Here is a 72,089-nt window from a genome sequence, read left to right on the forward strand (position 1 = left end):
ATATTTTGGATAATATGTAAATAGAAGTTTTGTATATGCTAGATTTCCTTCAACTATACCAAGATTTCCTTCTCTTGCATTTATGAATCTTTCATGTGATAAATTTATCACTATTGGACAATTTATTCCTTCTTTAAAAGTTTATTTAACTAATATTTGAATTCCACCTAGATGAACATAATTCATTTTCTTTCTTTTCCTTTCGGAAACTTTTCTTAGAATTTGATCTATCATTTATTTTGTTAACAAGTTTAGTTTATGCTTTCCTGTTGTTTGGGTAATTTCTATTACTTTTTCTATTTCTTGATATTCATGATAAGAAATTTTATCTCTTGCAAACATTCTTTGCATTCTGCTTAGTAGATTATCCTCTACTTTAAGATTAAATTTTAATCCTTGGATTTTCTTAAAAGTTTCTCCATCAAAGGTTGCTTTTAAGGCATAACCCTGATGATCTTCTTCTGTTTCTAAAATTTGTACAGAATTTTCCCTTTCTTGTATTTCTTTATTCATCTAATCAGATTCTTCTGAAATGGTTGAACATTCTTCATAAATTTCTTCAAAGAAATCTTCACTTTCTATAGATTTTATCATTTCTAGATTTGAATCAATTTCTATTCTATCTATTTTTAAGATTTTTACTCTTTTCTTGTTACATTCGTAACTTTTATGGCCTTCTTCTCCACAATTATAACATTTGCATTTATCATTTGTTTTTGAAAATCCTCTTTTCTTTTTATAGTATTTTTTCTTTGGTATATATTTATGTTTAGAGAAATTTTTTCTTTTTATTAACCCATTTTTGAGTTGTTTTTTCCTTTTGTGTGGTCTATCATCACATCCCCATTGGTAGATGCATTGGTATCATTGCAATATATTTGTGTATTTATTCTTTTAGCTTTTCTGCATGTTATGGGACATACAAAGTTGACCTAATCTATTTCTTAGGAAATTTATTCTCTGTCCAAGAGTATCTCCTTTTTTATTTTCCTTTTCGTATTCTTCTCTAAAATATCTAGCCCAGAAGCCTGGTAATTTTTGATAGTATTTCTCTAAATAAGGCATCATTTCCTTACTGCTATCGAATATTTTATAATAATATTCTTCGAATTCACAAGTATATTCTTGAATATAACTCATTTTACAAATTTGTAATTTTTCTATTTTTTCTTTAGCAATATTTTTTTATCATTTCTTTATTTTCTTTTATATTTCCTTGTCCTCCAAAGAATTCATTTGCAATATATTACTTAAGATTAGTTATACCTTTTTGTAAAGAATTATTTAATCCTTCTAAGGTATCATTTTTTATTATATTTTCTGCATCTTCAGTTAATCCTGAAAACCAATCATTTACTTTTCCCATAAAAGTGTTTATCATAATGATATATTTTTCTTCATCTGTGTAATTTCTTTTTCCTAATAGGAAGTATAAGAGAATGTTTTGAGACCAAAGGTCTAGGCTATTTTCTGGATCTCTTTTACATTCAAAATCTAGAAATTGAACACATATATCTCCTGTTGGGAGTCTATTAGGCATAAATCTTTATTTATCATTATTATGATAGTTTTTTGTAAAATCATTATTCTTTTTCGCTTTATTTGTAAAAATTTTATCTTCTGGCTCTTGCCATTCTTCTTTCATAGAAGTTGATGCTTCGAATCTTTCTTGGGGTCCTCCTGTCTCTCCTTTATTCATGAAGACATTTATTTTTTCTGAAATGCTTAGATCTTCTAAAGAATAAACTAGCTCATCTAATTCATTCTTTTTTATTTTCTTCAATTGATTTTGAATTAATTTCTACTACAGAATTATCTTTATGATTTGTTTCTAAATCATTTTCATTTTCTAAATATAGATCTTTTTTTTTTGTTTTTCAAGGAATCTTTGGATTACAATTTCATCCATGCTTCCTTTCTGATAAGTGTTTCCACTTGCTGATTTTTTATTTAATAATTCTTTAATATATTTTTGACTTACTTTTTTGTCAATTTTTTTCTGTTTTTTCTATTAGATTTGTTATTCTCCCTGGAGTATTTTCTCTAATATATTTTATCTCTATTTCTATTATTTTTAACCGTAATGATAATTGTTTATTACTTTCTATGAGATCTTTTAGCAATTCAGAAATTTCTTTTAAACTAATTATTCTGAAAAATAATAATAAGAGGTATCAAAGAAATTATAATTTATAATATTATATCTTTCTTCTTCTTTTTTATTTTGTAAGGTAACTATCCTAACGATTTTTCTATTTAGATCTTCATCTAAATCTTTTATTGCTTGTAAAATTGATACAAGGGTATCGATTTCTATATACCAATAAGGTTTTATATTGTTAGAATCATAGTCTATAGATTAGTTACTAGGCTCTGATACCATTAATTTGAAGTTGTTTCTTTTAACAGGGTAAAATAAGTGCATATAGTATATCTGTAAAATTATATAGTATGTAATAAAAAGTTTGCGTGTATACCTTTCTTCTCTTTTGTCGATAAATAGCCTCTATCAATACCGCAATATTTCTTCTTTCAGGACATGAACAATGTTTCGCCCTGGCGACCGCAGTCTTTGGCTACTTTGTTACTATTCCTTCTTAAAGCTGAAGATCGCAACCTTCACTTTCGACTATCTATGGAGTTTTAAGAAGAATGATATAAAAACTCACTTTTTATTTCATATTAATAATTTTACATATAAACTATAAAATACTTATCTAATACAACATTGATGAAATTACTTTTCCCTAATGGGAGAAGTTACTACTCACTCTCAAACTTATTCATCTTCTAGCGTTGCTCTCTGATTTTTTTTCTCTGAAAAAAATCTTCTCCCTTAAGTATGAAATTCTTTCCCTTTTATAGATATAAGGAGGGACTTATTACAAAAGAAATTTATTTCAAAGTCTTCCTTGAAATATCACATAATTATCTTTTAGTCCTTTTGGATAAAAGATTCTTTCTTGATAATGGACTCTCCAATGTTTTTTCATTATTGGCCGACCTGATTTGACCTTTCTTTTAGAAAAGAGAAATTCTCTTTTTTTTATGCTTTCTGACATATGTGATTATGTCATCTTCTTCTTTTTGACGTAAGTGCTGACGTCTTCATTATGGTCTAACATTTTGCACGCTAGTTTCCATGTTCGAACAATCTTGACGGTAAATGGGATATTTTTTTTAAATCTGGTTTTGTGTATACCCGATCTAAATATCTAAATTCAAATAATTGAGTCGTAAAACTCAGTATTCCATTAGGAAATATCGATATTCTAGGAAACAAACTTGTTGTTCCTAAAAACACCATAAGTTTCTCCACTTTCTTCAGAGAGATTATAGACATATCTAGTAAAGGCCAGATACTCTTCTTCCTTCGGATATTGCTTTCCTACCTGAAAAGAAGAAAACACTTTTGTTCCAGATAAAACTGGGTTAGTTTTACTCTCTGGTTTCCCAGATATAATTTTTTCAGCCTTGGCTGAGGATGAGCATGTTGTTTCATTTGCTCGGCTTTCTTTCTCATCTTTTGATGATGAAATCAGTATATCCGTGCTTACCATCGAGATGTTTTTGGCACTAGGTGCTAGTGGGACATCTCCTGCCACTTTGTTGGGATTAATATTCCCTTTCAGTATTGAATTCTTTAAAGGACGTGAGTCCAAATGTTCACATAAAATAAAAAATTCTCTCATATTTTCAGCCTGAGTAATATTGAGTTGATTTAATTCGGATTGTAACATCCTAGATTGTTTAGATAACTTTGAAAGTTCATCTCTTATTTTGAATAGCTTTTGTCCTTTTTCATCAATGGATTCATCCACTGTCTTCATTTTTTCGTATATCCTGTTTACCAGGATTATCGCCTGATTGTCCATATTGGACGTTTCTTGATATAAAATCTGTAAGAAAATTATTTCCTTTTATATATTCTATTGAAAATGTATAAAATGATAATAGTACTTGCCATCTATGCAGTATTCTGTATTGAGGTTCTGAAGGTAGCTTATTATGTATTAGACCTGCAACTTGAGTGTTATCTGTTCTAATGACAAATTGTTTTGGTAAAAGAAATGCAGAAAATTTTCTAATTACTCTAACAATTGCCACTAATTCTTTTTCATTTGTAGAATATCTTGTTTCTGCATCGTTAGACGTATCACTTGTGTATTTGCAAATTTCATTTAAATCTGTTTGCGAAATTGCTCCCCAATGATAATCACATGCATTAGTTTGTAAAATTAGATTATCATTTCTTCTAGTAATCTAAGTTTTGGTAACTTTGGGCATTCTTCTTTTAGACTTTTAATACACTTTGAGTGTTCTTCAGTCCATCCAAGTCTATTGGTTTTTCTTATTAATTTTTGAAGTATATTTCTCTTTTTTGCTAAATCTTGAATAAATTCTCTTGCATAATTTAAGCATCCTAGAAATATTTGAATTTCTTGCTTTGTTGTTAGCTTATCAGGGAATTCTATAATTTTTTTAGCAATATGCGATTAGAGTTCAATTCCATTTTTTGATATAACCATTCCTAAGAATTCTATTTCATTTTTATTTATATCAGCTTTTTTCTGACACAAAATAATTCCATTTTTTAAACAAATTTCTGAAAATTCTTTCAAATGTTTTAAATGGTCTTCATATGTTTCTGAACATATTAATATGTCATCTATATAGACTATTAAATAATTCTTTTCCGAAAATACTTTGTCCATTTTTCTTTGAAAAATTTGTGGTGCATTTTTTAACCCAAAAGGCATTACTAACCATTCATAATGTCCATTTGGAGTACTAAAAGCAGTTAACTGAACTGATTTTTCTTCTAATTTAATTTGCCAAAATCCACTTTTACAGTCAAATTTTGAAAAATATGTTTTTCCTTTTGCAAGATTAATTAGATTGTTTTTATTTGGTATAAAATATCCGTCAAATAAATAATTTTTATTTAGCTTTTTATAGTTTATTACCATGCGAGCTTTTCCACTTTTGATTTCAGCATTATTTCTTACCATAAATGTTGGGCTACTATGTGGACTTTTACTCATTCTTATGAGTTTTAGATTGAGTAATTTTTTAATTTGGATTTTAAATTCCAATTTATCTTCTTCATTGTATAACATGGGTCTTACTCTAATGATTATACTGGGATCTTTTAGAGTTAAAATTGCTCTTTCATAATTTTGTTCCCATTTTTCTAATGGATTTCCACCGTATGATTTTTGTAAATTTTCTTTAATTCTTTCTAGATTAAGACATTTACAAGTTATTTTTCTTAGATTTTCTAAGTATTTTCTTTTAAAATTTCCATTATCTTTTTCAAGATTATATGGATTTTGTATTCTTGAAATCAGAGCTCGAAGCTAGCGAGATTGTTATTTGGTGCTCTGTTCATCGAAGTTGGAGCTTATAGGTTGGGGGATTTCTTTGTAGTTGGTCGGAGCTGCTAGTGCAAGCTCGAGCTTGCTGGTTGGTTCATTGGACCTCTTTACTCATTGTGATTTGATCGAAAAAGGGACAAGGAGGTTGTTTTGGTTGCTTTTTTTTTAGGTTCGGAGAAAAGGTGGGATTTTAGAGGTTGTTTTTGGGTTGATTCTGGTGGGATTTCTATTTGGTTTTCGCCAGAGAAGGAGATGGGTGTTGGTTGTGGATCTATTTTGCTTGAGATGGGTGGTTTATTTTGAGATCTAGTTGCGATCATCGAGCTCGATGGATCACGAGGGGATTTTGTTGGAGCAATGGTTAATCATTTGGTGGTTTTGGGTCGTTCTGGTGACTATTTCAACGGAAAAAGGGGAGGAAATGAGGAGGGTTGTGTTTTGGTGGTGGTAAGCTGATGGTTTTTCGGTGGTTTTGGGGACTGTTTGAGTAGGGAAAAACGTAGAAAGGTGGTGGATGACTTGAAACGGAGGAGACGAAAGAAAAAAATGGGGGTCTTTGGGTGGCGACCCGAAAAATAACACTACAAGAAAAATGTACTTTAACAGAGGGAAATCTGGTTGCGAAAACTCTAATTCTGGTGCTTAAAATTCATTAGTGACTAGACACATCTTGTTGTCACCCGTCCTTATTGGTTTTTTGCTAAAAGTCAATAGTGACGGGATTTTTGTACTGGTCCCTAAATCTATTTACCGACCGACATTAATCTGGTCCATATAATTCTTTTGGAGACCGTCTTTTTGGTCACGAATTAACGAATACTAGCATGCTTTTTTGGTCCCTATAGACATTTAGGGGCCAGTTCTTCTGGTTCTAAAAATGTATTTTGTGTTGTGCAGACTATAAGTTATGGTCCCTAACTAATTCATAATTTCCTTTGTCTAATATCTTAAACTTATGACAAAATTTACTTTATTGAGAATAGAATGAATAAGTTAATATGAATGTAACTTGTGTATTCTACAAACAAATATATTTACATCCCAGTTGTCGTACATTCATACTATAAAAGTCATAGCATCATTAGCACAATCTCACACCTAAAATTCATATATAATGTATTGTAATTCATTCTCTAAAAGTCCTATCAAACATTATAATCAACTTTGTATAGTATATACAAGATCTTTAATACTTAAATCATCAAACGTCAAAACCTGTAAAAAGATACATACATTACCCATACATAAATATATAAATCGGCGAAAGTTTGAATAAATATTTTTTTAAGTCTACTTAAATGATAACTATAGATATACAAACGACACTAACCTTTCTACTTTGAGCATCTACAAAAAGATATTATGGAATATAACCAAGGACTACAAGTAATTTACCATCGGGATAACAAAGGTGTTCTGCAATGAAACAAAATTTTTTTTTATGGAATTTCAAAGTAAAAATTAAAGTCAGCTACTCACAAACTAAGGGAATGACAACGATTCGTCCAAGCAAAGCTTTCCGCATCAAAAATCCTGACATCCTGATCAATAATAGTAGTGATTACCCTCAACGAGCTACTAAAAGGAACTATGTAAGCACTACTAAATATCCATATTGAATTCAAGAAAAGCTACAACGAAAAATTTCTTGGGCTTGCATCAGTAAATAACAAATATCCACAACATAAATTAACACATTCTCTTCAATACTTATACTTTTACAGAATGCAACTCTAAGTTGGTTTAAGTATTGCAGTAGTTAAAATTAAATTACTCAAGGAAAATTTCACATCTTCTCGAATAAATATAATCATCCTACCTTACAGATAAGCTCCTCTTGAAAACCAACAACAACAATCAAACTATCTCTAATAGCCATAGTGTTGATATGCACTAAGGAAAGTGTTTAAGACACTGATCTCGCGTAGTTTTTGCACAAAACAAAGAGTTATAACCTTTGTGTCAAACGTTAGGATAGAGTGTCATCTTAGGATGGTTTTCAACATGCACATAAGAAAGACCACACATGCTATCCTTGATGGAATTTTTAGGGGCATTATCGGTGCAATAAAGACATCAAGTATAGGGGCAGACTTGATTGCAACTCCTAGGAGTATAATTTTTGAATTCATTCAAGTGGATAAAACAAGTAAATCGAAACGTTAGTGAGATTTATCAGAAGAAATGAATGAACACTCAATCTGAATACATATGAAACAAATAAGCTGATCCTACATATCACACAAATTTTGATATGCTAGATTTATTACCGTAAAATGATTGCTATAGTTGAAAATGCAAATTACTATTACCATTATAGATTTTAAGGAAAAAGTGAAAAAAAAATTATAAACAAAATCAAGTAACAGGACAAAGTCATTTGCCCAGATAATGGTGTCACAATGCATAAGCATCTAGAATCAAAACTCACATCTTTAGATACTATCAACATACACCTTACTTTCAACTTATTATACTTGTATATATGCACATATATAACAGATCAAGGCCACATTATTTCAATATATTTAGTAACATCATATGATCATCATTTTAATATATACTGGAGCCAATATGTTTCTTACTTTAGTTTACTTTATTTGATTGAATTTGTTCACCAAAGTCATCATTATTTTTGCTCACTAATAGCCTTTAGCATTCATTCAAACTTTATTTTTTCAATCTGTGCTACAGAAAATTTTGCTTCGTGCAATCTAGATAAAATCATTATGAAAGCATACCACTCGTTACTTACTAATCCCATATTTTTTGATTCGTAATGTTGAAAAAAGTTATATTAGTACAATTCACATGTGCTGCAAATCCATGATAAAAAATTTTATATTTAGTGGTACACAAGAACACAATATTTTTCAGTTCAAACAATATTTCCTACACTCCAAAAATATGAATAAGACTTCCACAATTAAATATGCTTAATCCAGTAAAATGTCTCCAAACTAAAATATATAAAACAATCAATTGATATAGGGAAAAGAACAAACTGTCATTGCACCACACATATACAAAAATTTTAATGGCTTCTTAAATCTCTAAAGAAATCATAGAGTTATCTTTACGAGTAATTCACCCCTCATGCTAAATGACAATATGATCATGGTCATACAAACAAGTATTTTGTGTTGCATGATATATTAAGTCATTGTTTGTTTAGACCCTAGCTATTAGCACGCCCCTTAAGAAAGTAGCAACTGGAAAAAGATTCACAAATTTTAAAAATCTCAGGAGTAATTCACAAATAGTTAAACAGTGGGCAGGTGTAACAGATTATATTCAGTACTTTAAGTCTACAGTTACCCTAAGATTTATGTATTAGGATTTAGACTACAACAAAACCCATGCAGTGATTTTCTAAAATAAAAATTTATCCGTCTTATGCCCTTGTTTAAGTAAGGAATCTTAAGATTTTAACAGAATCATCAATCAGTAATCAATCGCAATGTGAGAGAAAATCTATATATCAAATGAATGGACGAAACACAAATTAAAACACGCAAAATTAAACAAAAATTAATTCGTTGCTCACATTATTTGCTTATGTTGGTGATTCATATTTAATTAAAAAACAAAGTTTGAATCACCCACTAACCCAACAATGATAAAATTCACACCACATAGGCTAAAAAACATACAAGATTATTGCTAAATTAATTACTCAAAATAGGCAAAATTGAATGATTCTGAAAAATAAAGAAAAACCCCAAATCGATACCAACAAAGTTCATCCTTCAAAATGGAATCATGAACATATGAGAATGTTGGATTGACTTGACTGCCACATTTCCGCTTACAAAAGCCCAGCATGTCGTCGCCTGGACCAAAATGGTAGCAGTTGTTGCTTGTCGATATAATGAGCACTACTGAAATAGGAGACCGGTGAACTCACCAATGATAAAATTTGAGTCGGCATACATTGAGAGTGAAATTTGGAAGAGTTGATTTTGTAGGTATTTTAGAGGGGAAGGGTATTAGTTCTTGTGGGTAGAGGTACTATTTATTTATTTTTGTGGTTTTCAGTGGCTTTTATTCCCACTAAACTACATTGTTTGGGACGGGATTATTATGTTTTTAGCAATCAAATATAAGTCCTTCGCTAACACAATAAATAAAAGCTGAACTAGGGACCAAAAGAATATTTCGTCTTTATATATATACAATTTGGGATCAGACTATTACCTCATCACTATATGTTGGTCTTTCATAAATTGTTTTCTCGTAGTGTAATGAACAATAAAAAATCTCTTAATCCCTTAAACTCTGAAAATACCCCCTAAATTTATCCACCACTCCTAAACCTAGTGAACCAATTATTATATATATAGAAAATTGTTAAAAATGGTCTTAAGTTATGGGCTTCTGATTGTGGCCCAAAAATTGTTTGTTAGTAAAATATTTGTGTTTAGAAATTGTATTCGTCATTGAATGAATTTTAAACTGTATAATAAATCAAAATGAATTATTAACCGATGTAACAAATAAAATAATTATAACAAATACATAATGAACGTAACAAATGACATGTAAAAATTAAATTTTAAAATTAATTAATAAAAAATTCCATATTGATAAATAAGGATAGTTATCGATAAACTTATTAAAAATTATTAAGAATTACTTTGAAATGTTAAATAAATAAAGTCACGAAGATTGAAAATGTTAGGCCGAAATTGGGTGGCAACAGATGGCTTGGAGATGTAACTCTTCAACATGTTCCAAGAAAGGAGAATAAGAAAGTTGATGCCTTAGTTGCTTTGGCTTCAACATTGACTCTCCTTGACCAAGCCCAAATCACTATCTTCCAAAAATGGTTAGTACCACCAGATGCGGATGAAGAAAGCAAGCTTGAACATCTTCTAGTTGTCTCACAAGCTGAGATAGTCTCCTGGAGACATGCCTTGATTGATTACTTGTGCTAAATATAGTTCCAGAAGATCCAAAGAGAAAGGTTGAAATCCGTCGGTGTGCTCCTCATTTTCTTTACTATAAAGATACTCTATATCAAAGATCATTTGAGGGTATTCTCTTGTGTTGTTTGGGAGATGAAGAATCAAATCAAACTATGCAAAAAGTACATTTTAGAGTTTGTGGATCGCATCAATCTGGGTCGAAGTTGCATTTTCATATAAAAATGAATGGGGTATTATTGTCCATCAATGGTAAAAGATTTCTTGGATTATGCGCGAAAATGTCAAGCATGCCAATTTCATGCAAACTTTGTGCACCAACCTCCTGATGTATTACAACCGACTGTTGCATCTTGGTCATTTGATGCTTGCGGACTAGATGTAGTTGGACCACTACCGAAATCTTTTAGTGGCCACTTGTACATATTTGCTACGACAGATTACTTCTCAAAATGGGCTGAGACTGTATCCCTTACAAAAGTAAAGAAGGAAAACGGTGCAAACTTTATTAAGGTGAAAATAATTTATCGTTTTGGCATTCCTAGTTATATACTAACAGATAATGGAAATTCATTAACCAATAAAATGATGGATAAGATATGCGACCTTTTTGGCTTCAAACAACGTAATTCTTCAATGTATTATGCTGCTACAAATGGACTAGCTGAAGCATTTAACAATATCTTGTGCAACTTGTTAAAGAAGGTCGTCTCCAAATCTAAAAGAGATTGACATAATATAATGGAAGAAACTCTTTGGGCATACTAGAACGACTCATCGCACGCCGACTCAAGCAGCTCTTTGTTCTTATGTTTTTGGAACTGAAGCAGTCCTTCCACTTGAACGACAAATACCATCATTAAGGTTTGCCATCCAAGAGGGACTCACTGAAGAAGAAAATGCTTATCTGCGCTCTGAAAAGTTAGAAGCTCTTGATGAGAATAGGTTGGAAGCTCAACAAAGTACGGAATGTTATCAAGCACATTTGGCTCATTCTTTCAATAAAGAGGTTCACCTAAGGTCCTTCCAAATTAGTGATCAAGTCCTTGCAGTTAGAAGATCAATTATAATATCTCATAAATAAAAAAAGCAAGTTCACCTTAAAATGGGATGGACCATACATCATCCAAGAAGTCTATTCAAGTGAAACTTACAAACTTGTGGATGTAGACGGCTTGCGGATTGGTCCCATCAATGGAAAATTCTTGAAGAAGTACTATCCTTAAAGCGCCGTCATATTCCTGGCTCGCAAGAGTATAAACTGTGTGTGACTTCCAAAATAGAGCGTCCGCTAGGTTGAAAATCTCAAAAGAGGCGGCCTAGGCAAAAGTTAGGACACAAAAATAATAACAATAATAATTAAAATCTCGCTTTCTTGAACTACAATATGACTTGATCCTCTTCACCAAGGTACGTAGGCACTTGAAGTAATCACTCTAAGTTCAGTCAAATGAGGAAAAAGAAATCGATGGCATTGTGTGATCATCACACTAGATCTTTAAATCATGTAGCTAGCACATGGTTCAAATGCGTCACAAATGAGAAGATTCTTGAAGCAATCTCCGCGACAAAAAAAAAGCTCGTAAATAAAAACTCCTACGTCAGGTTATTTATTTTCTCCAAAAGTTGCTCAAACCTAAAGAGTTTAGCAAACCAAAATTTGAAAAAATATCAATGCTAATATGGAGATCTTTTGGTTGTGATATTTACATATGTTGTAGATCTATTAGTTATGCTTCCAATGTAAAGATAATCACATCATATCGAGACTCGTACACTGAATTATTGATTTTCTCCTGAAATTGATCAAAGCTTAAGAGTTTAGCTAAGCGGAACATGAGATGACTTTGAAAAGATATCTGCGCTAATCAGGAAATTGTATGGCTGTGATTTTCACATGTTGTACATATATGAGTTATTCTTCCAATGGAACGAGAATCACATCATTTCAAGGCTCATATGCCGAGTTATTGATTTTCTCCCGAAGTTGTCCAAAGCAGAAGACTTGAGTGAGACGTCAATTTGATTCCTACAAATTATGGAAAATTATAATGATGAAAAGTTTAGTTCATACAAATTATTGAAATTATGCTAAGTTTCCATAAGAATTAAATTATGATAATTTTCAATGGGAATCAAATTATGGAAATTTATTAGAAACAAAACTATGACAAGTTTTCATAAGAATCAAATTATGAAAATTTTCCAAAGAAGTGGGTTATGAAAATCTCATGCAAGCCAAATTATGGTAAGGTTTTCTAGAAAACTACATGAAAAATACGTCAGAATGAGAATAGACTCGTGTCATAAAAATTTGAATTCCATTCGTTCTATTCAAGTGATTGAGCAACATTAAAAAAAACCACCGGCAGGGCATTCAACCCCAAAGAAAGCCTAAAATTTGCGTCGAAATAACAATGTCTCCATCACCAAGTCCAGCTTCAAAACACATTCCTTGCTCATTGATGACGGTCATTTCATAGTTGATGATCCAAATGAAATTACTACACTATGAAGAAATGTCATGCGATAAGTCTTCATAAGCTTGAAACACTTCAAGTAGAAATGATTTGATAAACAACCGAAAGTCAAATGATCTCATACAAATTAGTGAATAATTTTATGAAGACTGTGGTAAATGTTGACCTCAACATATCGGCATAGTCATTTCTCATGAAACTTTAAATGTTTCGTGAAAGATCAACTATGAAGAAAAAAAATATTTGCTTCACAAATACTTCAAGGTTTGTCTTTACAGTTCGACAAATCGAGCACCCCAACAAGCCTCGAAGCAAGGGGCATTTGTAGACAGTGAAGTTTTATTGATAAATCTATGTTAAATTTTGATTAAATCTTAAATTCACCATACGTTGACCATGTCAAATTACTGGTTGATAAAGTCAGACTTATATCTAAGTCAATATTGTATGACTTAAATAAAGACCAAATTACACTTAAGCCAGTCCATTAAGTTGATAACATGAGCCCAACTCATGATTCTTCAGGTCAAGGGATCAAAATTGCTTGGACCAATATACCCTAAAACCCTTGCTCAAGACTAAGGTCTTCATAAGACAAAAATACAGAAAAAAATACATACACACATATACATACAATCAGGAATACATAATTGCTCTTCATTGGTGATCTACAAGTCTTCCGCATGCAAAGAAGTCTTCGCTCCAAGTGTTGAGCCGTAAGTATTCCGCCAAATCAAGAACATTTATGGAGAGAAGAATGAGGGAATTACATATATTTTTGAGATATTTGATAAAGATTGTAACATTCACATTAATTCAAATACAAATATTATTATTTGCTTGCTATTTTTCCTTTCCTGTTTATTGTATTTCAGGATTGAAATATTAGACGTTTACGGTTATCATTTTCATTTTATAGTTAAAGTAGTGAATTGTTTATACAAAGATTTTTCTATTTGATTTATGTTTTTGTTTGAATCGATGAAGAAACTCTTAAATTTTGATTAGTTATGGGTAAGGCTGTAAGTAGGTTCGCGATCGAGATGACGAGTCAGGATTGCTTTGTTGGGTTTGTCCAGGATAATATGGCACTCCTGTTCGATCCCTCTAATTTACATGACGGGATTGGGAACGAAAACTATTGTGCATTTAATTTTTTTAAATTATGATTTTTGATAATCTTTTTAGCTAAGAAAGAAAAAAAATACTTTAAAATTTTGAAAGTTACAATTTTCAAATCTCAAAATTAGAAATTTGAAAGTTGAAAGTTCATATTTAAAGTTTCTATTTTTTTAATTTTAAAGTAAGTTTGATAACTAAAATATTAAATTGGTGAAGTTCCGTAATTCTTAAGTTTGTTTAATTACTTAAAATTAAATTATATTAATGTATAAGAACTATTTGTATTGAATTTAAGACAATAGTTGTATAAGAAAAACAAAATCTTTAAAATTTTCAATTAACATAACTGTATGAATTTCTGTTACAATTAACATATTTAATAAAGTTAACTAATCTACGCAATCACCTTCTAGAAAGGGTCCTATTTGAACTAGTTATCATCTATAAAACTAAGATTTGTATCATCCAATAAAAAAAGTTCCAAGCTATCATATCATTTGAGCAAAAACATCATTCAGAACTAGCAAAGATGCTTGATATGTTGGAGAAATCCAAAAACACATATGGTCTAATAATGAAAAATAATGATACCAAGAGTTTACGTGGAAACCATTCTAAATAAGGAAAAATCACATGCCAAGAGGAGCAACTAATTTCACTATAGCAAGGAACTTTACACTAGTTAGTCACAAATATAATATTCAAAATGACTACCACACACTCAAGCGGAATAACACTCTTTTGATTTTTCACCTTACTAAAAATATCGCTCACACTCTATTTTACTTCACATAATATTTTCTTGTATAGTCTATGAAAACCTCACAACTCTCTGTATTTTTATTTCTCTTTGAATTGGTGTATATTTGAAATGAGCAAGGGCTCTCTATTTATAGGAAAAATCTACTCCTAATGATGTCACCAATGACATCATGAAAGTACTAAAGTTTCAAATTTTGCAACTATGTAGTTATCTTGGTAAGATTTAGTTGGTATGTAGTTGTACCAAAGTGAGACTTAAATAAAATGGGCTGGAACCCCACAAATCGTCTCCTCCAGTCCCACTTACTGAAAGAAGGTGTATTCATCTTCTTTAGAGAGAGCCCATATCAACAAGTTATTTGCATAACTCGAATTTGTCTTTCAGTATCGTCTTCAACATGATTTTCACTTATGTAGATTTTTTTACATAGAATGATTCACTCTCCACTTGTTCACGAGTACAATGATATTTGATGTCGATGTGTTTTGTCCTTGTATGGTATATGCAGTTCTTGCTCAAGTCTATTGAACTCTGACTGTCACAATAGACAACATACCCAATCAGTTACAATTCAAGTTCCCGAGGAAATCACTTTAGCCATATATTCTCTTAGCTGACTTTAGTAGCCGCAATATACTCAACTTCAATTGTAGATAGTGCAACACACTTTTGCAACTTTGATAGTCATGATATACCTCCCCTTTAAAAAGTAAATAGATATTCAATAGTTCGATTTTGTATTGTCAAGGTCACCAACTATATCAACATCTATATAGCCCTTCAAGATTGGATCTGATACTCCAAAACAAAAGTATTCGTCTAAGCTTACTCTAAGATACCTGAGTATGCACTTCACAACTTCCCAAGGTTTTTTCCTAGATTGTTGAGAAATCTGCAGACAACATCAACTGCATGAGCAATACCAGGTGTAGTGTATACCATTGCATACATTAGACTTTCGAAGACAGAGGAATATGAAACTTTAACTTTGACCATGCTCGTTTTTTCCTCAATAGTTGTAGGACACATCTTCTTGCTCAGCTTCATATGACCAACAAGAGGTGTAGCTTAGCATTCTTTATATTGAAATGCTCTAGTACACGTTCAATGTACTTCTTCTGTGACTAATAAATCTCTATTTTTGAGACGAGTTATTCTCATGACCAAAATTTCTTGGCATGACCTAAGTCTTTCATTCCAAAAGTCTTACACAACTCTTGCTTCAACTCGTCAATCATGGAAGATATCTTCCCATAATTAACATATTATCCACATACAACAAGAGGATGATAATATCATCGTCACAAAATTTTGTACAAATATACAATTATCTAAAAAAGTCTTCTTATAGCCGTGCTCCCCTATAACATATTCAAACTTCTTATCTCACTGTCTAAAAGCTTGCTTTGGCCATAGAGACTCTTTCTAAGCTTGCACACAATTTTTTTTACCATTTACATTGAAGCCCTTAGGTTGTTCCATATAAATCTCTTTTTCTTGGTCATTGTAAAGGAAAATCATCTTCACATCCATCTGCTCAATCTCTAAATTAAGACTAGCAGCCAAACCTAGAACCATACGAATCGAGGACATTTTCACTACAGAAGAAAATATTTATCAAATTCAATTGACCAAGTTGACTCAAAAAACAACGAAGTTTGAATGGTCTGGAGCTTGTTAGAAAAACTTTCAGGAATAGAAAAAAATGTTGACTACTATCCCAGTTTTGACCTTACTAGAAGGTACTCAAGATTTTGTGGTTTATTATGATACACATAGAGTTGGTTTGGGTTGTGTGTTGATGCAAAATGGCAAGGTTATAAGTTATACCTCCAGACAACTGAAAGATCATGAGAAGAATCATCCAACTCATGTTTAGAGTTTGTTGTTGATGTATTTGCTTTGAATATATGCCATCATTATTTGTATGGTATTCATGTGGATGTATTCTCCGATCACAAGAGTCTTCAGTAATGTTTACACAGAAAGAGCTTAATCTCAGAAAAATGAGGTGATTAGAATTACACAAGGATTATGACATGATTATTCTTTACCATCCAGGTAAGCTAATGTTATTGCAGATGACTTGAGCAGGTTGTTTATGGGTAGTACTACCCATTTTGGAAAGAGAAGAAAGAACTAGCAAGAGATGTACATAGACTTGCATGAGGGGTCCGACTAAAGGGATTCCAAAAAAGGATGAGTAGTGGTGATGAATGAGGTTGAATCATCATTAATGTCAGAAGTAAAAGAGAAGCAAGACCAAGACCCAATTTTTCTTGAATTGAAGGCAAATGTTCATAAGCAAAAAGAATTGGCTTTCGAATAAGGGGGAGATGATGTTTTGAGATATCAAGGTTCATTGTGTGTACAAATGGTGGATGGAATCTAAGAGAGGATCATGGAGAAAGCTCATGGCTCCAGATATTCCATTCATCCGAGTTCCACAAAGATGAATCGTTATTTGAGAGAAGTCTATTGGTGGAGTAGTATGAAAAAGGGTACTTCTGAATTTATTTCTAAGTGTCCAAATTGCCAATAAATTAAAGTAGGGAACCAAAGGACCGATGGTATGATTCAGAATATAGAAATTCCGGAAAGGAAGTGGGAGATGATTAGTATGAATTTTATCATAGGCTTACCAAGGTTTGTAGGGAGCATGATTCTATTTGGGGGATTGTCGATAGAATGATGAAAACATCCTACTTTTTATCGGTAAAGACTACCCCTTAAGCAGAAGATTATGCAATTTTGTATCTTCAAGAGGTGGTAAGACTTCATGGGGTTTTGATATCCATTATTTAAGACAGAGGTGCGCGGTTTACTAAATAGTTTTGTAAGTCCTTCCAAAGGGGCTTGTGTTCAAAAGTTAACTTAAGTAATGCCTTTCATCCTCAGATAAGGCAAGCAGGGTGCACTACTCACACATTAGAGGATATGTTGAGGGATTCTGTGATTGATTTCAAAAGTAACTGGGATGATAAACTGTCTCGCTTACAACAAGTATTACCAATCTTGTATCCAAATAGCTCCTTATGAAGCTCTTTATGGGAGAAGATGTAGATCTACTATTAGATGGTTTGAAGTTGGTGAAGCAGGATTGATAGGACCAAATTTAGTTCATTAAGCTATGGAAAAGGTGAAAGTGATTGAATATAAATACATCAGAGGCAACAGAAATCGTACACTAATGTTAGGCATAGGGAGTTAGAATTTGAAGTAGATGATTGGGTGTATTTGAAAGTTTCACCCACGAAGGGTGTTGTGATATTTGGTAAGAAGGGGAAACTCAGTCCCTGTTATATTGTCCCTTATAGAATATCTAAGAGGGTTGGTAAACTAGCTTATGAGTTAGAGCTAGCATAAGAGTTTGTAGCGGTCCATCCGGTGTTTCACATCTCCATGTTAAGGAAATGCATGAGTGATACTTCATTGATCATACCAACTAAAGATATTGGGATCAAGGATAGCTTATCTTATGAAGAGATTCCAGTCCAAATTTTAGATCTTCAAGTTTGCAAGTTGAGGACAAAAGAGGTAGCATCAGTCAAAGTCCTTCAGAGAAACCAATTTGATGAGAAAGCTACTTAGGAAGCAGAGGAATATATAAAGATGATATATCCACATCTATTCGATTCCAGAGAAGTTCGTAATTAAGATACTAATCCTTTTCTTGGTATTTATTTATAAGTTGGCATGTTGTTCTTGGATTTGCTTGTTGGGTGTTTGAAATGAATGGTTTCATGTTACACCCTTAGCCTAAAAAGAGTAATCTCATTCTAGTACAAATCTATTCAAGGGGGAGTGATACGCTCAAACTTACTTCTCAAATAAGAAGTACAGCGGTTGTGTCAAGTAAATAACCCAACTAGTGAGGTTGGGATCGTTCCCACGAGGAAAATAGTTTAGACTTAACTTCAATCTATTACTACTATTGTTCAGTCAATTACTTCCTTGGAAAGAAAAAAATGATAAAAAGGGGGGTTTCTATTCCTAAGTAAATGAAAATAACTAGCGAAATAAAGGAGACAACTAACAGCTTCAAACGTTGGAGTTTAATCAATTAATCAAAGTAACTAGGATTTACGTGTTCCCCACAGGTTCATAACTTGATAAGTCTAACTATAACAAGTATTTCCTAGTATCTTGCATGCAAAGTGATAAGTCATGTATTTCTAAATCCTTGGTCCGGCATCTAGAAAATTTCACTTCGCACCTTGGTCCGGCTACGTGTGTTGCTACCCTAACCCTATCTTTACCTCATATTAAGCATCGTATTCGATATTTGACTAAGTTATTACCTCGTACCAATCAATACTAGCCTATTAGATAGTATACACTAAATCTATGTTGATAATTCTTTTCCTATTATCTACCTCCTTGGTCAGGCAAGTAGCATTAAGGCGAGTTCTAACGTTGGCCATCCGTTAAAAAGACTTCTAAGCGAAAGAATTATCAATACATGAAAGACACTATTCTAGAATTGTTATTTTAGTTAGGTTTTACCTCATTATTTGCCTATGGTTCCCACAACCCTAGTTATGGAGTTTAGTTACCCATAGTCATAATCACAATATTCAAATATATGGTATAAGAATTCATGTACTTACTTCAATGATAAAGAGTAAAATACGAAAGTTCGCTTGATTAATCAACAAAATCACCAACAATAAATGATAAAAGTCTCAAGATAATAAAGATTCTAATAATAATCAAGGGCCTAACCAAATAATCCAGAGTCTAACCTCAAAAACGAGATTTTTTGAACTATTTATTGAAAAAAAAAACCTAATTAAACAAGGACTCTATTTGCTGGAAATCTGTCAAAAACGCGGCTGGATCGACGGACATCGCGATGGATCGTCGTGGTCACGACGTACCGTCATGGACTCTGTCGTCCCATACTTGATGAAATTTCTTCTGCTGCTCTCTTCATTACCCTCGACAGCAGGTATGACGGATCGTTACGAGCACAACGGTCCGTCGAGTGTCTCCATTCCAAAACACTTGAACTCTTGGAATATGGGTACTGGGGCTACTTCTCTGATCTTCATGACGAACCTGCAGGACAGACCGTCATGGCTACGATGGTCCGTCACGCTTTTCGTAACCCCACACTTGGTCAAACTTTCTCATCTTCCTTCAGCAGCTGCACTACACCCTGCCACCTACGGACCGTCACAAGCTTCGTAGGTGGTCTCTTCTGCATTTCTTCGCTCAAAAACCTCCGCATTCATCTTTGGATAGATTTCCTGCAAATAAGGAGAAACTTCTATAAAAATTGGCACAAAAAGGCTTTTGGACACACTAAACTTAAGGAAAAAGTATTAATAATGCCGTGAAACCATGGTATATCAACACCCTCAGCTTATATTTGTTGTTTCTCCTCAAGCGACGCACTATGACTCAATACAAAATCTTTGTACAATAGTATCCATGTTTTATCCTTTGCAATCATTTGGCTATCAATCCCAATTAATCTCATCATATTTATGCATGCTATCACTATTAGGCTTGAATTATGTGGAATCAGACCATGACACAGACTAACCATGCACTAACACCTATCCTCTTCAATTTCTCACCGAGGTGCTAATATTTACGAAAATGCAACTAGTGTCCTCACTTCAAAACAAAATCCTCGTTTTTCACACAATGATTTCAGTTTGAGTATAAGGATCACTTTTCAACACTCACTCTCAGAACAAATTCACACTCATTCATACCTATTGCCATAAGCTTGCCCTTATTTTCACTGCTTTAAGTTCGCTATACAACCCTTAGGATCACGATAGGACTTTTTTAGCTTCTAACATAGGCTCAAGGTCAGGTAGTGTATATTTAGGTATACTTTAGTGACTTTTTTCCCTTCTTGACATATAGGCTAAACATACCATTTTCTATCATTTTATTTTGCCCAGTTTCCCACATTCTTTCACCTTGCTATTTTCCCTTTTTCCTTCATTTGTGTAAGTGACTCTCTTCTTTTCTTGCTTGTATATTTTTTTTTCATTTTTACTTTTCATTCAACTAATTTTTGAGTCACTTTACTTTTGTTCTTTCTCTCTCTTTATTCTTTCAACCCCACTTTCCAGAGCATTCCTCATAATAGTCACCCTCAACTCATGGCTTTGCCAGGAGTCAAAGTACACAATACCCAAAGTTGGGTCAGGGCCATAAAAAGGTTGTTTACTGCATTAGCAACCCTCAACTTATGCTTTTGGCATAAGCTGAGGTGCACAGGTCCAAGGAGGGACCAGGGCCAACACACTATTCCAAGAAAAGATCAGTTGGGGTGAGAAAGAAAGGTCTAATTTAAGCTCAAATCATTTGGTTCAAAGAAGGATAAATTTCATTTGGTTTTCTTTTATTTAGGCTAAAAATGGGCTATATTGAATAATGACCTATGATCCTTTCCTAATTGTTTATTACAGCTTACTTTTAGCAGGACTAACCAGGCAAGTTCTAGCTCGGTACAAATAGTGGACTATTCAAATCTTCCTCACACTCACTTGACATATCATCACTCTACCAGATTATCAGACACCTAGTTCGAATTTTAGACTTAGGGTCATGCATTGGGGTACCTTTATGTCATGCTTAGAGCCACACATTTATCAATTACTATGCCTAGTCATGCATCATTTTCCATTTTATCAGGATATCATTTTAGCATCATGCTCTAGAATTAAACTATGTACACAAGATATAGACATGTCGGTTCAACGAAAAAAGTAATCAGTCTTTCGGGGAAAAAGAACACAGGCAAGAAAACCCCAAAAGAGGATAGTGAATTGGGCTATTCAGACTTCACCCTAGCACTCACATTCCATTTACCCCACCCCCAACAAAAATACATGTAATTAACCCCAATGCATAAAAAAATTTAAATACTAGAGTGGTAGGTGAAGCAAACCTGGGGCACAAAGCACCGACGATCAACAAGCTGGTGGTTCCGGTTCCCCGGAACCCACTACCTCTGTAATGTGGACATCCTCAGTGGTGTCCTCAGCATCAACAACACTGTCAGCAATGCTTCCCACTATCTCCACAGTTCTGGAGCTAGACGCCCCAGCAGCTAACTCTTCTGCTCTCATCTGACGCGCCTCCTCCTCAGCAAGCGAGGCTCTCCTCGCAGCCTCCATCTCACGGTGCTCCTTTTTCCGTGCTCGCACCTCATCCTCTTCTCGACCCCTACGCCTCTTGGCATGCTCTCGAGGGGAAGGTGGTGGAATCTCTGAACTGACGAATAGGGCCGCCATCACTGTGTCTTCAGCAGGCTCTACAGAAGGGGCCTTAGACTCAGGCACCCTAGCCTCTAAGATCATATCAATATCTGCGCGAAGACTGTCGACCGCAGCCTGAAGGGTCGACACATCCACCGGAGGGGCTGGACGGGCTAGCATTCGCAACTCAAAGGCGTCCAAGCGCTGATGAACCTCAGCGATCTTCCGCTCTGTGTGCTGGACCATTCTCTACTCCAAGAGCTCTTCTGCCTCGGTAATAGACCTCTGCATCCAAGGCTGGATATGATGTAGAAGTGTAGCCATTTGCGCCTCTAATTTCTGGACCCTAGCAAGCGGGACCACAGCGGGTAAAGGGGCTGAGCGAGAGAAGCTGGGGGCGGTGCTACTACCCGGGATAGACTCGATCGAGGTAGTTTCAGTAGAAGCCGCCTGCGTAGCCGTGCGGTCCTGTGCTACCATCTCAGCCAGATTGTCACCAAGTGGAGGCAGCTCTGGACGGGGCCCTCTGCGTGGAGCCAACTCATTGGCCTCATCTCTGATGAGACCGATATCAACAGTTCCCAGAGGCATCTTGAGCTGATCAACGTGCCATATAGGCACACCTGCGGATCTGCATAGAGAAAATATCATGCACGGGAAAGGGTAAGTAGTTGTGACCTTAAAAGCCCTCTCGTGCATGACCGCCTGTAGAAGCCATGCAAAATCCACCTCGAACCCGGCTATCATTGCCGCCATCAGTACTGCTCGATCTCATGTGATAATATTATCAGCAGCTGTAGGGCAAAGGAAGTGGCGGACAATCAACCACAAAGAATTCACTGTGAAAGTCAGGTTGGCCTTCTTGATGGCCCCCTTCGGCTCAGTCACCCAGTCGGCACCCTCTCCATCAACGGACAAGTGCAGGGCCATCCACTTATTGGTGGTCTCTCTCAGCAATGGCTCACGCATAAATTGGCCATCTTTGACAATCTGCCATCGGTAGTCAAACTCGGCAGTGAGAGGGGTCCGATTAACATCAACATTCTTGCCGTATAGAAACCAGCAGATAGTAGGCAGAGAGATATCAACCGGAACGCCACGTACTCGGACCTGCTCCTGTGGGGCCTGTTTGGCGGGGGCAGCCCGCCTATCAATCTATTGTCCACTCCAGTCGATGTCTGGTGAAGAGATTGTGGATCTCAGGCATCATCGAGAGACTTCCCGTGAGGACCCGCCGCTCCAATGTAAGTGTCCGAGTCATAACTCCTTTGTCATTCAGGAACTTTGCATCGGAATAGACTTGAAACTGCCCATCGACACACCATCGGTTGGGTTGGTCAGTAACCGGGGTGAGAGCACGAGCTAATGAACCGGGTGTGGATTCCGAACCGAGTGTGGATTCCAAATTGTCAGCCTCATTAGACGAGGCCGACGCTGCAGCAGTGGCAGGTGCGGGAACCTCAACAGATCCGGAGGCTTCCTCCGACCACGAAACTCCTAAGGAGCAAGACGCTCCTTCTTCATTAGTGGCTCACCCAGAAGGTGTGCCAGCCAGTGTGCACTTCTCATCAACTGGGAGGCAATGACTATGCCAGACGCCACCTTTTTGGGTGTGGCCCTAACAGCACGTGCAGCACGGGATGGGGTGGAAGTGCTTGGGGGCACGTACTCGGGGTCACGCTCATCATCAGAGCCAATGACCAGGCGAGCAGACAGGGTGACAGACTTCGATCGCCTGCGTGCAGACTCAATCTTGTTTTGGTGCCATAGTAGATAGTACATTTAAAGGATCAATATTAGTACTAGAAGGAGCAAACAAGACAAGAAAAACCACACAAAATAAATAAAAAAATAAAATAAAATGACATTGCTATAGAAACAGTGAAACACAATAGACAAGGTGACGGTTCGTCGTGAGTACGACGGACCGTCATGGGGTCCGTCGTATCTTACTTAGACTATGTTTATATGGAGAACCCTGAAGGAGAGTCTCTGACAAGTATGACGGTATGTGTAGGACGGACCTTCACAGGTACGACGGTCCATCGTAGGTGTCCATCAGAGGAAACTTGGAAAAAAATATGGAGACCTTAGGAGAGGGGTCTCTGACCATCGAAATGGTCATGCAGGACGGACCGTCACAGGTACGACGGTCCGTCGTAAGTGTCCGTCAGAGGACACTTGAAAGAAATATGGAGACCCTAGGAGAGGGGTCTCTGACCGTCATGACGGTAATGCATGACGGATCATCGAGGGTATGACGATCCGTCATAGTTGTTCGTTTGAGGACACTTAGAAAAATAGAGAGAGACCCTTAGGAAAAGGGTCTCTGACAACCAGAACGGTTATGCAGGATGGACCGTCGTAGGTATGACGGTCCGTCACATGTTTCCGTTGAAGGACACTTAGAAAAAGTGAGAGACCCTTAAGAATAGGGTCTCTGACAACCAGAACGGTTGTGCAGGACGGACCGTCGCGGGAACAACGGTCCGTCGCATGTGGTCGTTGGTGGACACTTGGAGAAAAATTGGACAGTGGAGTATTAGGGCGGTTGGAACGGACCCAATGACGGTCCATCGTGAATACGACGGTCCGTCATCGGGGTCTCATTTTGTAACTCAGTGACAGAACTGGAGATGCCCCATTCATCCCCTATGACCCAAATCGAATTGGTAGTGTTTTGACCTACATTTGTCTAACCCAAATACCTAGTAAATTAGCAATGCTAAGGCACTTATTTCTAGGGTTTTAACACGGCAATTTCTGGAATTTTTTTAACCTAGGTCAGATAGAATTTGATAAAGAATGAACGTATCAAGAAGAACTAGACTACTACTAATTGATAAACAAAAATGCAATATAAATGAGTAGAAATTAGAGACACATACCTGAGAATTTGAGAAAAACAAGAGGAAAAAGTACTTGATGATCAAGTAGACACCCACAGCAGCAGCTCTCCGACTAGTAGATGATGACTTTTAGGATTTTGGAAAATTTGGGGAAAATGATCGGTTGAAGAGAGAGATGATTTTTGAAGTTGAAAAGGGAGGGAAATAGGAGGAAGAGTGAAGGAATGGGGTGAAATGAAGGGTTGGGGGTTTTAAATGTTGAATTTTTATAAAACCCCCAGCCGGGTCTGGTCGGGTATGCCTCATTAAGGACGCGGAGATTCCACGACGACGGTCCGTCTCATGTGTGACGATCCGTCGTTGGTTCTGTCGCGTGTGCCCTAGTTTGAAAATAACAGAAATACGTACCTGGCACGATGGATTCATGCGACGGTTCGTCACAGTTGAAACGGTTCGTCGCTGTATCCGTTAGTGACTGGTGCAAAGTAATTTTCTGCAGAATATCCTGGTAATGTGCCTGCAAATTAAAAACCCATTAGTAGAAAATTCTACCATTACTAGAAAGAAAAACTATAAGTATTGGGTTGCCTCCAAACAAGCGCCTGATTTAACGTCATGGAACGACTGAGGACACTTGATTACTCAGCCTTCATCAAGATGGTATGCCTCTATCACTTCATTCACCGATGCAGTATGCCCAAAATAGAGTTTTATTCATTCTCTATTCACCTTAAACCGCACTCCCTCCTTGGTTTTTAACTCAACTGCTCCATGAGGGAATACTTGGGTGATCAAGTAAGGGCAGTCTGTTTGGACTTGAGCTTGCACGGAAGACAAGGCAACCCAGATCTGTCTAAAATCACCAAATCCCCAACCATAAACTCTTGTTTTGCACTTTTTTGTTCATTCTCCATCTTCATCTTTTCTTTGTGGGATATGGTGGATACTGGTTGTAGCTCATCACTCTGCCTCATGGTCCTACAAATGTTGAAGGTCGCTTCTTCATTGTTCAACCGAAATTTCATCTGCCCCTTTTCCATATCAACTAAGGCTCTACCTGTAGCAAGGAATGGCCTCCCAAAAATAATAGGCACTTCAAAATCGACTTCACAATTAAGAATAACAAAATATGCCAAAAATATGAATGACTCCACTTTTACTAGCACATCATGGAGTATCCCTATAGGCCTTTTCACTGTTCGATCAGCCATCAGTAGCCGCATCGCAGTGGATTTTGGGTCACCCAAACCCAACTTCTTGTAAATCAAGAGGGGCATGAGATTTATGCTTGCCCCCAGATCACATAATGCTTTCGCAAAATGTAATGACCTGACTGTACAAGGAATAGTGGACGCACGCGGATCTTCTTTCTTTTGTACGAGAGATCTTGTAGCAATAGCACTACAATGCTGCATTTTATCATCATCCTCGAAAGTGACCGGTCTTTTCTTTGGAACTAGATCTTTCATAAACTTGGCATAACCGGGCACTTGTTCTAGAGCTTCTACCAAAGGGATATTGATAGAAAGCTGCTCCAACATTGTTATAAAACGCCGATATTTACCATCCTCGGTCTTTTTCACTAATCTCTGAGGGAAGGGTGGTGGTGGTCTAGGCATGGGAATTACCTTCATAGGGACTTCTGCATCTTTTCCAGTGCTCTCTTCTGCTTAACCACTACCCTTTACCACCTTATCATAATCCTTTCTCACCATTTCTTCATTAGACGACATAGGTGGGTTAATGGTTTGCTTACCACCATGAGTAGTGATTGTCATACAGTGTGCATCATTTTTCAGATTTTGGACAATGTTTCTAGGAAGAGTGCCCGGTTGCCGTGTATTCACAGTCGCAGATAATTGGGCCATTTGCAACTTGATTTGCTTAATCGATATTGCATGTGTATCGACTTTTTCCACAATACCTGCTAAATCACACCTTAACTCTTTAATGTGTTCATCACTAGCATCGAACCTCCTCATCATTTTGTGCAACATATCCTCAACTCGCGTCATACTATCTCCACCATCCCTAGGAGTAATTTCACGATTTTGAGGAGGGAAATAGGGCCCATTCCTATCATTTCTGTTACTGTAGTTACCCCTATTGAAGTTGTTGTCGCGGTTGTAGTTTCCATCTCGGACATAATGACCCTCACGGTTATAGTTACCATAGATCCGACCTTGGTTCCCTTGAATTTGGCACCAATTATCCTGATTTGAGCCTTGGGCGCTTGGTCGGAAACCCCCCGTCTGCTCATTTACTGCATAGGAGTCCTCCGCCTAATAGCATTCATCATTAGGAGGTGGTGGTTTAGGCAAGTAGTTAACTGCATTTATCTTTTCTGCACCCCCAGTGATATGTTTTAGTACCAACCCAAGCTCAGTTCTCATCTGAGACATTTCTTCATGAATCTCGTTTGTGGCTGGGTTGTGAGTGGACTGAACTGCGAAGGTATTTCTCCCGGTATCTTAGTTCCTAGTACTCCAAGCTTTATTATTCCGGGAGATTTTCTCTAATTTTTCAACAATCTCGGCATAAGAACACTCCCCATAAGATCCACCTGCTATAGTGTCCAACACCACTTTATTATTATCATCGTGTCCCCAGATAGAAGTATTCCTTCAGTGACTCATCATCTATACGGTGATTTGGGACGCTTCTCAAGAACGAGGTGAATCTATCCCAAGAACTACTAACTGACTCTCCTTGTAGTGCCACAAAGTTCTTCACTCTGTCTTTGTGGTTTAGTTTCTTGGAGATCGGATAGTAGCGTACTAACAAAACATACCTTAGTTGGTTCCAAGTGAAAATTGAGTTGTAAGGGAGATCAGTGAACCATATAGCAGCCTCTCCCGTTAGTGAGAGACGAAACACTCTAAGCCCTATAACATCCAAGTCCAAGTCAGGACTCCCTACACAACTTTTACACACTACCCTTACCTTAGCTATATGGGCATGTGGATCCTTAGATGGTAGCCCTAAAAACAAACCTCTGGTGGTGAGCATTTGCATCAGGCTACTAGTTACCACGAAGGTATGGTCTGGTGGTAGAGGAGGCAAGACAAGTGGCCCATCGGAGTCTGCTATGTTGTCATAGCCTCTGTAGGATGCTTGGGGCCGTGGAGCGGGATTTTGTCCCCTCTATTGGTGTTCACCCGGAGCATCGGGTAACAACTGACCATGAACATCAACCAGAGCTAGGATGTTCTAGTTTGGATCATCATCATTAATTCCCAAGTTTCTATTCATGTTGCGTAGTGTACTCTCTAATTCGTGATCGTAGGGAAACAAGGGTTATCTTCCTCACAGTGTATTTGGCATACAAGGAGGATGTTTCTGCAAGAATCAAAAACAATAAAACAAAGTAAAATCAAGAAAATATCAACTAAAATATAGTAATAAGTTTAAGTTAATCTAAAAGCTAATTTCCCCGGCAACGGCGCCAAAATTTGATACGCTCAAACTTACTTCTCAAATAAGAAGTAAAGCGGACGTGTCAAATAAATAACCCAACTAGTGAGGTTGGGATCGTTCCCACGAGGAAAATAGTTTAGACTTAACTTCAATCTATTACTACTATTGTTCAGACAATTACTTCCTTGGAAAGCAAAAAATGATAAAAGGGGGGGGTCTCTATTCCTAAGTAAATGAAAATAACTAGCGAAATAAAAGGAGACAACTAACAGCTTCGAGTGTTGGAGTTTAATCAATTAATCAAAGTAACTAGGGTTTACGTGTTCCCCACAGGTTCATAACTTGATAAGTCTAACTATAACAATTCTTTCCTAGTATCTTGCATGCAAAGTGATAAGTTATGTATTTCTAAATCCTTGGTCCGGCATCTAGAAAATTTCACTCCGCACCTTGGGCCGACTACTTGTGTTGCTATCCTAACCCTTATCTTTACCTCATATTAAGCATCGTATTCGATATTTGACTAAGTTATTACCTCGTACCAATCAATACTAGCCTATTAGATAGTATACACTAAATATATGTTGATAATTCTTTTCCTATTATCTACCTCCTTGGTCCGGCAAGTAGCATTAAGGCGAGTTCTAACGTTGGTCATCCGTTAAAAAGACTTCTAAGCAAAAGAATTATCAATACATGCACGACACTATTCTAAAATTGTTATTTTAGTTAGGTTTTACCTCATTATTTTCCTATGGTTCCCACAACCCTAGTTATGGAGTTTAGTTACCCATAGTCATAATCACAATATTCAAATATATGGTATAAGAATTTATGTACTTACTTCAATGATAAAGAGTAAAATCCGAAAGTTCGCTTGATTAATCAATAAAAATCACCAACAATCAATGATAAAAGTCTCAAGATAATAAAGAATCTAACAATAATCAAGGGCCTAACCAAATAATCCAGAGTCTAACCTCAAAAATGAGGTTTTTCGAACTATTTATAGAAAATAAAAATCTAATTAAACAAGGACTCTATTTGCTGGAAATCTGTCAAAAACGCAGCTGGATCGATGCACATCGCGACGGATCGTCGTGGTCACGACGGATCGTCATGGACTCTGTCGTCCCATACTTGATGAAATTTCTTCTGTTGCTCTCTTCATTACCCTCGACGACAAGTATGACGGATCGTTACGAGCACAACGGTCCGTCGAGGGTCTCCGTTACAAAACACTTGAACTCTTGGAATATGGGTACTAGGGCTACTTCTCTAATCTTCATGACGAACCTACAGGATGGACCGTCATGGCTACGATGGTCCGTCACGCTTTCCGTAACCCCACACTTGGTTAGACTTTCCCATATTCCTTCAGCAGCTGCAATACGCTGCCACCTACGGACCGTCACAAGCTCCGTAGGTGGTCTCTTCTGCATTTCTTCGCTCAAAAATCTCTGCATTCATTTTTGGACAGATTTCCTGCAAATAAGGAGAAACTTATATAAAAATTAGCACAAAAAGGCTTTTGGACACACTAAAATTAAGGAAAAAGTATTAATAATACCGTGAAATCACGGTATATCAGGGAGATATTGTAACATCTCGCAAATTTAAATAACTAGGAAGTCGTTAATAATTGGAAGAAAGAATTAAAATCTAGCGATTTTGTTAAGTTAGAATAAGTTGAATTTTGATGAACTTCAAATAGTCATAACTACTAGATCAGGATGATTTAGGTGTACTTCCAGATTTGGTAGGAAAGATATGGGAAAAATCTTTATATACCTGCCAAGTTTGCGAGATTTTGAGTTTGTATGAGTGAGATATGCCCTTTGTAAGTTGGGTTGTTCAAATAAGGATAGTCCAACCCGAATTTTTGAAGGGTGTTTTGGTCCTTTCCTTATCCAATTGTTTTAATTCATTTTTAGGAGTTTAATTGGGGTAAATTCAGATTTTTTTAGTTTAGAAAAGTTGAAGTTCACGCTATAGATTGGAGAAAAGAGAAAAAAGTTCAAGATTCGTCAAGAACGTTCAAGAATCGCTTGTGGATTTCCTCAAGGGGTGATCCATATGTGGTATGTGAGATCAAATAATGTTTGGTTAGTCTACCCATGTGCCAATCATGATTGATTTCAGCGAATTTAAGTCTTTAAAAGTTTAGATTCTCAATTCTTGATGGGTTAGTTGATGTTCCCTTGAGTTCTTGATTTGTTGAAATTGTTGAGTAGTTGCTTGATCCTAATTTATGTAATTACGTGTAATTTTGAGTTGAATCGTTCATACTTCGAGTATATAATTGATTCTAAGTGTTTGGGAAAGAACTAAGTTGATTAGGAAGGTTTAGAGTTGAAAAATAAAGGAGAAAAGTCTAATGCACCTGGGCAAGGGCTTGGGGCGTTGTCCCTCTCAGAGCCCCAAGAAGAGCTCTCCGAATTTTAGCCCAAGGGAGTCTCCCCTCTCATTTCCCCAAGTAGGGTCCTTTGAGTTTTGTGCTCTGGTATCGCGCGCCTCTCAGAGCGCCGGTGACACCAGTTCACCCCATTCTTTTCCCATGTTTTCCTACTAGTTCCTTAGTAATGTACCTATGTTTTCTAATGGATTCCAGCACTCATAGGTACAACTACACATCATAAAATCATCCATAAATATGAATTCATGAACCTTGAATCCATACTTCAATTCAAGGAAAGTTAAGAGTCAAGTCTAGAAGTTAATAAGCAAGTCAAGAAAAGTTTATAAAGTTTTCAAAAGTCTTTCACAAACCTTTTAACATTGTTTTAAGACTTAAAGTTCAAGTTGAGTAATGATTGAATTTCGTTTCTATAAAGAATTACTTGGGGACTATGTATTCCCAAAGAATTCAAAAATATTTTCACATTTGAGCAAGAAAGGGAATATCGATTCCAAGAGAGCTTTTAAGCTAAGTTTTGAGTAATTATCTCAAATCAAAGAAAGAAGTTTGTTTTAAAAACATGAGTTAATTATATTTTGGGTGTAATATTGAGCACCGATATGGGCATATGAGTTTATATTAACTCTACTCTCCATAAATCATATAGTCATCATATGTAATAAAGAATCATACTTTTTAGATAAATTCTTAAATGTGCTTTTTAGTATAGACTAGTGAATATAGTTACATAAGGCGTCATATATGACGACAAAGTATAGGATTGTTCTGGCAGCGTGGGCAAGACGTTGTTTCACCTCTTATTCTCATAATAGTGACTGTCCGTTAGAGAATCTCCCACAGAAACTATATTTATTATATGAGTAAAATTAAGTTTATTATTGCTTTTTCTCTAACTAACTAAGTTATTTTCCACTATTTTTACATGTTTTCTATATATTGCATGTGTTTTCTTGCTTTGAATTGATTTAAGTTGTTTAGGAGTTGAGTAAAGCCAAGGTAAGTGTTCCTTCTAAATTCTTTTCAAGCTCAAGTTGTATTTAGCTTCCAGCTCGCATACTCGTACATTTAAAATGTTGATGTCAGTTGGCCTGCATTATCTTATGATGCAAACACGGGTAACCAAGATCATCACCTAGCGCCTCATTGATCCAGTTGAGCACTCAGAGTCAGTTGATGAGCCTCCTTGCATTCTGAAGGACTCCTTTTACTTTGCTTTTAGTATTTCATTGTTAGTATATTCGGGTGTTTTGTCCCTACATCCCTCTTTATTTTAGAGGCTTCATAGACAATTAGTAGTTTAGTTGTCTTTACATTATCATTTCCTATGTTAAGACTTCAGTTGTCATTTTGGCAAGTTGAATGTTGACTTTTAAACATTCTAAAGTTATTTTGTTTGACAGTTTAGTTAAGTGCATTTGTGTCACGACCCAAATCCTGTCGTAAATGGCACCTACTTAACCTTCTAGATGGGCGAACCAAGGAATCCAACCCCACAATATACCAATAATTCAACTACGAATAACAAAAATAATGTGAAAGCTTCAAAACTTACTAAAGTAACCAATCAGATTAATCTCAAAAATATGTTACATATTATTCCCAAAAATCTTACAGTCATCACATCAAGGACATCTAATCTTCAAATACTAAGTCTAATAATATCACAAACACCAAAATAAATGAATAAAATAGTTTAAGTCCGAAAACTAAGGACATAAGGTCATGACCGAGAGAATCCAATCCAAGCTCGAATGAATAGCTCACCCTTGAAACTTGATATGTTGAGACTAGATAGAGCTGAGGGCGATTCAAAGTTGATGGTACCCTTGTTGAACGCCATAAAAGGGAAACAAAGAAAAACACAAGTAGGTCTCAGTACAGGTCAACATGTAGTGAGTATATCATCGGCCAACCAAAATAGAAACTAATATACAATGAATAATAGTATGAACTCAACTATAGCACTTAACATGTGATAAGCAACAAACAACATGAACAAGTGTCAACAACACTAAAGTAAGTATGTAATAAGTCAACAATATCAAGATCATCCATGAGGACTCATGCCTCCAACTAAACCATTTGGGGAATTGAGTTCTTTGTGATTGAGTACATTCCGTTAACCATATCTTTTTCCTTTAATGTTACGGTGTCAAAATGTCACACTCCGATCCAATAATACCGTGTCGGAATGTGACACTCCGATTCAATTATACCGTGTCAGAACGTGACATTCCAATCCAATTATATTATGTCGAAATGTGACACTCCGATCAAATTATATTGTGTCGGAACGTGATACTCCGATCAAATTATACCATTAATTTATCATTTATTATAAACACTTTCAATTCATTGATAATATTTCATCGAACCTTCTTTATTCAAGGCATCACTTCCATAAAGAGGGTTCAAGAATATAAATTCCACGGTCTCGGGATTTCAGATCAATCACAAAACACACAATCAATTAGCCACAAAAACACACAATCAAGTACATAGATAACTTCACAATATCATTTTTCCAATGCAAATCAATCACTATTAAGTGTTTACTATCAAATAACATCAATCATAACATACCTCCACCGAAGAATCGAAGTTGAGCAAGCTACTTCTCCAATACTTTTCCTTTCCCTTATGCTTCCAAACCTTTCGAATCTATCAATTATATATGCATAATTTGTAAGTTAACAAGCCTATAACCACTCATATAATTCTATGTCTTGCCTAGACCCAACAACTCCCTAATTCTATCATCAATTTTCTAAAGTTCAAATCCAAGGGTAAGTCTTAATTCCTCCCATTAGCATAACTTTAATATAGTTCATATAATGTACTACACATTATATTTAATTACCTATCACAATATGCTAAAACTTATTTTATAATATGATAATGAAGTAGAATCATAATGGTAAACCTAGTTGATTGGTAAACATATGCGTACTGCAAAACATATCAAGACTAACATCTTTCTAATTAATGCCTAAAACTATAGCATTACTCAACATAATGATCAGCCATAATTAGGCATAAGAACCAATAAGAATCATTGCTCTTAAGTTTGGAAAATCACCACAGTTTGATAAATTTGAGACCTTTAACATTGCAATTCTAATTTCATTCTTCTTTCTTAATTATAATAACACCTTAATAATATCGTAGGATTGTTAATCATTTCCTTTTTTTTAGCCAACCATGATTAAATTAATGGTCATTAAAGTTTTCCCTACATTCACTTAATCAACTCCACGTCCCTGACATTAATTCAATTGAAAACCACTTCTTCTTGACTAAGATATAATATTAGTTTCTAACACTTGCATTTTATCAAATTTCACAAGAACAAAGGTCTGGAGAGATTGTACCTGACGGATTTTTCACGTCGTTTGATTGTCCCCGCCATATTCTCTCTTTTACAGATTCTCTATTACTCTAATATTATATAACTAATTATAAATAGTGGTAAACGAGATCCACTATTAATTTTAATATTATTTTCTTTAACCACCAACTAAATAGATTATTAAAACTAGCCCACTAATTTCATAATTATTATTATGAATAATCCAAGACACCTATTTAGAATCTATCAAAAACTGTTTTATCAAATAAAAAGCTCTAGTATTCAAAACAACCAAATGGGTTGTTACAGTTTGATCATTATAATAATATTGAGAGTCTTTCGTTAAGTAAGTAAGTCAGACTAAGGGTTCGTTTGGGCCCATCAATAATTTTCGAGTGTTAGACCCGCCCAGGGTGTTGGCTTGGGGCGTGAAATACATGGTCTTATGCAAAACAATAAGTAACTTTGAAGGTTGTACTCTGACCACAAGAATTGAAAGAAGTGATTACCTTAAATTGATGTCATCACTTGAATCAATTCGCAAATTGAATTCTAAATATATATTTCACTAATATCAAGTAACAAAATGCAATACAAATATGATTTATCAAGTTTGAAAAGGACTAGGAGTGTATTCATATTGATTTGAGGTTTCAACTCAAATAATGATTGGTCTAGGCTACACTTGATATTTTCTCAAACTTCAAGACCCTTTTAATTAAAACACAAGTGTTGCTTGAGTATATAGACTATCACTAGTTCATATAATTAAATGAGAAATTACTCTGATTATCTCATTCCTGAATCAAGTCCTAATAGTAAATTTTAACAAGTCCTCACTATTAAGTCTTACCCAACCACATTGTGTTTTCTCAAGCCAAAATGGTGTAAGAGAGCTCAATCAATGTTTGCAACCACTGATTTTTAGATTAAAACTTTTAGACAACTGTAGATCCATGCAATACAATCAATTTTAAAACTGAGTAATTAATACTTATTAGGGGTTTTACACCCTCCCCCTCATGAAGAGCGCACACTCCTAGCAAGAATTTAGCTACTCATAAAAGAAAAATAGAGACAATATCGATGTAGGAAGTCTTTCAAGCTAATATAATTAAAAAAATTGAAATCCAACTTGAACGATACAAATTTGAGGTTTCTTTCTTTACAAGTTAAAAAGTTCTTCATTATACTCTATAGATAATTTTTCTACCAAAATAAAGAGTTCTCTCTACTATCTCTAATTGGGAAGAAGAAAAAGGTATATAAGCATACAAATCTTCAACCTGTCATTGGAACCTTCCAAATGAGGCACTAAGTTTCAATTGTGAAGTCTCAACTGGTAAAAAGAGAAAGTGATACATCACCTATTGAAATTATCTTTGTGATAAAGTATTGATAGTTCTCCTTAAGAATAAGTTTCAATGGTAAAAGAGTTATTTGAAGTGTTTTACCCTTCAACTTCCATCTTTGAATGCCTGCTAGACTACGAAATTCTGATTCAGGATTGTGGAGCGTCAATCGCTTCTCCATGTCAACCTTTAGTTCTCACAAGACCATCTACTTTAGGATTGGCGAGTTGTGATCAAACATTCTACCACATCAATTACAACAACAGTATTGAGGTAGTTTTACTCCTTTCAAGTTTATATTTAGCCAGCGAGATGCTTGTTGGTTCCTGTGGGAAGCCAAATCTTTTGTCGGTGTAATTTAATATTTTTTTTTATATTTTAGTATATCAAAATTTGTTTTCAAGTAATATATAAATACAAGAGAAGTAGTGACTCATATCCCCATCCCCCCCACCCCCACCCCCACCCCCACCCCCAACATAAAAATATGACAATAACTCAAGAATTTGAGTTAAATGAGTTGATATGATCCAATCAATCATGTCAAATGATAAATTCATTAAGATGAGTAAATCTTTGGCTTATTATGACATGCAACTTAATCGTACCAATATTTGTATGTCGTAACCTAAAAGAAAGTATATATATATTTTCATGCTTAATTGTTTCTCTCATTTTTATTGTAGTAATATTAGGTTATTCAACTTTTCCTTCATTGTCAATCTCAACATGATTGTCATTTTAACAAATTCTTGAAATTTAACAAGCTTTTTAAAAACTAAATACAATACAATCTGTTGATAATAATCAATAGTTCTCTCAAGTAGTAATGCAACCTTTCTTTCATAACTCTCAATCAATTTTTTACTATCATATATTGTATTAATATAGATCCTTTTAAATTAAAAAATATGTTTTTCTTAATATAGTGTGAATTGTAGCACTATCAGAAAGGAGCATATCTCCATTATCCATCTTATATTTAATTGAAGACTGTCTTCTTCTTTTTTTATCTTCCTGAAATTAAAACAAAAAGTGTATCATAAGAAATACATAAAAATTAAAAACATCTCAAGGAAAGTCGAGTATTTTTTTTATATATAAAAAAAGCAACATCAGAGAAAATTTAAAATTTAAAATCATATATAACTAAAAGCATGAACAAAAAAGTTGAAAGTTGAATTACGATTTTATCCCCTCTATACATTAGATTGTTATAAAATATTTCAATATTTGATTGTATAAATTTAATTAAATATTAATGACTTTTAGACTTCCTTAGATTAATTCCTAATTAAATATCTAATTTATTGATATTTATCATCTATAATCTATATGTATATAATAATTATAATTTTTTTAAAAAAAAATCTTTACCTAAATTTCTTTACTTTTCCTCTTTTTATAACTTTTTCCTTAACCCCTCTCATGAATAATATAATGATGTGGATAAAGTATTATCCTTTATGATAATAGCGAAATTTAATAATTTAAAGGGTACAAATCTATAAAATGGAGATGCACATTGATAATGTCCTCTTGATTATTATTAAAGAATTACTCTAGCTTCACAAATTTAAATTCATTGACGCTTAATCACATGATAAGAACTTTAGTTGTTCTTTCTACACGGTTTGCTAACTTTATTTTTTTGCTAACTTTATTTTTTTTCATATTATTCATTTATTTATTATTATTTTCTAATTACTTATTAACTTTTATACTCTTAATATTCATAACTCTCATCTTTTCATATTCATAACCTCCAAATATTTAAACTAAAACTTTAAGATATCTTTTGATATTCCTTCGATTCTATTTATATAAATTCAACTTATTTATCTCATGAAACCCCTACCAAGATTATTAGGTTATTATTTTCATTCTATAGTAAAAGTAGATGATGAAGACTCTTGAATTTTGATAGGATATGAAAGGAGTCAATAAGAACTTAGAGAGTTATGTACTAATTTTATACTCATTTTTTCATCTATATATATATCAATCTTATAAAAATAATGTCTATATTGTATTTTTTCTTAAATATTCTTTTTTTTTTCTTTTTTTTTCTCTGTTAGACTTCTTAATTTAGTTTTCTATGAATTTTTCATTCCGGTAAGTCTTTATTCTTATTTTGTAATTGTTACATTTTCTTATTCATTACAATTTACATATATATTTCCATAAAATTTTAGTCATTCTAACGTATCTATAAAAATTCACATGAAACACACGTGCTAACTGAGAAGCTATTACATAAATATGAGGGAAAAGGTCCTGATTTACTCCTAAACTTTATGATTTGGAGTTGATATACGCTCTGTTTAAAAATTGGCTCATCTATGCCTCTGTCGTTATAAAAATGGCTCATATATGCACTTTTACTTGACATATTAATTTTTTATAATTAATAATTCATTTTTTTACTTTAATTTTAAGAAAAAATTATGTGGCTTTTAAAATACCCACATTCCACCATACCACCTGATCCAATCGGAAACAAAAAATCTCACGAACTCAAATTAACCTAACTCATTTCATTTCGTTGTTTCCACACTCAAATGAAATAAAAAATAAAATTTTTTGTGGTCATCTCCGAGTGATATTCGAGAAACAAATATTCAGAACTTCGATTCACAATGAAATGGAGGGAAAAATCAAAATAAAACGTCAAATTGCCTCTTTAGAAACTTAAGCAGCCGCAACGGTATCCTATATATTGCACATTTAATCTTTAATTTGTTAGGGTCTATAAATTGATCCATCTTCAACAGAAACTAGGTAAGGTTATATATCGTAAGCCCATAACTTAAGCATAAAGTGAGTGATATTTATCTATAAACAAACATGTTCAGTTAGTGTGAAGAAGAATGAATAAGAAAGAAAAGATTGCTGGAAAAATATACCAAACGCAATTTCATAAAATTTAATTTTGTTTCTCGTTGAGGTAGAAACGATGATTTGAAATGGGTGAACATGATTTGAGCGGGTGGGTTTTTATTGTGTCCAATTCGGTCGGGTGGATATGGTGGAAGGTGAGATATTTTAAAAGTCACATGACATTTTCTTAAATTTAAGCCAAAAACATGAACTTTTAATCAACAAAAATTAATCTATTAAGTAAAAGGACATATATGAGTCATTTCTATAACAAAAAGAGGATTATAATTTATAAGTATAACATTAATGTTTCAAAAGGTGAAAAAATATGTAATTATAAAGGAAAAATGTTTAAACGTGTCATTGAACTTTGGAAAAAAGACTTATTTATGTCATTTATTAAATTTTTATCATTTGAGAACAGACTCATTTATGCAATTATTTTTTAACTTCAATTTTGAAAAATTATTTTTTACACATGACCAGTTTTAACTCAGTCATGTCATTAATTTTATTTTTTTAAATGTCAAAATTCAAAAATCATTTGTGGAGTTAAAAAATCCGCCCTTGTTAGAAAGATATTAAAAAAAACACTAGTTCTAAAATTTCAAAATCCTGCTTTGGTTCTTGTTCTGTTGCTATTTTTGATACTAGATCTTTGCTACATTGTGTTTGTTTAGTCCATAATCAAATTTACAAGTGATTTTAAGTTGCGGAGAAAATTTTACCATTAAAGAATGGTGTAGCTTTATAATTTTGAAGAAATTTCAAGTGAGTCTTGTTCTGTTAAGTTAAATTCGAGATTAAAAAAATATTGAATTTTGGTATCTAGCTCGGAGGGAAGCTACTCTTAAATTTTGAGCCGATTTCCTTAAGAATTGATGAAGTTAAAATTTAGGAGTTCGTGGTATTCTTCTTATGTTCTTGGTGAAAATAAAATTATAAAAAGAACATTTGATCTAGAACCCCAATTAAAAAATTATTTGGAATTTTGTTGAGATAATCGAAATTAAAAAATAATAACACAAATAAATATTTTTCAAACAACTATATCATAACTTAATTAAACTTTTAACGGAGGTTAATTATGAATAATTAACAAAGATATGAATATTATTACTAATCTCATAAAAAGAAAGGATTAATGAAGATATGAATAATGATCGCCCATAACTACAAAAAAATATTATTTACAACATGTGCTACTTTATATCATCTAACATTCTATCTTTATATTCATGGAGCATCTTTTTTTTTTAAAAAAATAATATTTGTCCTATAGTTAGTGGCTTACGTATCGTAATCAATAGCCCATATTATTATTATTATTATTATTATTATTATTATTATTATTGTTGTTGTTGTTGTTTTTACGATAAATATAATATTTATTTTTTGTCCTACAAATCTGCAGCTCTTGTAAGTTGTAACCAACCACTAGATGACCCCACTACCTCTCTCTCTATCACTACTGCTTCGGGTACCGAAAAGCCCACGTTGAAGACCCCATGGATTCCTCCATTTTCACCCCAATTTTAATCTCCTTCTCCTTTTTCTGCTATTTCATTCTCTCTCCATCAAACTGATCGATCACCAATACCTTTTTCTCTTCAATATTTGCTCTAAATTATCACATCTCTGCTGTTTCAGCTGCAAAATTGGTTTGTTTTGGAACTGCATCCATGGATTTTTCTTCCTTTGAAGGTAACAATGGTGAATCATACAATTTCATGAGTGTTATTTGGTTTTTGTCAGATAAAGTCAAATCAAGTTTCAATAATTGATCGGAGAAATTAATTGGGATAGAGGAAGTAACTTGTTAAATTTTCTGATCTGTTTATTTTTCATCCTGTTAATGTGTTATTGATAACGAAATGGTGTTGATCCCATCTCTTTTTTTTTCTTTTTTATGTAATTGATTTTTATTATCTCTTTGCATATTATATAGTATGAAATGAAATTTAGTTACTGTTTTATACGTACAAAAAATATAGTTTTTTATTCTTTTTCACATTGTGATTTTTTTTTTGGTTTACTGAAATGGGTGTTAGGATTGGTGGTTGGTTACCTACTTTAGTTACCTACTCTTCTGGGGTATGTATTAGTTATTATTATATTTGGAGGATGACAATGATGCCATTTTTTCTTTGCCTACTGTGTTGTGATCCTTCACATTTTACAATTTAGAAAAGGAGGATTACCTATAAGGACAGTTGAATTATGGAGGTTATTACTACCCTATGATGACACAATCATATTATAAGATCTGTTTGGAATTAATCATGGAAATTGAGTGCTACTATTAGGTGAAGTCAAACTAGAAATAGCTAAAGAATTTACCTTTTCTGTTTTTTTTTCTATGCTTTTACAAATGATCTTTCTGATTCTTTTCCTTCCTCTTAGGCAGTTACCCGTGTGGAAAAAAGGATTTTGTTTTTCAGTTTTTGTGGGAAGAGGATATATCTGTGAGAAGACTGTCGAAAATTTATAGGGAGAGGAACAATCTCCAGCAGATTGTCATCGGTGTAGAGAAACATATTATTAGAAGGCCATTAGAGTCTTTTAGAGAATGCTTATGAAATAATGATTTGACATGAAATGTATAAATGGGGAAGATATATAATCAATGGATATTTGACAAGTATTAAAACAATGAGAGTAGATATGGAGGAATTGTGTAACCGGATTTTGCACCAACTTACAACAATAACACATACCCAATGTTCCCAAAGGTAAGGTCTAGGGGAGGTGGAAGTTGGGAAGGTGGGATGCATACAGACCTTACCTCTACCTTAGCGAGGTGGAGAGGTTGTTTCTGCTTAACCCTTGGCTGAAGTTGAAAAAAATGCATGTATAAGAGACTTCTTGAGAATAACAACAACTTATCCAAACTTTTATTTATTTTTTTACACTAGAGATATGGTTTGAACTTATAGTTTAACTTATAATTATAGATGCACTAACCATTTTTTATACAAGATGATGTTCTATGTTCATGTATTTGCTGATAATGTTGAGCCAATTATTATAATTATAAGAATAATAATTACTATTAATATAACCTAGTGAGCTAGTAAAAAGTTGGAATTATGGATACTTGCTCAAAAGGGGAGAGTCCTCAGTCAAGTAGAAGTAGGGTAAAATATATGCACTATGTAAGTATAGTACTATAAGAACAATGATGTTGAGATGAGATTAGGTCAGATTGTGACATTTAAGATGCAGACATCTTAGATATATAAGTTTGGTCATCAGGAGAATGCCATGAACCAGTGGTGTTACATATCAAAACTAAAACATGATGTAAATTGTTCTCTTGATAAAAAGAATCAAACTACAAACATGATGCTTGATACGGAGGAATGGTATGAAGGTGCGATTTGAATGGAAGATGTCTAACAAAGTGAAAGACAAGTTTGATAGACAATTGTGAGACAAGGTGTTATATAAGACTCAATGTAGGAATTTTAAGGCCCTACCACATCCTCAAAAAGGAGCACCGTAAAAATGTAAATATATGATGGATGTTCAGTCATCAGAAATGATCACATGTAACAAAAGGTTGAAAGTAGAACACGCATAGGATTAGGATGTTGTTCTTAGATGGTTTGATCATGTTTACTGAGAACTCCTAATGAACTCATCCCATTTTTTTAGAATATCACAAAGTGCACATATCACTCATAAGGGATATCCTTCAGGGTGGCTCAAATGGTTTGGCTTAGCACTTCCATAATGGAGGTCTCAAGTTTGAAACCCCTTGCTAGCGATAGCAGGGGATTGGTATTTTGGATCAGGCTCGTCACACGGGGCTTGCCTAGTGCGGTAGACCTCTCATGTGTGATTTGTGAGTTATTGCACATGAGTAGGGTTTAGCATGTGTACATGCGACGGGTAGTGGCTGAAGGTTTCCTTGTCATAAAACAAATATAATATGTAGTGGATATATAGGAGGGTGCCTGACATAGTTTGATCACCCTACTTAGACCGCCAAATGCACCAAGTCTATAGAAGCAACATTATGATAATTGAAGGTGTTAAACGAGCACGGACTACACTTAAATCACATGGAGGGACATTGTTTCTAAATATGTATGATATTTTGAAGTCAATGAGGGCTTGGCTTAGGATTTGGAACGAATGTCCTTCAACTTATCAAATGAAATTTTGTTATGAGCAGAATACGGTAGAAGCAAATGACTCATATAGGTAATACCAAATAATTTGGAACTTCGGGTTAATGTTAAGCAGTAGTCATACTTATATTATGCCCCACATCTGGTTAGTGCTATATATTTATCAGTTGTGTTGTAAGTGTTAGATATAGCAAATCTCTAATTTTAGAGATCTTCAAATTTGCTTTAAAAGATAAAATATTTAGTTTTGGGACAAGATGGACCTAAATAGAGCAAAATGAATATGAGGTATATATATGATATACTAGTTTTAGTTAATCGATTGAGTGATCTCTCTTTCTTACCTATTACTTGCATTTGATTACACGTGATGGTTTTTCTTCACATTTTCTGGTGATCTGCTTGCAGTTAAAATATGTTCCATTACTCTGGGAAGCCACAAGCAGTAAGAAAATTGAAAAAAATAAGCTTGAAGATCCTTCAAAAATGAGATAACATTACAAAAATAATTTTAAAATACAAGATCTAAATGAAAGAAGAAAGAAATGTCCCCGTTTTATTACTATGGAATTGTCCAATGTACTTTGCTAAGCATAGTGATTTTTATCCGATGATAATTTACAAACCTGTTTGTTTGAAGTTTTTCCTGCTTTCATGTTCTAGGTATTGCACTTGATCCATCAAAGTGCAGTAAATTAAGTATGGAGGAAAAGAGAGAACTAGTTTATGAATTATCAAAGCAGTCACATGGTGCCCCTGAAATGCTGCAATCTTGGAGCCGTCAGGAGATTTTGCAGATATTATGTGCAGAGATGGGAAAAGAAAGGAAGTATACTGGACTGACAAAATTAAAAATAATAGAAAACCTACTGAAAATTGTATCTGAGAAGAAATCATTGGAGCAAGAAAATACATCTAATCTTGAAATGCAGCCTTCATCAGAGAGTGGCCAGAGGAGTTCCAAAAGGCAGAGAAAGGCTGAGCATCCAAGTCGTTTTCCTATTGAAGCTAATACTTCTTCAACAACAAATACTAATGTCAGTTTAGCCAATGTTGTGTACTGCAAAAATTTGGCTTGCAGAGCTAAATTAAGTGGCCAAGATGCATTTTGCAAAAGGTGTTCATGTTGTATTTGCCGTAACTACGATGACAACAAGGACCCTAGTCTATGGTTGATTTGCAGCTCAGAACCTCCTTTTCAAGGGGATTCATGTGGGATGTCATGCCACCTTGAGTGTGCCATGAAGCACGGAAAATCTTGTATTACAACTGATAAATCAGACAAGGGCAATAATGGCACCTTTTACTGTGTATCCTGTGGAAAAGCTAATGATCTATTAAGGTAACTCTTTATATTGCTTTCTAACAGCTTCACCTGATCTTGTATTTTATGATTCCACAGTAAGAAAAAGTTTGCTTTTTTCGCATATCATCTATATTTTCACATCCCAATTTTATCTTTTCTTTCTATTTTTTCTGAAATTATGTGTATTATAGTTTATTTCATAAAAGTATTTTTATCGACATCAAGGTTTTGGCTACTTAAATTTCATCTTTGGATTAATATGCTGTGTTTTGGGGAATAATTAATGACATCAAATTTATGTTAGTACTCTGGACCATTTATCACCACAGATGTTCAACATGAGCATCCGGAAAAGCCTAATTGTAGAGAGTTCAGAATCCTTTTACTCAATTTCTTATTTTTTTTCTTGAATCGCTTATGAGAATGTATATTTGCATCTCGATTCTTCTTTTCCCAAGGAGATGAATCTGTAAATTAAGGCTTAAAACCATGATTTCAGTTTCAAACTTGTAGAGGAGTTTTGTCCTTGTGTATGGTGTTGCATAATTTTACAATCCTAAGCTTGTATTGATGATTGAGCTTGTGGGAGCTGTGGAGAATACCTTCCCTTTGCTATGAGCTCAACGAGCTTGTTGTGCCGCTACAAGCTCGTCAGATTGGCTATTAACAATTTCGAAATTTGATGTCTAACATGTGCTAAAAGATAGATGTATTGAGAACTTCAAGTCACTCCTCTTTTTTTCGACAATGGAACCTTAGCCCATATATGCAATGTTTCCTAAATAAACCATATGACACTGTAGCATGACCAAAGCTTTTGATGCCTGCTTTATTCCTAGCCTTTAAGGTCATACGAGTGCAAATTTGTATTACATATTTTCTGAATTTTTCCTCCTTCCTATATATATTTTGCCAGTTCTTTTTTTTTTTTGAAGCTTTGATCCAAGTCTTAGAGTTCAAAAGGTATTTTTTACCAATGTCTTTGGATTCACCATGTTTTTCTTATCCCACATAAGTGCGGTATGTCCCAATTATTGGTGTAGTCTATACTTGCTTATCTAATCCACTTATATAATATGATTTGAGTTGCTGAGACGATTGTTGTGTTGTTGTCAAAATGATCGACTTATTGTGGGTAATGGACTGAAAGGGTTAGATTTGCAGCTGGCTATGAGCCCTTGCCTTTTAACCTTTATTGTGGCAAAGGGACTCCTAGGACTACTGGGGAAGACCATTCTAAGCAGATATCAGTGCCAACAAGTTGGTTGTGCTACCAAGGTTATTTTCTATTCATGAAAGTATGGATTCCTGTTTGGTGGGTAGAGTTACCCGGTACTTCTGCTGATGGGAGGTAACATCCCGGTGGAATTAGTTGAGGTGTGTCTAAGTTGACCCTGACACCACCGTAAAAAAAAAGAAAGAAGTATGGTCTTCTGTATAGTAAATGAATTTGCTGATGGCAGATATATAACATTTATTATATCTTGGACATTTCTAGCCTATGCGAAGTCTGACTGTACTTCATTAGAACAACAAGTTAGATCTCCTAAGGGGATCTAGTTTTGGGTTTGATACTTGGATTTCAGTTTGTCAGTTTGATAACTGAAATTTCCATGCCCTGAATATATAATAGTCTGGGACATCTGATGGAATAAATGTATAAACCACTAAAAACAAGACTTGTCACATGTATGAATTATGGAACATGTATGTAGATTTACTTCTCTGACGGTGTTTGAGATTATTCCATCCAAAGAAGAATGATACCATTAATATTTAGGAAGTTCTAACAGATTTTTTCTGACGATCGACCATCTTTCCAAAGTTCAAACATCTTTGTAGGTGTTTTACGTATCTATTATGGTTTATAGTAACTCTTTCTCCTCATCCAATCAAATCTAATGTTAATATTATGCTGTCCAAACATTCAGTTATTCCATGATATTTGGCTTATTTTATAGTTTCTCTGATGTCACATGCATATTGCTTATTCCTTGTAAGCATTCACTGGATCTTCGGATGGTTCAAAATTGGGAAGCATAGATATAAGCTGCGAGTCTGTCTGTCACTTCCTTTTGTGATCCTATTGAATGATAGTTTTTGCAGATATTTTAATCTCCATAAGCCAGTTTGTAAACAACTCCTATTTTGTTCCAAAAAATCTTTGGATGGGAGGGATTGAAGGCCTTGTATATTTCATGAACACGTACAGACATGAACACTACATACCAAACTAGTTTTTGTTGTTCTCTCTTTTCCCCTTTTTGGTACTAGTGGAGATTGAGTACCTTGATTCCAATTTTTATTAAAATAAAGGTGATATTCAATGTTTTGCGAACTATTGTGGCATTTAATGTATGAGTCATATGATGAAATTATGAGAAAGAATGATAAGAGCATAGACTTGGAAACACCACAAGAGTAATAGATAACCAGTTTGGGTGCATGCCCTGTAGATCTACATCTGAGACTACATTTTTGTGTAGGAGATTGATGGAAGTTTATCGTAGACAAAATTTGCACATGGTGTTCATTGGCCTAGAAAAATTATATGATAGAGTACAAAGAAAGGTTCTTTGGTGGGTGTCGTCGTGTCGGAGAAGAAAGGACCTGTTAACTATATAAAAGTCATAAAAGACATGTATGAAAGAGTCTTCACTAGCCTGAGAACTGTAGTAGGGAATGCGAAGGAGATCTTGTAATCATGGATTTACACCAGGGATTGTCATTGAACCCATACTTGTTTATGCTAGCTACGGATGAGCTATCCAACATAATACAAGACGAGGGTCTAACCAACATGATACAAGATGAGGTCACTTAACTCATGTCCCATCCCTTCCCCTTGCCCCCTGGACATGATCCTATTCGACCACACCAAAGCCACCAAAGGAGATGTAAATTAAACAAGATGCAAGAGAAATAAGAATCTACTAAAACTATTGAATCAAGCAGAGAGACTAGGACTAATTAACTATAATAAGAACAGAAGAAAAGCAAGAAATATTATACAGAATGAACTGAAGCAACTAGCTCTAGAATATGGGTATACCCAAAATACTAACACCAGAGAAACCACAAGAACTATGAAATATATGGCACTATGGATCAAGAAACGAAGAGTCCGAGGGCAGAGTTAAATCAAGAGCAAAGTGAAGAAGGGATAGAGATATGCAATATTACACAATTAACAATGATACAAGAAAGATAGATCTGAAGACAATATAGGGAACCAATCTGAAAACTAGATCTGAAATGTAACTCTAGATATGCATATAGCAATGAAACAAATCTGAAAACCAGAAACTGAAGGCAAACTGATGTGAAACTGGAATAATTTGGGAAGATAGAACCTGTAACTTGAAGAGGAGATAGGAGGTACTTCATCCGGGCACTGGGGAGGTAAGCGGTCCGTGTTCTGCTGCTGCCCTTGTAACTTGAGACCCAACCCAGAATTATGGAGAAAGAAAACTCTAGAGTTGCTGGAGTAGATGTGCTTTCCAGAGCAGTGGCAGTGATGGACGAGCTGCGGTGGTGAAAGAAAACCCTAGAGTCAGGGTCCAAGAAAGTGAGAGAGAAATAGTCACAGGGAGTTTTGGCGCCGGTGAAGAAGATGGCCGATGAGTGGTTAGTGTGGCGGCAAAATTTCACCGGAGAAGACAGATTGTAACGCTGTCCAAGCAAGTTCTTGAATGAGATGAATTCTTGCACCCAAAGATGAAGGGGGTACATTTTCATGTTATTGCTAACTCAAACGTCATTAGCTTCAAGCGATAAAAGAACAAGGTTAAGAAGATAGGAAATTGTGTTTTTTTTTTTCCATGCAGGCAATTTACTGGGTGAATGAAATTATAGATGAAGATGTTACAAATAGAATCAGAATTGAATAGTTGAAACAAAATAGTGTTTCTGGTTGTTATGTGGTAGAGAGATGCCTACCAAAGTGAAAGGTAAGTTTTTTAGAATAGTTATAAAACCAACAATGCTTTATGAGAGTGATTCTTGGGTCGTGAAAGTTAAACACATTTACAAGAAGAATTTTGAAGAAATACAGATGCTAAGATGAATTTGTGGTCATACTAAATTTGACAAGATTAGAAATGATTATATTACTAGAATGTTTAAGTAGCACACGTCGAGGGGAAAATGTCCGAAAGCTTCTTGAAATAATTTGTTCATCATGTGTCAATCTGCAGTGTAATACACCGGTCTATAGGTGTGCAACCATTGTGAAGGTAAGTGTTAAAAGAGGAGGAAAATGCATCTAAGGACCTAAAATCCTTGGGAACCCATGCAGACATAGCGAAGTGGGGCACAGTGGATAAAAATCTAGATATTCGTTGCCTGTTCTTTTGAGGCGAGGGTTTATCGGAACCACCTCTCTGCCCCACAAATGTAGGGGCAAGGTCTACATACGTCCTACTCTCCTCACACCTCACTTGTGGGACTACAGGAGTTCTGTTATTGTTGTAGTCAATGCTTATTAGAGTATTAGTTGAAAATTTGTTTTAGGCATGTTAGCACTTTTACTGCCCTATACTTTATAGTAGTGGTTTAGCATTTCAGAGATTTGTAGGTTCAAAAAATTATGGAGAACTTTTATTACTTTTTATTTGTATTTGCAAAATATTGGCATGTTGTGAGTTTAAATGGATAACATGATCAATGAGGATTCATATAACAAACCCCAACTTGTTTGGGACTAAGGTGTACTGCTGTTGTGAACTTAATTTTCAATTGCATTATTGAATTATAGTGAACTATTTCCACTATTGTCAGGATGCAGCTGACTAGTTTAGTGAGATGGTTGTTGAATCAATAAAGGAAAAATGTCAAAGAACTAACGACATGTACATAAGCTCTTTTATTTACTGTGGCCTGTGGGATACATACCTCTATAATTAAAATGCAAGCTATGTTTATTATTTAGGACTAAAGATGTTCTATTTCTCTGATTCTTGCAGTTCCTTGAAAAAACAATATTTTGAAGATTGTACAAAAAAATAATATAAGAAAAAAATTATAGCTTTAAAAATGAAGAGAAAAAAAACAATCTACCTTTCACTAGAAACATTTTAGAAGTTCAAATCAAACAACTCAAATATTCATATTAATAAATAAAGTTTTTATAACATCATCCAAGTGCAGACAAATGACTAACATGTTATTAACTAAAATTTAAATAATTTGGTTTTAGGCCACTATATTTTAGTGAATAACATGTTAATCATTTGTATGCACTTGGTTGGATGATGTTATAAAAACATTATTTATTAATATGAAACATAGTTTAGTGAGATGGTTGTAGAATCCATAAAGGAAAAATGTCAAAGAACTAATGACATGTACATCACCTCTTTTATTTACTGTGAGATACAGACCTCTATAATTAAAAAGCAAGCTATTTTTATTAGGATTAAAGATGTTCTATTTCTCCAATTCTTGCAGTTCCTTGAAAAAACAACTGATTGTAGCAAGAGATACCAGGCGTGTAGACATATTATGTTATAGGCTTTCATTGAGCCAAAAACTTTCTTTTGGTGCCGAAAATTGCCCAAAGCTGTATGAAGTTCTAGATGAAGCAGTGAACAAGCTTGAAGCAGATGTTGGCCCTTTGACTGGTTTGCCTGTGAAGATGGCTAGAGGTATAGTGAACAGGCTCTCATTTGGCCCTGCTGTTCAGCAACTTTGTGGCTTGGCTGTTGAGTACATAGATGCCCTTCTCTCTGAGAGAGTGTCTGAAATGCCATCTAATGCTAAGGTCAAAGGTAATACTCATTCTAATTTGTGGTTTGTTTGTGCAGTACATAGATACTCTCCTTATTTTTATTGATTCTGTAGATTTACCTTTCTCTTCATGTGTTATTGTGATGCCTTCATTGGTTTCTTTGTCTAAGCTTGGTACTCATTTGATTTAAGTCAAGTGAAGTAATCAGCATTTACATGGGCTATATTTTTTAGATTGCGAGGTGATAGAATCAAAGCTTGTCAGATTTGAGGATGTCTTTCCCTCATCTGTGACCGTTGTTTTGAGTTCTGAAGGGTCATCTATGGAGAATGTTGTTGGTTACTCCTTGTGGCATCGGAAAGCTGTTGAAACGGAATATCCAGTAGAACCAACTCGAACATTGTTTTCCCCAAACACTAGGTTTGTGCTCTCAGATCTGATGCCAGCTACAGATTATGTTCTCAAGATTGTTTCCCTTGATAGCAAGAAAGAACTGGGAATGTTTGAAGTTCAATTCTGCTCCAGTAAAGCTGAAAATGAACTATCTAATCTGAACATGAAAAGTTTAGAAGTTGAAAGAAGTCAAAGTCCACCAACAAATTGCAGCAACCTTTCTAATCCTTCTTCAGTGGAGGATGAAACTAATAACATCGTGCTATGCAGCAATGAGGCTGAGAACAGAGGGGATAATTGTCTTTCTTGTTGTGATAACACTGATAAAGCAATTTCTACAGACTTGTGCTGCACCACGGTCGCCTTTGCTAGTAAAAGTCATATAGGAAATGAAGAAGTAATGGTATCTTTAGGTGATGAGGAAGATAGCATTGTCAAAGTAACCTCCTTGCCAAATACTGATGCTATAAATCTTGAGAACAAGCAATGTTCAGATGTTCAAACAACAGAAGAGACGAGCACTGATAATGGGTCAAATGCACCTCTCCAGACTGCCTTAGAATTCGCACCATTTGTAGGTAGTGTGGATGCTGGCTTACCCATCACACCCTGCAAGATGGAGAATGTGAAGGGAAGCCTCGGCCGGAAAGGGAAATCAGAACATTGCAGCAAGGATCTTGATAATGGATCGGGGAAGGAGGATGGACCACAAGTTGGCTGTTCTTCAAAGAAGAGAGTTGGAGAATGGCATGAAGAATGTGCTGGAACTGGAGATAAGGATTTTGAGTATTATGTCAAAGTAGTTAGATGGTTAGAGTGTGGTGAGCATATTGACAAGACATTCAGGCAGAAGTTCTTAACGTGGTATAGCTTAAGAGCTACACCACAAGATGTTAGGATTGTCAAGGCATTTGTTGATACCCTAATCGAAGATCCAGCATCACTTGCTGGGCAGCTGGTTGATACTTTCTCTGATGTTATTTCAAGCAAGAGAGCTTCTGTAGTTCCAGCAGGCTTTTGCCTAAAGCTTTGGCATTAAAGGATTCAGAATGTGGATCCTCTATCCTCTATAGTCGCTGCTTAACTGAACATAATTCTTTTGATTCCCAAATTGTTCCATGTCGATTCATATTTATGATGTAAACGATTAAATCATCTTTAATTATTATTTTTTTTTCCTTATAGGTTGGTTCTACCCAATTCATCCACATTTCTCTCTGATGTTATGACATTGGAGTTGGAATGGAAGTGATATTGCTCTGTAAGATAATTTGAAATACAAAATCTGATTTGATATTTACTTCTTTTTTTGTAGAAGAAATCATAATTTTTTAAAATTGTCCTCCTCCTCTTTCTATGACCTCAACTTTTGTTGTCCTTGGCATCTGTTTTGAACGAAGTAAACTTGAATTTCCTCCTTTGACATAACATCTCCAGGTTGCAATAAGTTTGACTAGAAAAAAAAAACAATTACATGAAATGGTTCTATCCCGAAACAAAAAACTACATTATTATTATTATTACAAGGGGCAAAAAACAAAACTATTTACATTTTTTTTGTAAATGTCTTGTACATAAGATACAAATATATATATACATTTCTTGGGAGCAGCTATACAGTATCATTTTCTCATAAAATTCACTGCAAGTTTGTATATTAAACTTATAAAGAAAATGGCATAAATGATCAATGATGCTTCAATGTATGTTCAAAATAGTCCCTTTAGTGTACAACAGAGAAAATAGACCAAAAAAAATGGACCCATTAACAAATAGAAAAGAAAAAGAAAAAAAGAATAGCTCTAGGAAGACGCTCGGAAAGGAGGGAAAATGAGTTATCATTAGTAATTTACTTTCTTTCCGTTGTTGATTAAAGATGAGACGTGCTCAATCAGATCCCTACTAAATGGAGGTCCAGCAGTACGCAAAGTAAATGTATACCCTCTTCTTGCAACAACCACTCAATTTTACACTCCCAAAATTTTCTGTACAATTTATTTTTTCCTACAACTAGAATGACAATGTTATAAATTAATAAAAACGATAATTGGATACTTACAAATACATATCGAACGAACCCTTGGGTATTTTTGATTCCCAATTTAGACACAAATCTACTTATATATTTTTTTCCGTTGTTCCGCGAGTATTTAGTAATTAGTAAGTTTGAATGTAAAAAAATTTCCTATAGATTTTCAAGAACATCCAACTCTTCATCCACAAACACTTCAAAAACATTAGAAGTCTTCCATATAAGTTTCACCATTTCCCTAAATAATATACTACCATTGGAGTCATTAATGGGATTCTTAAGAGTTTTGCTTCCATAAAAATAAAAATTAAATCTAAATGATCCTCTAATGTGTTAAAGAAACCCACAGATCTTAGGGATTTAACTATTCAATCAATTCCATAATTCAATTTGGGAAACAATGGGGAAGAAGACGCAAGAGGAATTGGGAAGATTACTCTATGAGGAAAGGTCAAAAATGGTCCGTCATCTTTTGGCTTATAGACACACATTCATCCTTGTTCTTTTATATAAAACAATAATAGTCCTTTTTATTTGCCAAAAAATAGTGTTTTTTTAGTATGCTTACTAAGTAGTTAACTTTTTACGGAAAATATAGCTTTTTTTTATAATCTTTTATCCCGGTAGCATTTCTAACTCACAATTTAACTAAACATAATTTTCCTAGATTATTGTTCCAATTTAAAACGCACATATTCACATAATTATCCATTTGGCTATAAATACCAAAAACCATTTGAAATATTATAAACAACTTGTACAAACATAAAGACACCTTTATTTTGAAAAATTAAGAGATAAGTTTTCATTTCATATTCTTATTATTAAGTACTATTAATTTCTCAGTGAATGGGATGACTTACCAATTAAGAATGATGTAACAAAGTTAAAATTTTATCCATTATATCTTTACTTGTATATCAAGTTAAATATAAATAAATAAACATGAACGGAGGGAGTAATGAGCCTTCATGGAATTACTTTTTTTTTACATGGGCTTTTGTATCTCATCTTTGATTACAAATACTAACAACAATTTACTTGTTTCTTTATCCAGTTTTCATGACAATAAAGTTCTAAAAAGCATATCAAGTAAAGGGAAATCAACATAAAAGGAAATTTGAATTATAGTCATAGTGACGATTATGTGATCATAATGACAAAAGAGAAGAAATTTATTTAGCGAAAATTTATTGTGTTTTTCATATCTTTTCTTAGCTATGACTCTCAGCAAATCTCCAAGAAAAGTAGTTAAATCTATCTTTTGAACTATGCACATAACAATCTTCATTTTTTTTAATTGTGGAATTGTTGTTGCAATATTAGGGGGGAAAAGATTGTTAAAAGTTCACGGTCAGTTAGTAAAGTGACCAAATGTGCACAACTTAATAAAAAAGAGGGATTATTTTTGCTCCAAGTGAAATATTAGGATGATTTCAAATCGAAGCAAAATAATATCTTTTTATATTATTCTTTGTTGGTTAAAAATAAAGAAATTTTCTCTCATTTTTTTAAATTAAAATTTTCTTTTTTTGTGTTCATTTTCTTACAAACAAAATAGAATATGTGTGTGATCTTGTTGCAAACTTTTGAATTCATTGAAGCTATTGAAATTTGAGGTATCACTATTTCTTTGATAGTTTATCTATATTATCTTGGGAGGAAACAATATATGATTTTGAGTACATTGAGGAGATTAAATTCTTTAAAGACACACATTGGGTTAATTTGACTCTGTTAATTCTATTTCTTGTAATCTTAATTGTTTCTAGTTTACTATTTTGAATATCCAGGAGTTAACAAGGTGTTTTTGATTTAGTTGCAATAACATTTCTACGAAAGAAATAAAATGTTCTTTCTTATCTTCTTTCACATGGAGTTATTATTTCTATTACATATATAAAATAAAATAAAAACTGAACATTTTATATATAAAATTATGGACAAAATCAATATTACAAAATAAAAAGAAATTTGAGAGAGGACCAAAAGTACACTATTGTTATAAATAAGAGACTATTAGTGTTCTGTGTTAAAACTCAAAAATTAATTCATATTTAGGACTCCAACTCGAATTTAGGACCCGTTGAGTGATAGATATTCCCAAAAAGAAAATTGAGAAAAAACTTGAAGAATCTCCGGTAACTCTTACAACATGTTATGCCTTCAACCATCTATGAAAAATGTGCCTTTGATAAAAAACCACTTTCCAACTTTCAGGAAAAAAATTATTGTGTGAGGCACACATAGTTTCAGTTGTGTGAGGCTCCTTTTGGCTGCCACTTCAATTCAATATTTTTTTTAATATATTCAATGGAATTTGGCGTGGATTCTATATTTTCTTTTTAATTTTTAATTAAAGTTTATATTCTCTCCTTTGATTTTTAGCAGACTTAAAAGGATAAAATGTCTCCACAATTTCATGTGTTAAAAAAGCCTTATATAACTATTGTTGATAGTACCTCGCTTGAAATAAAATTTTTTTACAAAAACACTTGTCAAAAGAAAATAATATCCTCATACAATTATTATTGGTTATGCCTTAATTACCATAAAATTTATAAGGATTTTATAAATTGAACAAAATTAATATAACTTTTGTGATTTAATCTAAAGCCACACATTTAAATATAGTCTTATAAATCACGCTAAAAAACATGACTTAATGATATCAAAGACCGCGCTTGTTACAACTCATATAACAACACGACCTGGAGCTATACTTTGAAAGTGTGACCCTTTGTTTCTTTATTGGTCACACTTATAAACCGTAGCCTTTGCGGCTTTGCCTATATGCCTTCCATATACACCATACCATCCCTATGGCCACAATTTTACAGCGTGGGAGTTTCTATTAGGTTATAAAATACATTTTTTGATATTTCTATTATCAAAAATCCTACATAAAATATTATATTTTGGTACATATCTTATAGTCATAGTTAAAATTAAAAATTGCATGACCTAATCAAGAATTAAATCAGTTATATAAATAAAAGTATAATACAAATTCAATTGTACAATAGAAAAAGAAAAATTTAGTCAGTACAATATCTTAATGTTAAATCAAGATGACAACTTTATCCAGTACAAAGTTAACAAAGAAAATTATAATCCATCAGAGGATATTACAGACTCCTTTAGGTTTAACTAAGTAAAACATGATCTTGAACTTAAAACAGACGATAAGTATGCTAGTAAAGATATGCACGGCCCCAATAATAGCTAGTATTTATGTTGATATTTATTTTAATTTTTTTGAATAATTTTATCATATATATTTAGTATAATTAATTGTTAATTTATTTGACTAATTATTTTTCATATTCCTTTTTTCCGTTAATTGAATTTTTTATTCTATCAGAAATTGTTTACATACAAAAAGAATATTTAATTGTTTTTATAAGACAAAATAATTTTATCATATTAAAATTATTTATAATATTTAAATTTTTTAATTTTGTTTACTATTACTTTATATAGTTGTGTAAGGACAAAATTAATATTAAATGAAAATAATAAGCTCGTATTGATTTATTAAAATTTACAAGTAAAATAATAAAAGAAAAATCATTAATTTGAAGAAAAATAATCCTCATTAAATCGACACTAGTTCCGAAGAAGCACAAGTTGACGGAGACACGTGAGCGAAAGGGGAAGGCCGTGCAATTAATTGAAATTTATAATTTTTGTTTGTGGTACTTTAATTTTTTAAATACAATATTATTTATTTTTTTAGTAATAGTATTAATGATCTAACACTAATTATTATTAGAAATCAAAGGTAATTTATAGATAAAAAAAATTGAGAAATAAAATAACCAAACATAAAACTTAGTTAATAATGATAAAATATGACAGAATTTTTGATAATCAAAACCAAAATTTAGATTTAAAACATCAAGGATTTTTGCTACACTTAATTAAGTACTAATACTTATTTAGTATGATTTTTTTATAATATAAAATTTAAAAATATGCATAACTAATTTTACATATTATAAAAATTTATATATTATTATATCTAAGGTAAAAGATGAAATAACTGAAAATATAAATAAGTATATATAAATACCTAAAATTTCATAACTAATGCTTACATAAAGTACCTAAATTATTTTAGAACAACGGTATTATTAATTCTAGTTAGCTATGAAATATTCCTTTTTAATTAACATTCAATAATAAAGATGATGAAAAATTAAAAAGTGTATTTAAATGTCAACATCATGTATCATTTGGTGAGTATGCTAGCAAAATCAAAGGCTGCAAAACGATACGTCTTGGGCCCAATTTTTACAAAGAAGTTGTGTTGGATTTCTTGGAGACATGAATGTCTAATACTCATTGTGCAAGATAAAAAGGTACCTGTACAATAGTCGTAAAACACAAATATAACATGATACCAAAAATACACTTAAAGTGAAGCAAGCATGTTGACAGGAAGTTGTATGCTATTCTCATTTCTTACCTTGTAATAAATAAGGAAAATAGTATATAACAGCAAACTATTAATTCAAATTAAATGTTATATCCATAGTTTGATTTTAACTGTACTCCATAGCAAACTGTTGTTATTTCGTCTCTCTCCTGGTGAATTTCGCTCGCCACTCTCGTTCTCGTTGGTTGTCTCTGTCGCCTCTCTCGCTTCTATACAAACACAAATGTATAAAATGTGTTTTTGTTTGTATAAAGCGAGAGATAATTGTATACATACATATATTTTTGTTCTCCTCTCCCATATCTCGCTCTCCACTCTCACTCGTCTCTCTCACTTCCCCTGCCAGTTTTCTTTTGTCTTCCTCTCTTTCTCGCTTTAAACAAACTCAAATTGTACAATTGATCTTTTCTATATGTATACCAAAACAAACTATACAACTGCTTTCTTCTGTATGTGTAAACGAAATATATGTTTGTATATTTGCTATAAAGCGCAATTATGCACACTATAGTTATATCATACAAATATAATTTTTATATTTTTTGTTGCTCTAAATAAATAAATGTGTGTGTGCGTGCATGTGTGTGTGTGTGTGTCGTGTGCGTTGGAAGATTTTTTGTAAATTGAATGTAGACATACAAACATGTATGAGTGGGCTAAATGTATACACGGAAACACACACATATATAGAGGGAAAATGAATTTAGTATATGTGGATAGTAATAGAGAGTGGTAAATGCAAGCTTGTCCATCGGGCCGGTCCGTTCGATCTCGCTCCATTAATGTCGAATAGGTAAGGACCATTTCCAGTAAGGCCCAAACCGGCAACCAGTCCCCTTATTTAGTGGTCTGGACCGGTCCGAATATTTTTGCCCACAAGTCGGGAAGGCTAGTTCGGTAAGAGAGCAGTTTATGGTCGATTGGCCGTAATTTATTTTTTACAAAATTATTTTAGATCATTATAAAGTCAAATTCTCATTAAGTCTCTGTATTTATTAACTTCTTTTTTCATAAAATTAGTAGTCACTATAATAAGTCAATTATATTAAGTTGGGATTCTAAGTTGGAGGTATCAAGTTTGAAACCCCTTGCTAGTGAAAGCAATAGTTTGCCTTTTGGTGTCGATGTGATCTCATCGCACCGGACTTGCCTAGTTGTCACAACCCCAAACCATCATGATTGGCGCCTACACTTACAAGCCGGTGGGAGAACCACTACTACTATCCAACTAATCAATTAAATCAAAACTAAGACATTTAAATTACAAAAGCAAGTTAAATAACTAAGATAAGTTTCATTACTAGATAAAGATCTAATAACTAACTAATAATGCGAAAGATACACCTAGAATCTGAAAGTCAATGTACCAAAACTATAACGATATCCATGTCTAACAAGAGATTACTAACGAACTATCAACTAACTAAAGCAAGGTCTAGATCTAAAATGGTGGACGTAGACTAAGGGGAACCCCATGACAACCCGAACGAAATGGATCACCCTTGAATTCGTCAACGGTCATTGATATCCTAAGCGAGGTTTGTCAATAGTCGCATGAAGCTGCATTATACTCAACAACAAAAAATAAGAGCGAGTGCAGAATTAGTACACTACCACAGTGCACTAGTAGGATCAAGCGGCTATCGCACTAGTGTAACATAAACAAGCCAAACAACATTATAATATCATGCATATATATCAACATATTTAATATCATCTTTAAGAATTATCATCACAGTTCACATACTTCATCACGTAGTTGGTCCTCTCAAGGAATCCAAACTCAAATTGTTAGCATGCCGGAACGTGGCAATCCAATCCAACTGTTCGCATACCGAAATGTGGCAATCTAATCAAACTATTAGCATACTGGGATATGGTAATCCGATCCCGATCAGACATCACAAGAACACATCAAAATCATGCATTTTAGTCATGATTTCACTTTCAACATCTATGATCAATATTACAACATACATACATACATCTACAAACATCACAATAAAGAGAGAAAAAGTATATATCATAAAATCATAGAATAAGAATCATCACCTACCTTGGAACAAGCTTGAAACCCTAAGAAACTTTATCCTTCCCTTTTCGGATTTTTTCCGTTTGTTCGTGATCTACAAACAATCAACAATATGCGGGAATCAATAATTAATCACAAATTTCCCAAAATTCTAACAATTTCATAAACCCAACTAGTCAATTTAGGGTTAATTATATCATATAATCCATCAAGAAACCCTTCCCCATCAACATGAACCCAACCTAATATGTTTGACGGATCGAAAAGTGAATTCGGAGAATGAAAATAGCTTTAGCCTTAATAATGGTGAAAACCAAGGTGAAATCACCCAAGGGTCGTTCTCTAGTTGTAAAGTCGAAAAGTGCCAAATAAGATCGTTTAAATAATTTATTTATGACTGAATTTCCTATTGTCTCGCTACAACGGCACTTATCCCGCTATAGCAGTGTCGCTACAGTGGCACAAATCCTGTTGCAGCGGCATCATGCCACTTCAGCGGCCATTTTTGGGATGGAGAGCTTCCTAGGGGAACTCAGTTCCCCTCTTTCACAACACATCCTCAACCCAATACGCTCAGAAAATACCCTTAACACTAGGATCGATTCACGAAGTCTAATTATCCAAATTCAATTCTACAAAGTCATACAGATTTCTTAACGAATTATCTACCTGATTACGTAATCAAAATCATGTTTACTCCATCTATTTGCTATCAGATTTCCCTACACCTTGATGAATCTAATTTCCTCCAAATTTGGACAAGGTTGAAAAAATCCTAATACTATAAAAAGTTTTTCCGATCCCAATTTTTTCTCGCTGGCATTTCTATAATGACAGAATCGATCGTTACAATAGATATCAATTTACCCATCACTCTTCGTGATCAACTTAGGGAAAGTAGGCTAAAAAGGAACAAGGTAGTACTTGATTCGATGAACAATTAGGGATATTTGTCTCGTATGTCCTTCTCGGTTTCCCAAGTAACTTCCTTGACTGGATGATTCTTCCTTTGAACCTTCACGGACTTAATCTCTTTGGTTCTCAACTTATAAATGCCATGATCAAGAAAAGCAATCGGTTCCTCCTTATATTGGAAGTCTTTGTCAAGCACTATTTAGTCCCACTTAATGATATAGCCACCGTCACCATGATATTTGTTCAACATAGACACATGAAACACATTATGTACACCGGATAGAATAGGAGGTAGTGCCAATCTATACGCCACCATTCCTACACATTCAAGAATCTCAAAGAGGACAATATATTGCGAACTCAACTTAGCCCTATTACCAAATCTCATCAAGAGATGTCCCTTAGGACATACCCATTGTTACGTTCATTCTAAGCTCCTCTAAATCTCCATCCTCAAATTGTTTGGCCTTGATCTCCTCCATGGACATGGACTTAGCTTCAATAATAGCTAACACCCCACCTCTTCCTAAGATGCCCAATTGCATGAACTTAGATTCTAATGCCTGAATTTCCTTGACCAGAGGTCACTTGGCTACACTCAAGTAAGCTAAACTACCCATGCTTACCGCTTTTATACTCAAAGCATCTGCCACCACATTAGCCTTACCCGGATGGTATTGGACGGTCACATCATAATCCTTGAGTAAATCCATCCATCTTTGTTGTCTAAAATTCAAATCGTTTTTAGTGAAAACATTCTGCAAACTACGATGATCGGTAGACACCTCACACTTAATGTCATAAAGATAATGTCGCCAAATCTTAAAAGCAAACACCGCCACCACTAACTCCAAATTGTGGGTGTGATAATTCCTCTCATGTAACTTCAATTAATGTGAGACATAAGCTATGACATTCTTATCCTTCATAAACACAACACCCAAACCAGAATGTGAAGCGTCACAATAAATAATAAAATCCTTAACCTCAACCGGTAATGCTAAGAGGAGCGCGCTAGTCAAAAAAGTCTTAAACTTTTGAAAGATCTTCTCACATTTCTCAGTCCATTCAAACGGTACATCCTTTTTTATCAGATTGGTCAAGTGAGTAGAAATTGAAGTGAAATTCTTAACAAACCATCGTAATAACTAAGTGCCATAAAAGTTCTAATTTCTGAAATCGAACCAGGTCGTGCCCAATTCTTAACCACCTCAATCTTCTCGGGATCTACCCGTACCCCTTCTTTTGACACTACATGCCCCAAAAATGGAATCGATTTCAACCAAAATTCACACTTCAAAAATTTGGCAAATAAATTTTTCTTTCCAAGAACACCTAAAACAGTACGAAGATGGTTAACGTACTCTTCTTCACATCTCAAATAAATCAAAATATTATCAACAAAGACTATCACAAAAGAATCAAGAAATGGATTGAACACCCCATTCATAAAGCTCATTAAGGATGATGGCGCATTAATCAACTCAGACGACCTTACTAAAAATCCATAATGCCCATAACGATTCCTAAATGTCATCTTGTGTACATCTTCCAGCCTAATTTCTAATTTATGATACCCGAATCTTAAATCAATCTAAAAGAAGACCATTGCACCTTGCAATTGATCAAAAAGATCATCTATTCTAAGCAAGGGGTACCTATTACGAATGGTGACCTTATTTAGTTGCCGGTAATCTATACATATCCTCATGCTACCATTTTTCTCTTAACGAATAAAACCATAGCACCCCGAGGGGAATCACTCAAACGAATGCACCCTTATCAAGAAGCTCTTAGATTTGAGTCTTAAAGCTCCCTCAACTCCGCCGAATCCATGTGATACAGAGGTATAGAAATGGGGCGAGTACCACGCTCTAAATCAATACAAAAATATGTCTCTATCCGGAGGCACGCCAAGAAAGTCATTGGGAAAAACTTCATTAAATTCAGACACTACCAGAATAGACCCAATGGATGGAGCTTCAATCTTAACATCCCCAACATGAGCCAGATAAGCTAAATAACCTTGCTCTACTAGTTTACTCGCCCGGATGAAAGATATAATCTTGACTTGATTAGGTTTATACACTCCTTCCTACTCTAATTTTTTCCTTCCCCAGAGTTCTAGAGTCACAAATTTAGTGTTACAATTAAGCACAACATAATAGGGAGACAACCAAGTCATGCCTAAGACAATATCAAAGTCATCCATATACAAAATCACCAAAGTAACCCATGTCTGAAATCCCATAAACGGAATGGAGAAAAGCACAATAGACGTGGGTGACTATAATTGACTTTTCGACAGGGGTAGATGCACAAATAGGGGCATCAAGAACATCACAAATCATATCAAATTCAAAGGAAAATCTCACAGACACATAAGAATAAGTGGAACCCGAATCAAATAACACATTATCATCTAATCACAGACAAGAATAGTACATGTAGTCACCGCATCGGATGACTCTGCCTCATTCTTGCTCGGAAAAGCATAACATTGAGCTCTATCATCCACACGAGCCTCCTCCTGCCTGGTTGAGCTTAAGCTCTACCTCCATTACCATTTTATCTACCTTCACAGCCTCACTGATTTCCTCCTCGTCCAACTTGTGGATGCCCTCTACAATCATTAACATTACCCGTGGGTACGATTGCTCGAGAATATTATTGTACAAACTCAAATGAACAAGTGTGGCTGCCAGATGGTCTGCTACCCGCCACATGCACTATACTCTCACTAGTTGGAAAATCATTAGATGGAGTTCCCGAATAGTTACTTGTAGAGGCGGGAATTGCAGAATGAATTGTCTTGTCTACAAGTGTAGGTTGACTGGACCCTCTAGCATATGAACCCTGAAAATTTCCAAAATTCTTGGCTCTCTTACACAATGCCTTAACTTGACCATCTCACTTCACCCCTCCACTTTCTTGACATAATCAATCACCTCATTGAAACTCTTCCCTACGGAAGTCATATGGACAGACAATACTTGCAACTCAAAAAAAACTCTAATAAATAACCGGATCCTCTCCTCTTCAGTGATAACCAACTACGTAGCATATCTAGATAAATCATGAAACTTGTCCTCATAAGAAGCCACAAACATACTACCCTGTTCTAATGCCATGAACTCGTCTTTATTGCGATCTCTCAAAGTCCTATGCACATACTTCTCTTAAAACAAGGCATGAAATTGGGTCCAAGTAAGTGAAGGTAGGGTAGGATATTTGTGCTCCATATAAGATCTCCCAGAGTGTTAAGCTTCAGGAACTTGGTTAACATATCATGCTTATTACCGGTCATCATAGAACCCAACAAAGGATGAAAGAAGGCATCGTTACCTTCCACTTCACCCGTATTGGCGCAGTCTTAGATACTAGAGGGTTAGTTAGGGCTTGAGTTGATGGGATCATCCCTGAACCAGCAAATCCCTTTAAGAATGACATGATTTGTTGAGATAACACCCGATCGATGGGAAAATCCCTATTGCTTCAGCCTGCACTCCTTCCTCTTGTTCAACCTCCTTAACATCCTCAATCTCAACTTCCTCTTCTATCTCTTCATTACTGTTGGAGGGTTCTCACTAACCGGAACATTGTCAATCAACACCTCATTCACAGCACGCACCACTCTCCCACGACATTTACCCATAGCCCTTTCTCTGCCTCTACCTTGACCGCGATCTCTCACTGCAGGTTCCTCAACTGGAGCATTAGCAGGAGCTACGGGCCTAATATTGTTATACCTAGTATTAACCATCTGCGGATAGAAAAGTGATAGGAGTTAAATATCAATTTGAATTGACAGTACCAATTGGAATCAAGTCATAACACGAAGGAGACAAGAGAAAATAAAGATTTCCTAAAGTCTTATAACCTCTCGAAGAAAATTAAAGGTGTTCACGCATCGTTCCAGAAAACTCTATAAGACTTGTTTCGGAACATCGAGATCAACGAACCTAGGCTCTAATACCAACTTTGTCATGAACCCAAACAGTCGTGATTGACACCCGCACTTACAAGTTGGTGGGAAAATCATTACTACTATTCAACTAAAATAATTAAACCAAAACTAAGACATTTTATATTACAGAAGCACGTTAAATGACTCAGATAAGTTTCATTACTAGATAAAAATCTAATATCTAACTAATAATACAGAAGATACACCTAGAATATGAATGTCAATGTACTAAAAGAATAACGATATTCATGTCTAACAAGAGATTATAACGAACTATCAACTAACTAAATCGAGGTCTAGGTCCAAAAATGGTGGAAGTATACTAAGGAAAACCCCATGACCGCCCGAACGAAATGGCTCGCCCTTGAATTCGTTAACGATCACCGAATGTCCTAAGTGAGGTCTGTCAATAGTCGCATGAAGATGCATTGTACTTAACAAAAAAAATAGGAGCTAGTGCATAATCAATACACAACCACAGTGTACTAGTAGGATCACGCGGCTATCCCACTAGTGTAACATAAACAAGTCAAACAACATTATAATATCATTCATATATATATATATATATATATATATATATATATATATATATATTCAATATCATCGTCAAGAATTATCATCAAAGTTCACATACTTCATAACGTAGTTGGTCCTCTTATGGAACCCAAACTCAAACTTTTAGCATGTCAAAAAGTGACAATTCGATCCAACTATTAGTATCTCGGAATGTGGTAATCTAATCCATACTGTTACCATGCCGAATTTTGGCAATCCGATCCCAATCACACATCAAGATCATGCATTTAAGTCATGATTTAAGTTTCAACATCTATGATCAATATTGCAACATGCATACATATACAAGTATCACAATGAAGAGAGAACAAGTATATATCACACAATCATAGAATCACAACCATCACTTATCTTGAAACAAGCTTGAAACCCTACGAAACTTGATTTTCCCTTTACGGATTCATACCGCTTGTTCGTGGTCTACCAAAGAAGAATCAATAATTAATCACTAATTTCCCAAAATTCTAACAATTTCATGACCCTAGGGCAAACCCATGACCCCAACTATCCAATATATAGTTAATTATACCATAGAATTTATCAAAAAACCCTTCCCCATCTACATGAACCCAATTAATATGTTGGACGTATCAAAAAGTGAATTAAGGGAGTAAAAAGCTTACTTTTAGCCTTAACTATGGTGGAAAACAAGTTGAAATCGCCCAAGGATCGTTTTTTACCTCTAAAAGTCGAAAAATTCCAAATAAGGTCACTTAAAAGTTTATTTACAGCTATATTTCCCATCGTCCCGCTACAGCGGCACCCATCCCGTTGTAGCACCGTCATTGCAAGGGCACAAATCCGTCTCCAATGACACAAAGTGGACCAGTGAGCTCTCCAACAAAAATTAAGATTTTACAACTTTAATACACGTGTTGTACGCTACAGTGGCCATTGTCGGGACATAGAGATTCCAAGGGGAATTTAAATCCCATCTTTTACAACATACCACAACCCAATACGCTCAGAAAAATAGACTCAATGCTAGGATCGATTCCATGTCTATTTATCCAAATTCAATTTTGCAAAGCCGTATAAATCCTTAACAAGTTATCTATCCGATTATGTAATCAAAATCGTGTTTATGATACGCTCAAATTACACCTACCTAAAGAAGTATAGGTGGTCGTAATCAAGTAGAGAATCTAACTAGTAGGTTGGGATCGATCTCATGAGAAAAATGATTTAGTCTTAACTTTAATTAACAATCACGTCTATTTAGCCAAGGTCTTTCCGAAAGCAAGTAACTAAAGTGGGGCTTATAAAAAAAGTTCCTTAATCAATATAAGTTAACAAGTAAAGAAAAGTAAATATTGATTTTTTATCAAGTCATGAGACTAACTAGGGTATACGTGTTCCCCACAGGTTCATAACATTGTATTTTTAGCAATAGCAATTCTTTCCTAGTGTTTTGCATGTAAAGTGGTAAGTTATATATCTCTAAATCTTTGGTCCGGCATCTAAAGAATTTCGTCATGTACCTTGGTCCAGCTACATGTGTGTAAGTTACTAAACCTTGCCTTTACCTCATATTAGATATCATAATCGATGTATAACTTAGTTATTACTTTGCACCAATCAACACTATCCTATTAGATAGTATCACACTAAATCTATGTTGATAATCTTTTCTTATTCCTACCTCCTTGGTCCGGAAAGTAGCAACAAGGTGACTTGTAACGCGTGCGCTCATTAAAAAGACTTCTAAACAAAAAAATTATCAATTCATGCAAGAACCTATTTGAGAATTCCTTATTTATTAGGTTTACTTTATTAATTACCCATGGTTCCCACAACCCTAGTTGTGGATTTAGTTTCTCTTGCAAGAAAGATCACAAATCATAATTTTTAATGAAGAATTAGTGAACTTACCTAACAATAAGAAGAGACCTTGATATTCGACTTGAAATTGCAAGATAATTATTCAACACGAATCCAAAAATTGATTAATTGCTAAAAGTTTGCGACCAATGATCTCCAACACAAAATATAATAATACCAAGAGTATCTAACCTCTAGAGTGAGGTTTTAATCCCTTATTTATAGAAAACATTGTCCTAAATAAAAACGAATTAAAATAAGGAAAGTTTGTTCAGTTGATGCTGCTTCAATCGACGACCCCACTGACGGACCGTCGACTGCCTGCGTCAGTCCAGACTTAAATTATTTTTCTTCATTGGCTTAAAATCTTCTATGAATCAAACGATAGACTTGCAGTATGGTCTGTCGACTCATCTTCTATATGTTGATGTCTTCCGTCGCTCCACACTATGAATCTTGAAAATTCAGGTACTGGAACCTTCTCTGAATCAATCGACGATTCACCAGTACGGTCCCTCGATCAATCGACAGACCTTTGTTTGCTCTCGTGGTTCCACACTTAGTGACATTTCCCTGATCTTCTCCATTATCCTGAACTGTATATCGACGGTCACCACCTACTGACCGTTGATTGAACGACGGGTCGTCGATGGCCTTCGTAGGTCATCTTCCGCACTTTTTCAGCTGCCTTCTGCGTTCTTAAACTGAACATTATTCCTGCAAAACAAACACAAAAAAAATGTTAAAACTGCTTCAAAAAAGCTCTAACCACACACAACACTTAAGCAAAATGCATTGAAAGCACCGTGAAATCACGGTACATCAACACCGTCAACTTAAATTCATTGTTTCACCAACCGACATACAATGACTCAAAACCACATTTATACAAAAGTATACGCTTTTAAGATCTAGCAATCACATGACTATCAATCTCAATTCTATATTTCATTTAGTGCAGACTCAGTCTCTTAGGTTCAACTAGCTAACCCATGCATATCACATTATGCCACAAACTCACCATGCCTAGACACCTCTACGATTTTGCCTCTCACCAAGGTACCAACTTTCCGATACCGCAATTAGTGCCCTCACTTCAAAAGAAATCCTTATTTTTCACACAATGATCATGAATCTGGGTACAAGGATCTTTGTTGAATGTTCACGCTCAAGAACAAGTTCAAATACAATTAATACTCTTCGTCATAGGCTTGCCCTTATTTTTCACTGCTCAGGTTCACCACACTAGACTCTAGGATCATGATAAGGCTCTCTTGGCTTGTAACATAGGCTCAGGGTTAGGTGTGGTATATTTGGGTACATTTTTAGTGACTTTTCGCCCTCCTTGACATTACCTCTAAGCCTCCTACCTCTTTTCATTACCCTCGACGCCATATTTTTCTTCTCTTTTCTTCTCTGCCTTGTTTTTTCGCATTAAAATCTCTTTTCTTTCTTTTCTTTTATTTAATTTTCTTTTTCTATCAATCGATAATTTCACAAAATCAGATCTTTTGCTTAGCTAAGCTTTTCTTTCAACATCCAACCCTTTTCACACCCATTTTTAAGTCTTCACTTATAACAACCACCCTCCACTCATGGATTTTCCATGAATTAAGGTGCATAATACCTGAAGTCGAGTAAGGGCCAAGATGAGGTCACTTACTGCATTAGTCACCCTCAACTTAAGCTTCTAGCCTTAGTCAAGGTGCACATATCCAAGGAGGGACTGGGGTAAAAAACATTAGACCCTAGGAAGGGAAGATGGTGAATCAAAAAAATTTGGTCTATTTCAGGCTCAACATATTTGGATCAAAAGGGGAAATTCTTTCCTTTGGTTATCCTCTTTTAGGCTAGATATTGGCTATTTTGAACAAGGGTCTATTGTCACTTCCTAGATTCTAACACAGATTCCATTCGCAGTACTAATTGGGAAAGTTCTAGTTAGATACCAACTGTTGAACATCCTAATCTCCTCACACTCTCTTAGCACATCATTACACTATCAGATTATCAGCTTACCCAAGTTAGGTGTTAGTTGAAGGTCATGATTAGAGCCAACACATTCAACTTATTAGCAAGCACTTATCCAGAATGGGGTATCATTTTTTTCAGTCATCATGATTCATTTTTCATTCTTTTATACTTGTACAAACTACGACATATTGGCTCAACAAAAAAATGAACAGTTTCTTGGGGAAAAAGAACACAGACAAGCAAACCCCAAAAGAGGATTGTGAGTTGGGTTACTTAGACTTAAACCTACCACTCACTATCCATTTACCCCACCCTCACCAAAATTATTTTGCAATTGTCCCCAATGCAATAAAAATGAAAGAATAAGGTGGTAGGTGAAGCAAACCTATGGTGCATAGAACCGAAGAACTATCAATATGTGGGTGGGTCTGGTTTCCCAGAACCCACCAGATCATCATTTGGGACACCCTTAATAGTACCCATATCAATTTCTGCACCATCAATGGTGCTCCTCTCACCGGTCGCCGGTACCGAACTAGATTCCCCAACAATTATCTCAACCTCTATCGTCCGCAATATCTCCTTATCAGCCAAAAAAGCTCTCCTCGCCCCCTGCAACTCTGTTATCTCTCTCTTTAATGGACGGCCTCACCACTGGCCTCAGTAGTGTCGCTGGAATGATGCCTCTTAGTGTGGTCCACTGCTCAGGCTATGGCTCAACATGAGGTTTGAATATAGTGTCTAGAACTGTATCTTCTGCTAGCTCGATAGGCACACTCTTCGGCTCAGTCCCCCTTATCTCTAAGATAGCATCCACATAAGATCGTAAACTATCAACCGCAGCCTAAAGAGTAGAGAGGTCTATAGTAGGGGTTGGTCATTCTAGCACCCTCAGCTCAAAGGCGTCTAGGCGTTGGTATACCACCTGAATTTTTTGCACTTTCTATTGGGACACCCTCTTCTCGATTCGGTCCTCGGCCTCAGCAATGGATTTCTGCATCCAAGGTTGCATGTGGTGGAGCAGGGTGGCCATCTGAGCTTCCAACTTCTGGACCTGCGCTAGAGGGACCAGTGTTGTCGATGAGGTGTGGATCAAGAAAATCTAGGGACCCAACTAGCGGCATGGGTTGATCAACCGGTGTGGTATCGACATACTCTAAAGTAGTAGGATCAGCTCTTGGTCTAACGCCATTGTGTCCGCTAAATTCTCGCTCAATAGAGGCATCTCGACCCTGGGCCCTCTCCGTGGTGTCGCTACATTGACCTCATCCTTGACAAGGCATGTATCCACTGTCCTCATCGGGCTACGGAGCGTGTCACAATGCCAAATTGGCACTCTGGCTTCCGTGTATATCTGAAGATAAGACAAGCAAAGGGGTAAGTAGTAGAGGTCTTGAAATCTCTCTCATATATCACCAATATCAACACCTGAGCGTAGTCTACCTCCAACTTTACTACCATGGTTGCTACTAGCACTGCCCTATCCCATGTAAGGACAGTATCAATATTTGTGGGTGAAAGTCGGTGTCGGATTAGCAACCAGAAGAACTTAGCCACAAAGGTGAGGGTATCCTTATTGATTAACCCTCGAGGATCTAATACCCAGTCAGACCTCTCACCATCGATAGTTGTCGTTGAGCCAACCATCTCTTAACCGCCTCTCAATGTTCTGCGATCCTCTAAAACGCTCCACTCTTTAAAGTCTCCACCTATATTCAAATTCTGGAGTAGTTGGGGCCCATTATGTGCCAATGGTGGGGTCTTATAGGAAACGACGAATGGTAGCCTCAAAAATATCACCTCGGCAACCCGGACGAGTACAGAGTTGAAAGGGTCCTATTTGGCAGGTCTCACCCGCCTGTCTATGGAGCCTCTAAGATTAGCTATATAGGTAGCGTAAAAATCCCCGACTATCTCCTCACTATAGGATCCCAAACTTCGAGACATCCACTCGAACTTGTGAAGGTTGAACAATTCGTGCACCTCGGGGACTGTGTCCAAACTCCCCGTGAGGACTCGAAGCTCCACCGTCACCAACCATTTCATCACCCCCTTTTAATTCAATATTTTTGCATCCCTGTACACCAAGTACTTACCATCGATGCACCACCGGTTGGGTTCCTCAACAACAGGTGTGGGGTGTAACTACTCGGGGGTGTGGTACTTTAAGCTAGTAGCCTCATCATATGTGGATTGGTGGTTGTGGCCCTCCGACCTAGTGGCTCCCTCGTAGATAGAACTGGAGGCAGTGGCCGCCTTTGACCCAAAAGATTAGGCCGATCATAATGCAAAAATAGATTTGAAGCTTGATGCTCCTTCAGAACTACAGAACTACAGGCAGCCCCGAACAGTAAGCTGGTTAGTGTGCGCTCCTCATTGAACTGGGAAGAAGTGACTACACAAGGAAACACCTTTGGGGGATACCTCTAGTGACTCATGCAGTTGCAGTTGGGGTTGTGCCACCCGGAGGGACGTATGCTGGGTCTTGCTCGTTTCAGAATTGACAATCATTCGACGAGACGGGGCCACTAACTTGGATTTGCCCCTTGAATAGATGATATCCTTCTTGGGAGCCATTTGTACCTGTGGAGCAGTTGTTAGTCTCAACTCAGCATGATTACACACTTGAAACACAAAGGATAAAAAAACTTTGAAAAATAAAAAACGACCTTGGTTATGTGCTTCAACCGGTAATGGAGGCTACTAGAATGCCCCATCACCTAGGTTGGTTGGATTTTGTTGATTGCCCATCCTTCTTAAAGTGTGGTTAAGTTCGGGACCAAAGGTGATAAGTGGTTCTTCTTGGCTCTGTGTACTTGTATACACTAGAATTAGACCTGAAAGAAAAAAAAGAAAAAGAAACGGTAAAAATCAGGAAATCTTTGACTAAATTTCAATAATGTAATTACAGTTAATCTAAAAGTCAGATTCCCCGATAGTGGTGCCAAAATTTGACATGCTCATATTACACCTCCCTAAAGAAGTATAATCGATTGTAATCAAGTAGAGAATTCGACTAGTAGGTTGGGATCGATCCCACGAGGAAAATAGTTTAGAATTAACTTCAATCAACAATCACGTTTATTTAGCCAAGGTCTTCTGAAAGCAAGTAATTCAAAAGGACGTTTTTATGAAACAAGTTCGTTCATCAATCTAAGTTAACAAGTAAATAAAATTAAATATTGAGTTATTATCAAGTTGTGAGACTAACTAGGGTATATGTGTTTCCTACAAGTTCATAACGTCGTATTCTTAGCAATAGCAATTATTCACTAGTGTTTTGCATGTAAAGTGGTAAGTTATGTATCTCTAAATCCTTGGTCTGGCATCTAAAGAATTTCACCATGTACCTTAGTCCAACTACGTGTGTGTCAGCTACTAATCCTTAGCTTTACCTGATATTAGACATCATAATCGATGTATGACTTAGTTATTACTTTTCACCAATCGAAACTAGCCTATTAGATAGTATCACACTACATCTATGTTGATAATTCTTTTCTTAATTCCTACCTCCTTGGTACAGCAAGTAGCAACAAGGCGAGTCTAATGCGTGCACTTGTTAAAAAGACTTCTAAGTAATTATCAATACAAGCAAGAACTTATTTGAGAATTGCCTATTTTCTAGGTTTACTTTGTTAATTACCCATGGTTTCCACAATCCTAAATGTGGATTTAGTTACCCATGCAAGCAAGATCACAATTCATAATTCTTAATGAAGAATTCATCAACTTGAAATTTCAAGAAAATTCTTCAACATGAATCTGGAAATTAATTATTTGCTAAAAGTTTGCAACCAATAATCTCCAACACAAAATAGAACAATAACTAGAGTATCTAACCTCTAAAATGAGGTTTTAATCCCCTATTTATAGCAAACATTGTCCTAAAGAAAAAGAAATTAAAATAAGGAAATTTTGTTCAATTGACGTGGTTTCAATCGACGACCCCACTAACGGACAGTCAATGAAACGACGGTCCGTCGACTACCTCCGACAGTCCAGACTTATAATTATTTTTCTTCATCGGCTTAGCATCTTCACTGAATCAAACAATGTACATGCAGTACGGTCCGCCAACTCATCTACGGTCCGCTGATGCTCCTCCGTCGCTCCACACTTACAATCTTGAAAAGTTAGGTACTGGAACCTTCTCTAAACCAATAGACGGTTCACCAGTATGGTACTTCGATCATTTTCTCTCGTGGTTCCGCACTTAGTAAGATTTACCTGATCTTCTCCCGTAGCATGAACTCACATCGACGATCACCACCTACGGACCATAAATTGAACGAAGGGCCGTCAGTGGCCTTCGTAGATCTTCTTCTACACTTTTTAAGCTGCCTTCTGTGTTTTTAAACTGAAAATATTTCCTGCAAAACAAACACAAAAACATGTTAAAACTACTACAAAAAGGCTCTAGACACACACAACTCTTAAGAAAAATCCATTGAAAGCACCATGAAACAACGGTACATCAGTTTACTCCACCCGATTGCTACCAGATTTTCCTACACCTTCATGACTCCAATTTCCTTCAAATTTGGACAAGGTTGAGAAAATTCTAGTAATACAAAAAAGTTTTTCTGACCCCAATTTTTTTCT

At 35.0% G+C, this 72,089-nt stretch overlaps 1 protein-coding gene and 1 long non-coding RNA gene across 2 annotated transcripts; one reads left to right on the forward strand and one right to left on the reverse strand.

Annotated features, from left to right (window-relative positions):
• Positions 1 to 32,127: 32,127 nt before the first annotated feature.
• LOC138337574 (uncharacterized) lies at positions 32,128 to 33,663 on the reverse strand. Its single transcript, XR_011210870.1, has 2 exons — positions 33,163 to 33,663; positions 32,128 to 32,404 (listed from the first exon to the last, which is right to left on the reverse strand). It is a non-coding gene; the product is annotated as an uncharacterized lncRNA (long non-coding RNA).
• Positions 33,664 to 39,608: 5,945 nt separating this feature from the next.
• On the forward strand, positions 39,609 to 51,029 carry VIN3 (vernalization insensitive 3). Its single transcript, NM_001279224.2, has 4 exons — positions 39,609 to 39,864; positions 42,960 to 43,638; positions 49,051 to 49,370; positions 49,564 to 51,029. Exons 1-4 carry the CDS (start codon positions 39,843 to 39,845, stop codon positions 50,760 to 50,762), a joined length of 2,220 nt encoding a protein of 739 aa, NP_001266153.1. The 5' UTR covers positions 39,609 to 39,842; the 3' UTR covers positions 50,763 to 51,029.
• Positions 51,030 to 72,089: the final 21,060 nt, after the last annotated feature.

The sequence above is a fragment of the Solanum lycopersicum genome, chromosome 7 (assembly GCF_036512215.1).
Source record: "Solanum lycopersicum chromosome 7, SLM_r2.1".
Lineage (NCBI taxonomy): Eukaryota > Viridiplantae > Streptophyta > Magnoliopsida > Solanales > Solanaceae > Solanum > Solanum lycopersicum.

Coding starts and splice junctions, on each gene's coding strand:
- VIN3 (NM_001279224.2), top strand. CDS start 39,843: ATGGATTTTTCTTCCTTTGAAG. Junction 43,639..49,050: donor AAAGCTAATGATCTATTAAG/GTAACTCTTTAT, acceptor CAATTCTTGCAG/TTCCTTGAAAAAACAACTGA. Junction 49,371..49,563: donor ATCTAATGCTAAGGTCAAAG/GTAATACTCATT, acceptor TATATTTTTTAG/ATTGCGAGGTGATAGAATCA.